Source organism: Dama dama, chromosome 27, assembly GCF_033118175.1.
Source record: "Dama dama isolate Ldn47 chromosome 27, ASM3311817v1, whole genome shotgun sequence".
In the NCBI taxonomy this organism is placed as follows: domain Eukaryota; kingdom Metazoa; phylum Chordata; class Mammalia; order Artiodactyla; family Cervidae; genus Dama; species Dama dama.
In genome coordinates this window covers 19,795,374-19,867,462 of record NC_083707.1, presented here as the reverse complement: position 1 = coordinate 19,867,462, position 72,089 = coordinate 19,795,374, and positions in this window count along the sequence as shown.

The following is a 72,089-nucleotide window of genomic DNA, read 5'->3' as shown; positions in this document are numbered from 1 at the left end:
AAAAAAAAAATCCTGAGATTACCTCCTCCAAACCAGGTTGAATCTACTTCTCCATTCTTATATAATTTCTATACCACTTGTCATAGCATTTGTAATGCTATATTTAAATGACCTCTTTATGTGTCTAGGGGGCGACCTCTCATATATAGAAATAGTGACCTTTTCTTCTTTTTGTCCCCTGCATTTATAATACCGGACACTTCTAGGTACCAACAGGTCTGGATACTTAAAGGCATCTTTAAGTCCTACAGTCCCAGCCTTAGTCCCTATCTACTTATATATGCTCCTGGATGATGTTGGCCCAGTTGGTAATGGAGATACTGTGATTCTTTATATACTGTGCCTTTTGTGGCCAGAACTCTCTTCAGAGACCCTCTTTACAACTAGAGAGAGTACCTCAACTGTACCTCAACTATAAATAATCAAAAGTGGCTGCTTTGAGGAAATGAGGGAAGTGGATCAAGGGCAAGGAGATTGTGATTGGTTAACAAGATCACCTGGGGCCTCTCATGTATAAACCAACAAGCCACATATCAACATTCATCTTACCACAAGTGAAAGAGTTTTACGAGAATCTCAATACTGCTTCTCTATCCATCTATGCTTTTCTGCTGTGAGTAACCCAAACTATCCTATGTGAGAATTAGCTTCAGTCAGGCTATCAGAAAGACAAAGTCAGATCTGGCAGAACCAAAGCAGAATGTGGTGATGCCACATGGGTGACAAGAAAGCTCTATAGAGTTCTACTGTTCTGTTATCTTCTCACAAGAACGAGGCTGAAAACAACTTAAACTTTGGCCATCATCATGGAAGATTGGCAGCAGGCAGGGCCATCTCTGCCATGGCTAGGAGGTATCACTGAAAATGTGATAGTTAGAAATTAACAAGACACAATAAAGTATATTGTAAGGCCTATAAGATAGACAGTTGTTAGGCAGGAGCTTTCCAAATTTCATAGATAAGAAAACATCATGGGGCCTGTGTCCCTTTCTTCTTTTCCTCCCCAATCCTCTTTGAGAATTCTATCTCATCTCATCATATCTAGCCAATACTGAGAAAGTCAACAAGGATTCTCTAAATATTTGCTAATTATGAATATCTAGTTCAGTATTTTTTAAAGACAAGGCCTGTAGTTCTTTGCTTGAAACAGCCTGTAGTCTCATAAAGTTGGTAAGTACAAATAAAATCATTGTTATAACACAGCGGCAATATATAATGACATTATAATTTTTGGTAGAGATTCTCTTTGCAATGGGAATTCCAAGGAAGAAGGAAAACTGTGTAATAGAGAAGGTTCCAGAAAAGTAGGTGAGGCTTGAATTGCAACTGGAATTCAGCAGACTATTGGCCTGACATGGAGCATTGCACTCTGTGCTGAGATTTCAAAGGTATATGGGCTATAAAACTTGGTTCCAACCCTGTATCTGATCTGAAACATTAAACAAAAAACAAAAAGGATAAAGATATAGGTAGACATGTTGCACAAATATAAAAGTTAGCCTATGTAAGGTTTATAACCCATTTTCAGACAAATCAAATTAGTATACTCTCTCATCATGTCCATTTTTTTTAAAACAAATGATAAAATGCCTCTCTGGCACAATCATTATGGAAAGCACCATGGCATGTGTGTGTGCTCACTTGTGTCCAACTCTTTGCGACCCCATGAACTATAAACTGCCAGTTTCCTCTGTCCATGGGATTATCTCAGCAAGAAAACTGAATGAGTTGCTATTTCCTCCACCAGGAGATCTTCTTGAACCAGGGATCAAGCCTACATCTTTTGCAACTCCTGCTGAGTCACCTGGGAAGCCTGACCTGTATGGAGTTTCCCTAAGAAAATAAAGAGAGCTACCATATAATCCAGCGATCTGATCTCTTGGTCATATAGCCAATTGTTGTTCATTTGCTAAATCTTGCCCAGCTTTCTGTGACCTTGTGAAGTATATAGCATGCCAGGCTCCTCTGTTCTCCACTATCTCCTGGAGTTTGCTCAAATTCATGTTCATTAAGTCTGTGATACTATCTAACCATCTCATTCTCTGTACCCCTCTTCTCCTTTTGCCTTCAATCTTTCCCAGCATCGGAGTCTTTTTCAATAAGTCAGCTCTTCACATCAGGTGGCCAAACTATTGGAGTTTCAGCATCAGCAACAGTCCTTCTAATGAATATTCAGGGTTTATTTCCTTTAGGATTCCAAAGCACTTTCAAGAGTCTTCTTCAGCACCACAATTTGAAAACTTCAATTCTGCCATCAGCTTTCTTTTTGGTCCAACTTTCACATCTGTACATGAACACTGAATAAACTATAGCTTTGAGTATATGAACTTTGTCAGCAAAGTGATATCTCTGCATCTTAATACGATGTCTAGGTTTGTTATAGCATTGCTTCCAAGAGGCAAAAGTTTTGTAATTTTGTAATTTCATGGCTGTGATGTTTTGGAGCCCAAGAAAGTAAAATATATCACTGCTTCCAGTTTTTCTCCTTCTATTTGACATTAGGTGACAGGACTGGATGCCATGATCTTAGTTTTATGATTCTGAGTTTCAAGCCAGTATTTTCACTGTCTTCTCTCACCCTCGTCAAAAGGATCTTTAGTCCCTCTTCACTTTCTGCCATTAATGGTATCATTTGCGTATCTGAGGTTGTTGATATTTCTCCTGGCAATCTTGATTCCAGTTTGTGATTCAGTCAGCCTAACATTTTGCATGATTTACTCTACATATAAGTTAAATACAGTCAATAAAGACAAGATTTGGTGCTAACTGTGACTCAGATCGTCAGTTCCTTATTGCATAATTCAGGCTTAAATTGAAGAAAGTAGGAAAAACTACTAGGCCATTCAAGTATGACCTAATTCAAATCCCTTATGATTATACAGTGGAGATGACAAATAGATTCAAGGGATTCAACCTGATAGAGAGAACCCTGAAGAACTATGGACAGAGGCTTCTAATATGGTACAGGAGGCAGTGATCAAAACCATTCCAAAGAAAAAGAAATGCAGGAAGGGAAACAGTTGCCTGAGGAGGTTTTACAAATAGCTATAGAAAGAAGCAAAAAGCAAGGGAGAAAGGGAAAGATATACTGAACTGAATGCGGAGTTCCAGAGAATAGCAGGGAGATATAAGAAAGCCTTCTTAAATAAACAATTCAAAGAAACATAGGAAAATAAGAGAATGGGAATGACTAGAGAGCTCTTCAAGAAAACTTTAGATATCAAGGGAATATTTTATGTAAGGATGGGCATGACAAAGGACAGAAATGATTAAGGGAAGACAAGAGATTAAGAAGAGGTGGCAAGAACACAGAGGAACTATACAGAAAATGTCTTAATGACCTAGATAAACATGATGGTGTGGTCACTCACCTAGAGAAGAACATCCTGGAGTGTAAAGTCAAGTGGGTCTTAGCAAGCATTGATATGAACAAAGCTAGTGGAGGTGATGGAATTCCAGCTGGGCTATTTAAAATCCTAAAAGATGATACTGTTAAAGTGCTGCACTCAATATGTCAGTAGATTTGGAAAGCAGAAGTGGCCACAGGACTGGAAAAGGTCAGTTTCCATTCCAATCCTAAAGAAAGTGAAGTGAAGTCGCTCAGTCATGTCTGACTCTTTGCAACCCCATGGACTGTAGCCTACCATGCTTCTCTGTCCATGGGATTTTCCAGGCAAGAGTACTGGACTGGGTTGCCATTTCCTTCTCCAGAGGATCTTCCTGACCCAGGGATCGAACCCAGGTCTCCTGCATTGTAGGCAGACGCTTTACTGTCTGATCCACCAGGGAAGTCCGATTCCAAAGAAAAGCAATAGCAAAGAATGTTCACACTGCCATAAAATTGTGCTCATTTCACATGCTAACAATATTATGCTCAAAATTCTTCAAGCTAGGCTTCAGTAGTACATGAACCAAGAACTTTCAGATGTAGAAGTTGAGTTTCAAAAGGGCAGAGGAACCAGAGATCAAATTGCCAGCATTTGTTGGATCATGGAATAAGCAATGGAGTTCCAGGGAAACATCTACTTCTGCTTCATTTTCCTGTCATACATTGAACTCCCACTGGCTATCTATTTTACAGATGGCAATGTACATTCTTTTTTTTTTTTCAATTATTTTTATTAGTTGGAGGCTAATTACTTCGCAACATTGCAGTGGGTTTTGTCATACATTGACATGAATCAGCCATGGAGTTACATGTATTCCCCATCCCGATCCCCACTCCCACCTCCTGCAATGTACATTCTTAAAGTGAAAAGCTACTGATTAGAACCCAAGGGATGAAAGGTGGGGTAGTTTGAATAAGGAAATTTAAAATCCCACTGGAAGACTGAGTAGTTTTTCTAATATATTTACAAAGTCAGGTCATGCAATGGTCATCTGAAATTAAGGTCCAAAACTCCAAAAAACCCATGTCAGAGAAGTCAAATAGAGAATTATAGTCCTTGAAAGGGAAAAGGAGAAAAAAAAAAAAAAGAAAAGAATGAAAGAGAGGAAAAAGAAGAAAGTAAAGTGAAAGGAAAGGGAAGAGAGGGGCAGGGGGAGTTTTTCAGGTACTGTACCTTGCCAACACGGCTGTAAATATTTCTCTTGAGAAAGCTGAATTAGTAACTCTAGAAAGCTCCTTTCCTTCTCCAGTATCTGAGGGCTATATGCCAGCCAATAAGCATCTCCTGTCATGGAAGGAATTCTTGTTTCATTCCTACAGAGTCACAGACTGACTTGATAGACAGCTGGGAACACAAACAAGGAGACAGCATCCCCATAGCTCACAGCCTGTCCGGTCCTCAGCGCTCTAGCAGCGCTGTGGCCACTGATGACAAGGTCACAAGGGGACTTCCTGCCAGTGCTGAGTTACTGAACACAATGAGGTAGGACAAGCAAATAAGGATCATCTCTTGTTAGAAGATTGTACATGAACTAAACCACTGAGCAAGTGTTAGAATACGGCATTTCTCTCAGGCTCTGGCAGTAGTGGAATTTCTCAATCAGAACATGGCAGTTGTACAGGGGCTGCTTGGGAGATTATATTGAGCATCATGCCCATTGATAACACAAACAATGTCTCAAAAGAGGCCAAAGGCACATGTCTGGTCAGCCTGGATCTGCAGGTATGGCAGATGTTAATAAAATGGGATGGAATAGGGAGTTTCTGACCCTTATATAAAGCCATACTCTTGACAGTGAGGAAGAGAGAAGAGTCCATTGATCTTGTTGGTCTGCCATTTTAGATTCCCTGTCTTTGGCTTTTCCAGAAGATTCCTCAATCATGAGATGCTCTGTGAGTGCCTATTCTGTAACAAGCATGATGTGAGGTTTTAGGATAATTGATGACTTTATCATCCTCATAGTTTGGTTTATTTTTGCTTGCAAATTGTGGACTATAAGCAACTACACTTTCTGAAATGTTTTATACTATAAAAATTAACTTATTCCCAATGCTTTTCTGCATACTATTTTCCACATTTTGAATTAAATAGTCAGGCAAGTGACTATATATGAAATACCTAAGTTGCTGGTCTATAGTGTACTCCCTGAGGGCATGCCCTCAGTCTATTCTGCATCCTCAAGTCCAGACAAAGCAAATTTGCTTTCTTAATTACATAAAGGGAAATTTGACTGAGCCATCCCTCAAACAGAATTCATTGCAGCTATGATTAAGAGCACAATGTATGGCAGCAAGAGTGTCTGGATTTGAATTCTGAACTACTTGGAGCATCTCCCTCACCCCTCTGTGACTCACTCTTCTCATCCATGAAACAGGAATAAAAGCAGTACCTTTTTTAGCTGTTCTCAACACACACTACATGTTTAAAACTTAGAAGAATGGATGGCACCTATACAATCCCACCTGAATGTTTGCTACTAGTGTTATTTTTATTAGTTTCGTGACAACCTCTCTTTTACACAAGTTACATACACACAACTTAAGGTGCATGTTATCTATACATTTAATTTTCTAAGAGAAGTCTGTTTCAAATAACTTGTTCTTTTATCTACATATATATATATATATACATATATATATATATATAATTTCATGTGCTTGACTATATGGTTGAGGGTGTGTGATCATGGTAGCCATGTGACATAGGAACAGTGCCTTCTTCTAGATTGCATTGCTTTTTCTGTATGAATATTGACCAGCTCATAACACGAATATCTCCAAACCATATTTTTGGAAACTAGAAGAGAAATTATAGCAAACATGACAAGTGATTGAATGGAGATTTTACATGTAATATTAAATAGTCGGGAATTTACCATTGCTCTGGAGTTACCATAACTTTAAACAAAACAATTATTTTTATTTCATGAATGGAGACATGAGGCATCCAAAGGCCATAAAGGGAATAAGTTCTAAAATTCTATTTTTTATGCAACAACAAAAGGTGTCTATGCTTCCTTTTTAAAAGTCCTAACTGCAGAGAATTAAAAGCATGGCCATAGGACAAAACTGATTATTACTATGGTGTTGATCCAAATCACATCAAAATAAATTTAATTCCAGTCTCCAACAATCAGATTTCATTTGGCCCAGAAGTGGTCTTGCCACTTTTGTGATTTAAACAGATACTAATTACAAATTAGTAGATAGTGAAAGATAATGGAAAGTTATATGTATGTTAAAAACTCTAGCTCTGTTTCTTCAATCTTTGAAAATAAATCAGATTTTGTATTTCCACTCTCCATCCACAATAATAATAGAACACAGCTTTGGGACCAATAAGTACTTGAAGAAATGTGATTAGAACTCATATATAGGTGTTTCAGGCCACTTTCTTTCTGAGTCTTTCTAATTTATACTAATATTTCAAGATCATTCACCTACTTAAAGCATATTAATACTTAACCTTATGTTGAATTTATTATGTGCTGGATAATATTCTGAGAATAGTTTCACCCATTTAGCCATGTGATCATCATAATGACTCTATGAAGTAGATATTGGCACTATTAGTACTTTTTCTTTTTTTTTGATAAGGAGAAACACAGAACAGTTTAGCAACATTTCCAAAGTCACACAGCTCCTAAGTGAAGAGCTCAGAGGCAAATTCTGGCCATCTGTTTCTGGACTCTGCCCTTTACAACTGTGCTTTATTACTTCTTAAAATGAAAATCTATGTAATCATTAGCTATTGCATTTTCTAATCATCATTTTCAATATATTTTAGTTTGGAAAAATAGTTTTGAAGATTAAATTGAGCTAGCTTTCAAGTAACCTATAAATTGGATTCCTGGGTTGATAAGTTCACTTTTTGGGACAGCTGAGTTAAATTTAGTTTACTGCCCCTTATTGTATTTTTCCAGTCTGAATAATCTCTCTTTTTTCCATAAAATATTGCCTTAATTTCCCCACAAGAGTTTATTAGGCTTCTTGCCTTCATGAATGTCCACAGGTGTAGATTCCAGAGCTGTGGGTTAATTTCAACATTAGCTTACACAAACCACCACATGAATGGTAAAAAAATCCAAGAGTATGTATGATTAAGCTCCAAAATTACCAGCATAATAAGAAACTTTACTTTTCAGAAAAAGGAGAGATGGCATAATCTGGCAGGCTTTGGGAATGCTTCCTGAAGGAATACAAACTCACAATGAATTCTAAAAGTGGATAGGCTCTAGATTCCGGAAGAGTGAGAAAAGGTACTTTTTCTATAGAGGGGGCAGATCCAAGGTTTGTAGACTTTCCTTTCCAGACATATTTATGACAACTGGACTGCTAAAGTCAATTGTTACTGATGTAAAACACTGGGTAACTCTAATCTTAAATTTTTTCTCTAATCTACTGTTTCTCTTCACAATACAACCTAAAGCTATATAGTGCATGTTCTCTATACCTACAATGCTCTTGTATTTTAGTGTCAATAACGCTGTTAATGTAGGCCAATGTCTTGTTTTCAAAATTAAATAATAAATTCATAAATTCTGAGTCACAGGAATTAGGAAACAAGAAAGCAGTATATTTTCAAATTTTGCTATGGGCATGGGAACTACTAATTAATTCACCCTTGGCTCATACTGCCGATCAAAACTCACACCTCTAAATTCCAAAATAAATGATGGTTGCAGTAGGAAAAGGCTGACAAAATGTAGAATGCATGCAGGGAAATTCTGTTTTTCCCTGTTATAGAGAGACTTTGAGTCATCTTGAAGGTGGACCCACATGCCAGATGATTTTCTGAAATATTCCCATGAAATGCTGGGGTTTTCTGGTGGCCCATTCTTCTCCATATCCTCCCTGGATTTGGATCAGGGTTCTTTTGGATACTCTGGGTACAAAGAGTAAAGGAAGTTGGCAGCCTAATTTATTACAATAATTTATGTGTTTAATCTTTCTTTTTAAATGAACCCTGTGGTTCTGTAACTAGTACATATGGTAATTATAAATACAATTAATATAGTGTCCACTTCTGGAGTGGGATCAAATAAAATAAGAAAAATAACATTAAGTCAATTAAAAGCAGCTAGCCAGAGTCTCCTGTGAACTATCTATGAACAACTGGCACTCTGGTGCCCTTGTTCAATACTTGTATAGAATCAGAAAACCATGAGACCTTCATATCTCAACTGACCCACATCTGCATTTTGAGATAAGTGAATGTCTATCCAAGCAGCATACCCAGGAGTTCCAGTCACACAAATATGATAAATCATTTCAGACAAAACTGACTCTCAGACATCCAATAGATTGTTGTTTACTCTATACGTCTATGGGATTGAGTAGTGTTATGGTGCGTGCTACTGTAGTGAGTACTACAGTTAGAATCAGACATGGAATAACTGAATGGTTCAAAATTTGGAAAGGAGTGTGACAAGGCTGTATGTTGTTACCCTTCCTATTTAGCTTCTATGCAGAGTACATAATGCGGAATATCAGGCAGGATGAATCACAAGCTCCAATCAAGTTTAATATGAGAAATATCAACAATCTCATACATGCTGGCTCAGATGGCAAATAATCCACAGGCAATGTGGGAGACATGGGTTTGATTCCTGGGTTGGGAAGATGCACTGGAGGAGGACATGGCAACTCACTCCAGTATTCTTGCCTGGAGAATCCCATGGACAGAGAAGCCTGGGGGGCTAGAGTCCATGGAGTGGCAAGGAGTTGGACATGACTGAGTGTCTAAGCACAGCACAGCACACATATGCAGATGATATCTAATATCAGAGTGAAGAGGGACTAAAGAGCATCTTGATGAGGATGAAAGAGGAGAGTAGAAAAGCTGGCTTGAAATTCAGCATTCAGAAACTAAGATTGTGGCATACAGTCCCATCACTTCATGGCAAATAGAAGGGGAAAAAGTAAACAGTGACAGATTTTATTTTCTTGGGCTCCTAAATCACTGCAGATGCTGACTGCAGTCATGAAATTAAAAAACACTTGCTCCTTGGAAAGAAAGCTATGGCTAACCTAGATAGCGTATGCTAAAGCAGAGACATCATCTTGCCAACAAAGGTTGGCATAGTCAAAATTGTGGTTTTTCCAGTAGTCATGTATGGATATGAGAGTTGGACCACAAAGAAGGTTGAGCTCTAAAAAATTTGTGATTTTGAATTGTGTTCTGCAAAAGGCTCTTGAGCGTCCTTTGGACTGCAAGGAGATCAAACCTGTCAGTCCTAAAGGAAATCAACCCTGAATATTCACTGGAAAGACTGATGCTGAAGCCAAAGCTCCAATGCTTGGGCCACCTGATGCAAAGAGCCAAATCACTGGAAAAGACCCTGATGCTGGGAAAGATTGAAGGCAACAGAAGAGGGTGGCAGAAGATGAGATGGTTAGATAGCATCACTAAACCAATGGACATGAATTTGAACAGACCCTGGGAGATAGTGAAGGACAAGGGAGCTTAAGATGCTACAGTCCATAGGGTCACAAAGAGTTGGACACAACTTAGTGGTTAAAAAACAATAACAATAATTCATTGAATATCTAGGTCATTTTAAAATACAATGAAAGAGTGAAACACTGAAGACTGAGCCTAGGTTTATATACTTTTGGTTTCCTTTCATAGAGGATATCAAGATATTTGAGTCTATTAGCACACATTTTTGTGGTACATTTAAAGATTTACTATGAAGAAGAACAACAACAAATGGTGGGTGAATGAGATTTTATGTGCATCATCATCCTTTCTTTTGAGATACTTGAAACTCAGGGAGTGAAGTGTGGTGTAAATAGAATGTACACTTCCGTATTCCACCCAAAGCCAACAGAATAAAGTAATAATATGACTTGTTCCCAGAATGACTAATAATATTACTTTTTCATATATGGAAAGGTCTGTAGATGCTGATCTGGAGAAGGAAAAACAGCAGGTGAGGGAGAATTGTCATCAACTCTCATTCTGGTGCAGTACAAATAAATCCCCAGACTCTACCATGCATGCTTTCCAAGCAAGGACAGTTATCCTTTGGCCTGAACTAGAAATATCTATTTTAAAATTACCCAGGTCAACACAGCTGAGTTTTAAGCACCACAACAAGTACAAGGATTATTGTAGGGGGAAATAGGTGTTAAAAGAACAGGAGGAGGAGGAGAAGTGGGTAGTGTTGAGAGCTGGGTAAATCACATTCTTCATCTCCATCAGTCTGATTTCCTCCAACATCTGGTCATCTTCAAGGAAAAAAAAAAAACTTCATAAAGAACCTTGAAGTATGTGCAATCAAATGTCAACATGTAGCTGATGTTTCACAAGGTGTATTTAGATAAAAAAGAAAGCTTTTAATGCCATCACTGATGACCATGAAAAATGCATCAATAGTCTTCCTAAAATATAAGTAAATAAATGGAATTTTAAAAACAAGTTCCACTGATTTATTTTGAAGCAGTTAGGCATAAATGTAAGCATTTTAATTTGATAATTGCCATTTCAGAATCGAGGAGAAATCTATACTTGAATGTTGAATCCTTTAGAAATAGGATGCAGATTAAGTAGCCATCTATAAATGTAAATCTTGGGGGAATACATTGAATATCCAAAGATCAAATACCAAAACTCTAGTTATATGACAAGTAGCACTCTTTCTTTTTTTTTTTTTTTTCTTGGCAAATGAGCTTTCCACTATCTGACAACGATGAACTAAGATCAACAGGGGGAATTTAATGAAGTAAGAGTACTCTGATCTGGAAATTGAGAGAGAGAGTAGCCAGAATTCATAAAGGATATCAACTCACTTCCATTAAAATCATAAAGAAATGGCCAAAAAAAAAAAAAAAAAAGAAATGGCCATTTATTGCAGATAAAATCTTGACCTGATAGAAGGAAATGTTATATGGGAGTGAGACTCTGCAGTAAATATATGCCACAGGAATACATGTTACCCAGTAGAACTGGTTCTCCAATCATCTGTCCGGAGCAGTTAAATTTAACCTTGCTTTAAAAAAGGTGAAAAACTGGTGGAACTATCAAGGTTCTATCCAGTTCTGCAAGACTGTGGGCTGGAAATAAAAAGACCACATCACCTTCACGAAAATCCCTGTTTCCTTTCCCACTTTTCATTGACAATGTGATCCTGGGGGACCAGGATACGTGTTTTCCAACAGAGGTCATACTGATGACATTTCTACAGGATGTTTTCTCCCTCTCAAAGAGTCAGATACAATCACTAGAGAAGGCCTACTGCTCCCTTCATCTGTTTCTCCAAGGCTTTATAGAATTGTTCCCAAAGTTATCTTTTGCTATGTCCAGTCAAGTTTCAAATAAAGCAAGAAATTATATATGCTTCAGGCCTTTGGAAAACTCTTCTGTAATCTGATAGATCTTCTGTTTAGAATATGCTCATCAAAGCAAACCCACTGCAAAAGAAAATTATCCCATTTCTCTTACAATTCTGTAAGAGAGGAAAGCTCTTCTAGAATTGTTCAGTAACTTCTTCCTCTATGTCCTTGGTCACTGCTATCAAAGAAGCTTAATCATGTTGATGATGTTGTCAACCAGCTGGTTCACAAATAGAGTTTGGTGCCTTTTGAATTTTCAACTGTGCCATTCAGGTGGCTTCTTTGTCACCATTTCTCTGAGGTGTCTGGTTTCCCACAACTTAACAAATGCCCCAAAAGGTAACTCTGGGCTGCAACCTGGATGGATTATGAGAAGAGTCAGAGGAGAGCTGCTATACTTGGCATTAATTCATGTCTCAGTTTTCAAGTAGAAGACATACAGAAGACTCTACCTTGGCCCCATCTACAGGGACTGGAGCAGCTGCTGGAAACGTGTCCTTCTTTAAATAAATATTTTGTAATGAAGAGAGAAAAATAAGTCTTATTAATCTCTTTATGCTCAGATGAACCTGGCTGATCATTACAGCCTGTGTGAGTGTGTATGTGTATGTCCTTATATATATATATATATATATACATATATATAGTTTCTTACTAAAGGGATGGTTGAATAGAACTATCTGGTTTAAAGGATGAGCCTGACTGATTACTGTAATTCATAGGGCCTTAATTAGCTGCACAAACCATTAGCTACAATTAGACTATTATAAAACACTTGATGCGCTATGTCAACCATGGGGCCTCATTTATTCTGTGGCAGGGATCAGGAGGGGGGAGGGCAGGCACACTATACTGCCAAGCATGCTAATAAAGAATGATTTTTGATTTAAGATGTTGCCGATAGTGCCTCAAAATTAATCTCAATAGCTGTCTAATTTGTGTCGGTGGATGGTATATTTATTGTAAAATGACACCAAAGCTAAATGAGTTACCTGAAGCAGGAGTGTTAATGTCAGTGTCTGGAGATTCAACTCCATATGCTGGGCTACTGCGCACGCTGGTGCCGAGTGCTCCCGGCAGACTGCTTGGCCTCATCTGTCTCCGAAAGCTCAGGAATCTGACTTCCACTTCATGACACTTAAATCGTAATAATATAAGAGAAAGAAGGTGAAATGGACAGACACTATCTAGGACAGGAAGAGACAAAAGAGAGATGAGGAAACAGGAGAGAGAAGAGAGAGCTGGAAAGAGGAACCTGCAGAGAGGTATCCTCACAGTAGGAGTTTCCTAGGGTAAAGCTTAGCTCAAGACAGTTATGGAAATGAAGACAATAGCAGAGCCCAAGATGTCCTTCAGGAGGTTTTCCATTAAAGAAGAAATGAAAGAGACACGATAGTGGGTAATATTCTCCTAGGGGGCAAGAGAGCAGGAAATATCCTCTTCCTCTCAAAGACCATTTGATAGTCATATTTCACATTTATGGAAGCTTTGAAGCTACAAATATCATTCTGGTTCATTAGAGCTTCCAAATAAAAATGGGAGTCACCAGTCACTGTGATGAAATTTGATTCAGAGGACAAAGGAGAATCCTGTATACAGAGTCATGTGATCAGTTATGAACAGTGGCAGGGCCAGAATTCATTTCCTAAATTAGCATTTATATTTTCAGAAAATATTTTTAAGTTGTTTCCCAAGTCTGGCCAGGAATAAAGGAAAAGATAAATTAAGAGAAAGAAAGAAAGGTTGTTTTCAGCCATCCCCAGACTTTCTGGATTAGAAAGTGGAAGTGGTAGTGAAGCTAAGGAATTTCTATTTTCAGAGTAATCCCCAAGATACCTATGATAATCAATCAGATTTGGAAACTAGTACCTAGACCAGCAGTTCTTAACCTGGGCATGTCTTGTATTCAGTCTCCATTGGCTGAAACCCTCCCCAAGCATTTGCAATTTAATATCTAAGGGTCTGAGAATTTGCATTTCTGTTACATTTTTAGGTAATGCTCAAACTGCTCATCTAAGAATCACATTTTGCGAGGCTCTAAAAGTTTAGTTGGCTTACAGCTCAACATTCAGAAAACTAAGATTATGGCATCTGGTCCCATCACTTCATAAGAAATAGATGGGGAAACAGTGGAAGCAGTGTCAGGCTTTATTTTGGGGGGCTCCAAAATCACTGAAGATGGTGATTGCAGCCATGAAATTAAAAGACGCTTACTTCTTGGAGGGAAAGTTATGATCAACCTAGATAGCATATTAAAAAGCAGAGACATTACTTTGCCAACAAAGGTCCATCTAGTCAAGGCTATGGTTTTCCCAGTGGTCATGTATGAATTTGAGAGTTGGACAGTGAAGAAAGCTGAGTGCCAAAAAAATTGATGCCTTTGAACTGTGGTGTTGGCAAAGACTCTTGAGAGTCCCTGGGACTGCAAGGAGATCCAACCAGTCCATCCAAAAGGAGATCGGTCCTGGGTGTTCATTGGAAGGACTGATGCTGAAGCTGAAACTCCAATACTTTGGCCACCTCATGTGAAGTGTTGACTCATTGGAAAATACCCTGATGCTGGGAGGGATTGAGGGTGGGAGGAGAAGGGGACAACAGAGGATGAGATGGCTGGATGGCATCACCGACTCAATGGACCTGAGTTTGAGTAAACTCCAGGAGTTTGTGATTGACAGGGATGCCTGGCGTGCTGTGATTCATGGGGTCGCAAAGAGTCGGACATGACTGAGCGACTGAATTGAACTGAATTGAAACACTACTTACACAGTAGAATTGTATAGGAATCTTCTAAAAGTCTGATGCCTAGACTGTGCCTCCACTGAATTAAGCCTCCACTGAATTACAATCAAAAATGTAATGTAATCAGTCCATCTAAGAAAGACATGGGATTTCTTTTTTTTTCTATTTATTTTTATTAGTTGGAGGCTAATTACTTTACAATATTGTAGTGGATTTCTTTTCAAAAAACTAGGAATAAATCTACCATATGATTCAGCAACCTCACTACTTGGCATGTACCTTGAGAAAACCATAATTGAAAAAGACGTGTACCACAGTCTTCATAGCAGCACTGTCTATAATAGTCAAGATATAGAAGCAACCTAGATGTCCATCAACAGATGAATGGGTGAAAAAGATATGGTACATGAGTACAATGGACTGTCACTCAGCCATAAGAAAGAATGAATTTGAGTCAATTCTAGTGAGATAGATGAACCTAGAGCTTGTTATAAAGTCAGAAAGAGAAAATAATATTGTATATTAATGTATATATGTCAAATCTAGAAAAATAGTATTGATAAATCTATTTGCAGGGGGAACAGAGACGCAGATATAGAGAACGGACTTGTGAACACAGGTGGGGAGGAAGAGATGGGGGCAAATGGATCAAATAGCTTTGACATATATACACTACAGTGTGTATAATAGACAGCTGGTGAGAAGTTGTTGCATAACACAGGGAGCCCAGCCAGGCGCTCTGTGATGATCTAGAGGTGTGGGATGTGGTGAGGGGATGGAGGTAATATATATACATTATATATATATATATATATATATATATATACACACACATATATATATATTTATACACATATATATACATACATACATATACATTACTTAATATATATATATACACATACATATATAAATTGCATAATATATATAATATATATATTTATACACACATATATATACATTACATAATATATACATTATGTAATGTATATATATTTATACATACATATATATATATGTATAAAATTATGGGTGATTTGTGTTGTTGTACATCAGAAAGCATTATAACATTATAAAGTAATTTTCTTCAAATGAAAAAAGTAAATTAAAAAAAGAAAGAAATGGGAAATTTTATTCAAGCTATGTTGAAGTCTACAACCCAGAAAGACCATCTCAGAAAGCTCTGAGAACTCTCCTGCATATTAGAAGCCAGGGCACACTTGCATAAGTTTTTCTGAGACAAAGGGCTACACATTATAGTCACTGATGGTTTACACAATCCAGAGCTAAGGTTCGTTGTGGGTCTTACAAGATCAAGAAGGAATGTTATCATTTAAGGAGTAATCTTGCTGATGCAACGAGAATGTCGCTCTTTATGGTTAAGCAGGTATTTCTGCTGGTGAAAGAAGTTTCATTCAATAAAATCACTCAGTCACGTCCAATTCTTTGCGACCCCATGACTGAAAGCACACCAGGCTTTCCGGTCCATCGCCAATTCCCGGAGCTTGCTCAAATTCATGTCCATAGAGTCGGTGATACCGTCCAACCATCTCATCTTCTGTCATCCCCTTCTCCTGCCTTCAATCTTTCCCAGCATCAGGGTCTTTTCTGGTGAATCAGTTCTTTGCATCAGGAGGGCAAAGTATTGGAGCTTCAGCTTCAGTGTCAGTCCTTCCAATGAATATTCAGGACTGATTTCCTTTAGGATTGACTGATTTCCTTTAGGATTGACTGATTTGATGTCTCTGCAGTCCAAGGGACTCTCAAGACTCTTCTCCAACACCACAGTTCAATCAAAAGCATCAAATCTTCAGCACTCAGCTTTCTTCCTGGTCCAACTCTCACATCTGTATATGACTACTGAAAAAACCATAGCTTTGACTAGATGGAACTTTGTTGGCAATCTCCCTGCTTTTTTAATACACAGTCTAGGTTTGACAGGGCTTTTCTTCCAAGGAGCAAGCATCTTTTTATTTCATGGCTGCAGTCACCATTTGTAGTGACTTTGGAGCCCAGAAAATAAAATCTGTCACTGTTTCTATTGTTTCCCCTTCTATTTGCCATGAAGTGATGGGACCAGATGTCATGAATCTTTGTTTTTTTGAATGTTGAGTTTTAAACCAGTTTTGTCACTCTCCTCTTTCACTTTCATCAAGAGGCTCTTCAGATATTCTTCGCTTTCTGCCATAAGTGTGGTGTCATATGCATGTCTGAAGTTATTGATATCTCTCCCAACAATCTTGATTCCAGCTTGTATTTCATCCAGCCCAGCATTTCGCATGATGCACTTTCATATAAGTTCAATAAAAAGGGTGACAAAATACAACCTTGACGTACTCCTTTCCTAATTTGGAACCAGTCTGTTGTTCCATGTCTGGTTCTAATTGTTGCTTTTTTACCTGCACACAGATTTCTCAAGTGCCAGGTTAGGTGTTCTGGTATTCCCATCTCTTTAAGAATTTTTCACAGTTTGTTGTGATACACACAGTCAAAGACTTTGGCATAGTCACTAAAGCATAAATAGATATTTTTCTGGAACTCTCTTGCTTTGTCATTGATCCAACAGATGTTGGCAATTTGATCTCTGGTTTTTCTGCCTTTTCTAAATCCAGCTTGAACATCTAGAAGTTCTCAGTTCACATACTGTTGAAGCTAGGTTTGGAAAATTTTGAGCATTACAATGCTAGCATATGAGATGAGTGCAGTTGTGTGATAGTTTGAACATTCTTTGGCATTGCCTTTCTTTGGGATTGCAATGAAAACTGACCTTTTTGAGTCCTGTGGCCACTGTTGAGTTTTCCAAATTTACTGGTATATTGAATGCACCACTTTAATGGCATCATCTTTTAGAATTTGAAATAGCTCAGCTGGGAATCCAACACCTCCACTAGCTTTGTTCACCATGATGGTAACTAAGGCACACTTGACTTCATACTCCAGAATGTCTGGCTCTCGGTGAGTGATCTCACCGTGGTTATCTGGGTCATGCAGATATTTTTGTATAGTTCTTCTGTGTATTCTTGCCACCTCTTCTTAATATCTTCTGTTTTTGTTAGACCCATACCATTTCTGTCTTTTATTGTGCTCATTTTGGCCTGAAATTTTCCCTTGCTATCTCTAATTTTCTTGAAGTTATCTCTAATCTTTCCCATTCCATTGTTTTCCTCTACTTCTTTGCTTTGATCACTGAGGAAGGCATTCTTATCTCTCCTTGCTCTTCTTTGGAACTCTGTATTCAAATGGGTATATTTTTTCTTTTCTCATTTGGCTTTCACTTCTCTTTTTTTCTCAGCTATTTATAAGGCGTCCTCAGACAAACATCTTGCCTTTTTGCATTTGTTTTTCTTGGGGATGGTCTTGATCCCCTGCCTCCGGTACAATGTCATGAATCTCCATCCATAGTTCTTCAGGCACTTTGTCTAACAAATCTAATCCCTTAAACCCATTTGTCACTTCTACTGTATAATCATAAGGGATTTGATTTAGGTCATACCTGAATGGTCTAGTAGTTCTCCCTACTTTCTTCAATTTAAGTCTGAATTTGGCAATAAGGAGTTCATGATCTGAGCCACAGCCAGCCCCCTGTCTTATTTTTGTTGACTACATCAAGCTTCTCCATCTTTGGCTGCAAATAATATAATAAATCTGATTTTGGTATTGACCATCTGGTGATGTCCATGTGTAGAGTCTTCTCTTGTGTTATTGGAAGAGAGTATTTGCTATGACTGGTTTTTTCTCTTTGCATAACTCTGGGGGAGGTTTGGTTGATGCGTAATACACATACACAAGGCACAGTGGAGGGGACAGAGGGGACCAAAAGGCAGAGAAAATTTTATATTTAAATTTCTATCATGCCATAAAATATGAATTTTATTTGACATTGGACCTCAGGAATCTGCAGTTTACAAATCTCCCCAGTTGATTTCTGTGAGCATCCAGGGTTGCTAACTGCCTTTGTACCAAACCATCTTTAATTAGTACAATTTAATTAGCATCTGTTATGGACAAGAAAGAACTTCTCAGGTGGGACTAGTGGTAAAGAACCCATCTGCTAATGCAGGAGACATTTAGAATGTGAGTTTGTTCCCTGAATTGGGACGATCTCCTGGAGAAGGAAATGGCAATCCACTCCAAAATGAAAACTGATGAAGTAGGAGAAATGAACATTCAAGAATAGGACACAGAATAGGAGTCAACAATGTAAAATAATAGTCAATTATTTATTTCTTTTCTGTCATTCACTGCTAATTATGATTAATGTTCATTATGACAAAACTGCTTGATAAATAATAAAATTTCTTGGAAACTTGTGTCAATATTAAGTCAAAATTTCTTCCACATCTGCTGAGGTCAGGAGAATATAACCCCAAAGCCAAGAAGAAGAACCCCATGAACAGTATGAAAAGGCAAAAAGATATGACACTGAAAGATAAACTCCCCAGGTCAGTAGATACCCATTATGCTACTGGATAAGAGTGGAGAAATAACTCCAGAAAGAATGAAGAGACAGACCCAAAGCAAAAACAATGCCCAGTTGTAGATGTGACTGGTGATAGAAGTAAAGTCCATTGCTGTAAAGAACAATATTGCATAGAAACCTGGAATGTTAGGTCCATGAATCAAGGTAAACTGGAAGTAGTCAAACAGGATATGACAAGAGTGAACATTGATACCTTAGGAATCAGTGAACTAAAATGGACTGGAATGGGCAAATTTAACTCAGATTAACACTACATCTAATACTATGGGCAAGAATCCCTTAGAAGAAATGGAGTAGTCTTCACAGTCAACAGAAGAGTCCAAAATGCTGTACTTGGGTGCAATCTCAAAGACAGAAGAATGATCTCTCTTCATTTCCAAGGCAAACCATTCAATATCACAGTAATCCAAGTCTATGCCCTAATCACTAATGCCAAAGAAGTTGAAGTAGAATGGCTCTATGAAGACATACAAAACCTTCCTGAACTAACTCCCCCAAAAGATGCCCTTTTCATTATAGGGGACTGGAATACAAAAAATAGGAAGTCAAGAGGTACCTGTAGTAACAGGCAAATTGGGCCTTGGAGTACAGAATGAAGCAGGTCAAAGACTAAAAGAGTCTTGCCAAGAGGATCCTCTCCCTCTTCCAAAAACACAAGAGAAGACTCTACACATGGATATCACCAGATGGTCAATATTGAAATAACATTGGTTACATTCTTAGCAGCCAAAGATGGAGAAGCTCTATACAGTAAGCCAAAACAAGTCAGGGAGCTGACTGTGGCTCAGATCATGAACATCTTATTGCCAAATTCAGGCATAAATTGAAGAAATTAGGGAAAACCACTAGATCATTCAGGTATGATCAAAATCAAATCACTAATGATTATACAGTGGAAGTGACAAACTAGATTTAAGGGATTAGATCTGATAGAAAGTGTGCCTAAAGAACTGTAGACAGAGGTTTGTGACATTGTACAGGAGGCAGTGATCAAGACCACCCCCAAGAAAAAGAAATGCAAAAAGGCAAAATGGTTGTCTGAGGAGGCCTTACAAATAGCTGAGAAAAGAAGAGAAGTGAAAGGCAAATGCGAAAAGGAAAGACATACCCATTTGAATGCAGAGTTCCAAAGAAGAGCAAGGAGAGATAAGAAAGCCTTTTTCAGTGATCAGTGCAAAGAAGTAGAGGAAAACAATACAATGGAAAAGGCTAGAAATCATTTCAAGAAAATTAGAGATACCAAGGGAACATTTCATGAAAAGATGGGCACAATAAAGGACAAAAATGATATGGACCTAACAAAAACAGAAGATATTAAAAAGAGGCAGCAAGAATACACAGAAGAACTACACAAAAAAGATCTTCATGACCCAGATAACCATGATGGTGTGATCACTCACCTAAAGTCAGACATCCTGGAATGTGAAGTCACGCGGGCCTTAGGAATTGCTACTACCAACAAAGCTGGTGGAGGTGATGGAATTCCAATTGAGCTATCTCAAATCCTAAAAGATGACTCTCTGAAAGTGATGCACTCCATATGCCAGCAAATTTGGAAAACTCAGCAGTGGCCAAAGGACTGGAAAAAGGCAGTTTTCAATCCAATCCCAAAGAAAGTCTATGCCAAACAATGTTCAAGCTACCACACAATTGTACTCATCTCACATGTTAGCAAAGTAATGCTCAAAATTTTTCAAGCCAGGCTTCAACAGTACTTGAACTGAGAACTTCCAGATGTTCAAGATGGATTTAGAAAAGGCAGAGGAACCAGAGATCAAATTGCCAACATCTGATGGATCATTGAAAAAGCAAGAGAGTTCCAAAAAAAATCTACTTCTGCTTTATTGACTATGCCAAAGCCTTTAACTGTGTGGATCAAAAGAAACTGTGGAAAATTCTTAAAAAGATGGGAATACCAGACCACCTGACCTGCCTCCTGAGAAATCTGCATGTAGGTCAAGAAGCAACAGTTAGAACTGGACATGGAACAGCAGACTGGTTCCCAATCAGGAAAAGACTATGTCAAGGCTGTATATTGTCACCCTGCTTATTTAGCTTATATGCAGAGCGCATCTTGCAAAATGTTGGGCTGGATGAATCACCAGCTGGAAACAAGAGTGCCAGAAGAAATATCAATAACCTAAGATATACAGATGACACCACCCTTATGCCCAAAAGCAAAGAACTAAAGAGCCTCTTGATGAAAGTGAAAGAAGAGAGTGAAAAAGTTGGCATAAAACTCAACATTCAGAAAACCAAGATCATGGCATCTGGTTCCATCACTTCATGGCAAATAGATGGGGAAACAATGAAAACAGTGATTTGGGGCTCTAAAATCACTGCAGATGGTGACTGCATCTGTGAAATTAAAAGATGCTTGCTCCTTGGACAAAAAGCTATGACCAACCTAGACAGCATATTAAAAAGCAGACTCATTACTTTGCCAACAAAGGTCTGTCTGGTCAAAGCTTTTCTCCAGTGTTCAGGTATGGATGTGAAAGTTGGACTATAAAGAAAGCTGGGTGCTAAAGATTTGACACTTTTGAACTGTGGTGTTGGAGAAGACTCTTGAGAGTCCCTTGGACTGCAAGGAGATCCACTAGTCAATCCTAAAGGAAATCAGTCCTGGATATTCATTGGAAGGATTGGTGCTGAAGCTGAAACTCCAATACTCTGGCCAACTTATGTGAAGAACTGACTCACTGGAAAAGTTCCTGTTCTTGGGAAAGATTGAAGGCAGGAGGAGAAGGGGACGTCAGAGTATGAGATGGTTGGATGGCATCACCAATTCGAAGAACATGAGTTTGAGCAAGCTCCAGAGTTGGTGAAGAACAGAGAAGCCTGGCTTGCTGCAGTATGGGGTTGCAAAGAGTCAGACACAAATGAGCGACTGAACTGAACTGAAGATGATATCCTGAATATCCTGAGATCCCACACACATTCTGGTCACAATACTAAAGACAAGCATAGTCAAACAAGAGAGGTTTTCAAAAAAGGACATGAAGATGGCTAAGAGAAGTTTGAGGGAATTGTTACTTGATGATGACTGAGATCTATAAGGAACAGCTATATGGAAAAGAGAGAGACATATGGAAAAGAGCAATACGTTTGGAAGCCATAGTCGTGAAAGGAACGCCCTGCAGTTCAGCTACAATTTGAAAGAACTTAATGAACACACTACCTGCCAGGACCAGACCAAGCACTGGAGGATACACTGATGACGTCACCATGGGCCCTTGCCTCAGACCCTCCCATTTCCCAGAGAACATATCAGAGCACAGATCTTTGATGATTTTTCAAACATTCAGGCTACAATTTGAAATCTAACTCTAACCCCTGCTGGTTAACAAACTTAAGAAAGTTATTGCCAAGGGGAGACTTTTGTTTTTTTCATTTGTAACATGAGAACAAAAGCAAGCTTGTCAAATGGGATGTACCTCAAATAGTGTTATAAATGTTGATCCTTACAATAGGATTTTTTTTTATAAGGATAACAGTAACCCTTGAAGCTCGAGATTTGTTTGATATTAATGAATCTTATTAAACAAAGGTAGAGATAAATAGAAGATAGGTGGTGTTCAAAATGATGAATAAGAAGGCAGACAAAATATCACTTTTTGCATTATATAAATGGCTGGATTCTTAAGAAAACAGTTTATCTTGTCCCATCATGGCACTTTAATGATGAGCCTGATAAAAGAGAAATTTAGGGAAAATAGTCATAGGACCTATAAAAAGAAATTTAAGTTTTAATAATGTGTTGATAAAGCATAGACATTTATAAACTTTGTTAAACTTTATTCAGGTCCCCTTTCCTCTTGTTAATAAAAAAAAAAGCAACAACTGTGATAGAGATAAGAGTGGACTGAGCCCTCTGATGCCTGTTAACCTCAGCAAGATCAATGAAGACCCATGTGATCCTTCCATAGGGACCTATTTCCTCTAATTCAATTCACTTAACAGATTCATTAGATACAATCTGTCTCTTTCTCTCTGAACATATATTTTGCTACATCATAAGTAGCATGTATTTGCATACATAATAAATGCAACATATGTTTATATGCAATGCATACAATGCATATATGTGAAATGTGTATTATATTTTAGACTTTGTTTAATCAGTGTACCCTACAGTAGTAAAACCCATCTCTGAAAATGCAGTTGTGGGATTGGCACATTGGCCTGGTTTTGGAAGATTTCTGTACTATGAAATAGTGGGAGAGTTCCATAGGTATGAGTGGTGTAAAGGTAGTTTTCATGAAAAGATCCCAAAAAAGGAGTTAGGTGAATAAATTGAATTGACAGGAATAAAATATATATGATCATTTTGATCATTATACATGGAGATGTGTATGAGTTTAAAACACAGAATTTTGCCAGGATGGAATTGGAAAGTACCCTTGAAGAAGTAAGCCAAAGAAATCAAAACTGGAAAGGAATTTAGAGGTTATCCAGTCTGCTACTGAATTTCAAAACTGAGAAAATAGAGATAGAACACTGAGATGCTCTAAGGCTCGTTTCCTCAGAGAGTCAAGCAACATAGTAAATTAACACTGCAAGTAGTGAGGATTAGAATAAAGAGTGACTTAGACATGTATATATAGTGGAAGAAATTTCCTGACCTCCTAACCCTTATACTGACCAGTTTTTATATGCATCACAGAAGCTAAGTAGTTCTCATTAATCAAAAATATTATTTATAAACCATAACTTATAAAAACAGATTAAAGAGCAATCATTTGTTTTACAAATTGACACATGACATTCTTTAGATAGCAAAGTCACCTCATGTATGTAGAATATTTGTTTACATAAAAACTTTCAGGAATGTAGCAATTCTGTAAAATTTAGTATCAGGGATGTGGGAAGCAATTTATATTCTGTGAGGCAAGCAAGAAGAAATTCATGATATGAAATCATCACTTTCTTGCTAATCTTTTAAGTATGAAAGTCACCACACTTCAAGAAATCCCAACTCTATAATATTGTCTTTCTCTTCTAACCACCCTAAAAGAAAAAAAAAAAAAAAAACTAAACAAGATAGTAGAACGTGTCACATAAGCCTTAATTTTTGGCCTCTGCTCAGGAATGATGGCACCACTCTATAATTATGGCTAAGAACATAAGCCTAACTTCAAGAGATAACATTTAAAAATAATACTTCACTGGAAGAAGCCGTCTCTGCTGTTAATCCAGGTTTATTGAAGGCCACCCCACAACCATCACACAATGTGGGAGCCTCTGTCGATGAACTACAGAGATATTGCCAAAGATGGGGAATTATCGGGTTTCTTATGTGTAGAGACAGTCTGCTACTTTTAAGTTTTAATACCTGCAGCCCCTGAGCAAAGAAAGGGCAGGTAAAAAGACCACGGGAGGAAAATACTGACATTCTTTGTTTGCAGGACTGGGCTCAAAAATTCTCCTAAATTCCTTTAATGCAATATTTCACTCTCTCTTTTTCTGAAAGGAAAAAAAAAGATCCCTTGGATCCAAATTTATCACAATTGAAATAAAAAATGTAAAAGATCAGTATAAAACATTTAACAGCAACAGTTAATAATGTATATGATAACATATTGCACTAATATATTGACAAATGTGGTAATAAAGTATTAATGTGATTATGTATCATCAAATAGATCAGCCATTCATCCACTCTTCTGCTCCAGTTTGAAAACAAAGCAAATCCTAAGACTATAAAGCAGAGATAAAATCTCCAAGAGCAATTTCAATTAAGCACATCTCTGAGAAACTCTTCCCACAAGCTTCTAAGGAAGCAGGTTGTCAGTTTGATTATGACAAAGTGCCTTTAGGAATGGTGACAAAAGCCACAAGCAAATGATTTCTATATTTCAATCCAAATCTAGAAATTGGATCTGGTCAGATGTCAGTAAAGTTTGTTTTTCACAGCCCTCTCATCTCCATCTAGGGTCTGTTTTCTCCACCCTTAGGGTCACAGTGGGCCATGATCAGTTTCATGTATCAGTTTAGCTGGACTATAGTCCCACTACACAATCAAACACTAATCTAGATGTTGTTGTGAAAGTATTTTGAAGATATGATTAAGCTCATCCTCAGCTGACTTTAAGTAGGAGAGATTGTCCTAGATAACCTGGGTGGGACTGATTCTATCAGTTGTAAAACCTTAAGTGCAGAAATGAATTTCCCTGGAAAAGAAGGAGACATTTTGCCAGTGGTCTGTAGATTTAGTTCACACTTAAGAATTCTAGCCTGCCCTTCCTGACCCCCTGCTCTAATAATCCGAAGCTTGCCTAGCCAGTGCCCATAATCACATAAACCAGTTCCTTCTAATAAGTCTCTAATGTATATCTCTTATTCATTCTTACTGGTTGAACTTTCTGGATACACAATGTTTCAAAGCCCCTTTGTTACCCTTGAGAGTATGTGTTAGTCACTCAGTTGTATCTGACTCTGCGACCCATGGACTGTAGCTCACCAAGCTTCTCTGTCCATGGAATTCTCCAGGCAAGAATATTGGAGTGGGTAGCCATTCCTTCTCCAGGAGATGTTCCCAACCCAGGGGTTGAATCCAGGTGTCCTGTATTACAGACAGATTTTTTGTCATCTGAGACACCAGGGGAGCCCCCTTAACTGCCCCCAAAACTTCAATTATCAGGAAATAATTTATTCTCAGTTACTTTGAATATCTGGGTGTTTATGAAATCAGAACTTTGTCCTGTGCAAAATATAATTGCAAGCAGTCATCATTCTTCATGGTAGAAGTAAAGAAGGTGCAAAGCATTACATCATTCTACCTCCAATTTATGTCACATAGGCAGTACTGTAATTTTTTTATAGGTCAGGATAGACCTAAAATCATACTTTAAAGAAGTCACTAATATTTTTTTTTTTTCTTTTTCTCCCTTCTGGGATTTTCTTCTTGCAGAAGTACATCATTGGGGATTCTGAGACATATAATGCTAATGGAATTATTTTATTATATATTCCTTTAGATTATAGTCAGAATGGCAATGCACTGATGACACTTGACCCATTTTAAAATATCTATGTTGAATCATATAAACTGTAAAAATAATAAAGTGGTAAATATTATATAGTCTGTTTTTAAGATATAGGACAGAAACATTTCCAGGTTTACTATCTGGGTTGTTTCAAATTCTTCAATCCCTGCTATAGAATTAAATATCTACACACTTTGCCATGTGATTGTGTTGTACCTCCTACCAGGCTGGGGCTTTCCTGGTGGCTCAGCCGGTAAAGAATCTGCCTGCAATGTGCGAGACCTGGGTTCAGTCCCTGGGTTGGGAAGATCCCTGGAGAAAGGAATGGCTACCCGCTCCAGTATTCTGGACTAAAGAATTCCATGAACTGTATAGTCCATGGGGTCACAAAGAGTTGGACACAACTGAGTGACTTTCACATTCATCAGGTGAGCAGACTATATTTTTCAGTAGTTGTTGATGAGTTAGATACTGTGAATTACTTTGGTCTATGGCCTATGGACTGTTTGTAGATTTGACAGGAACAGAGACACTAACAAATTTTTTTTTTTTTTCCTTTTCATTTATTTTTATTAGTTGGAGGCTAATTATTTCACAACATTTCAGTGGGTTTTGTCATATATTGACATGAATCAGCCATGGATTTACACGTATTCCCCATCCCGATCCCCCCTCCCACCTCCCTCTCCACCCAATTCCTCTGGGTTTTCCCAGTGCACCAGGCCCGAGCACTTGTCTCATGCATCCCACCTGGGCTGGTGATGTGTTTCACTATAGATAATACACATGCTGTTCTTTCGAAACATCCCACCCTCACCTTCTCCCACAGAGTCCAAAAGTCTGTTCTGTACATCTGTGTCTCTTTTTCTGTTTTGCATATAGGGTTATCATTACCATCTTTCTAAATTCCATATATATGTGTTAGTATGCTGTAATGTTCTTTATCTTTCTGGCTTACTTCACTCTGTATAATGGGCTCCAGTTTCATCCATCTCATTAGGACTGATTCAAATGAATTCTTTTTAATGGCTGAGTAATATTCCATGGTGTATATGTACCACAGCTTCCTTATCCATTCATCTGCTGATGGGCATCTAGGTTGCTTCCATGTCCTGGCTATTATAAACAGTGCTGCGATGAACATTGGGGTGCATGTGTCTCTTTCAGATCTGGTTTCCTCAGTGTGTATGCCCAGAAGTCGTATTGCTGGGCCATAGGTCAGTTCTATTTTCAGTTTTTAAAGAAATCTCTACACTGTTTTCCACAGTGGCTGTACTAGTTTGCATTCCCACCAACAGTGTAAGAGGGTTCCCTTTTCTCCACACCCTCTCCAGCATTTATTGCTTGTAGACTTTTGGATAGCAGCCATCCTGACTGGCGTGTAATGGTACCTCATTGTGGTTTTGATTTGCATTTCTCTGATAATGAGTGACGTTGAGCATCTTTTCATGTGTTTGTTAGCCATCTGTATGTCTTCTTTGGAGAAATGTCTGTTTAGTTCTTTGGCCCATTTTTTGATTGGGTCATTTATTTTTCTGGAATTGAGCTTCAGGAGTTACTTATATATTTTTGAGATTAATCCTTTGTCTGTTTCTTCATTTGCTATTATTTTCTCCCAATCTGAGGGCTGTCTTCTCACCTTACTTATAGTTTGGTTTTATGATTTACTTTGATCTCTGTGCTTCTCTTCAGCCCATGCTAGGGTATGTTCAGTTCAGTTGCTGAGTTGTGTGCGACTCTTTGTGACCCCATGGACTGTAGCATACCAGGCTTCCCTGTCCATCACCAACTCCTGGAGCCTGAGGTCACTATTGGTACAAGGAAAAGGAAACATATGTAGGTGTCTTTATATCAGAGTTGTTTAGCAGAATGAATTAATGATTCTGTTGTTATATTTGCTTCGATTTTTATGTTTTATTAAAACATGAACACATAAAGACAAAAGTTCCCATCTTGAAAACTTGTTTCAAGTTACTCATTTGTGGAAACTCACCTAATAACCCAAAGCAATAGGTCCTTCTTTCATGTTATCTCTACCATTACCTCTTGTCATGGATGACCATATATATCATTCCTACTATTCACTGGTAAATGGTATGTTGGAGTCAAAAGAACATTATTTATAGGATTTAAAAAACAATTCCAAGTTATGAATTAAATGAAAAGCAACTGTTTGATATGCAGTTGCTTTTTTTTTTTTTTTTCCTACTTTAGGATCATCATTTTTTGAGGAAAAATTTGCAACAGTGGCAAGAAAAGCCTTAACAGCATAATGAATTGAAAGTCCCTCAGTCATGCCCAACTCATTGCAAGTCCATGGACAGTCCATGGAATTCTCCAGGCTAGAATACTGGAGTGGGTAGCTGTTCCCTTCTCCAGGGGATTTTCCCAACCCAGGGTTTGAATCCAGGTCTCCTGCACTGCAGGGAAGACCAACTAAAGAAAATGGGATGCAGTGAGTGTGTCTACTGTATGTCAGATACTTCCATATATATGAATTAATTCAATGTCTGTAATAAGCTGTCATCTGCTATTTGTAGATAAGCAAATTGAAGCTTGTGTGCATGTGTGTGTACTCAGTCGCTATGTCATATCTGATTCTTTGTCCAATTCTTGCTGCCATATACTGTAGCCTGCCAGGCTCCTCTGTCCACAGGATTTTTCAGGAAAGAATATTGGAGTTGCTTGCCATTTTCTCCTCCAGGGGATTTTCCCAACACAGGGATTGAACCTGTGTCTCCTGCATTGGCATACAGATTCTTTACCACTGAGCCAACTGGGAAGCCCTCAAATTGAAGGTCAGTGACTTAAAAGACAATCATGAAGCGAGAGCCTGGACCAGAGTTCAACCCTACATCTGACTGAATCTTGTGGGCATATTTTTCTATGATAATGTTTTCATTATAATACAATAATAAGCTTTGCTCTCAATGTAATTCAAGGTATGAATAAGTGTTTAGGCAGAATTTGAATAAGGGTGGGAATCCTGAATTTACTGAACATTAGGGAATCAGTAGCCACCTTACCTGCCTCCTGAGAAATTTGTATATGTAGGTCAAGAAGCAACAGTTAGAACCAGGCATGGAACAACAGACTGGTTCCAAATCAGGAAAGGAGTACATTAAAGCTCTATATTGTCACCCTGCTTATTTAATCTATATAGAGAGTACATCGTCCGAAATGCTGGGCTGGATAAATCACAAGCCGGAATCAAGATTGCAGGGAGAAATATCAATAACCTCAGATATGCAGATGACACCACCCTTATGGCAGAAAGTGAAGAAGAACTAAAGAGCCTCTTGATGAAAGTGAAAGAGGAGAGTGAAAAAGTTGGCTTAAAACTCAGCATTCAGAAAACCAAGATCATGGCATCTGGTCCCATCACTTCAAGGCAAATGGATGGGAAAACAGTGGAAACAGTGAGAGACCTTACTTTCTGGGGCTCCAAAATCAATGCAGATGGTGACTGCAGCCATGAAATTAAAAGATGCTTGCTCCTTGGAAGAAAAGTTATGACCAACCTAGACAGCACATTAAAAAGCAGAGACATTACTTTGTCAACAAAGATCCGTCTAGTCAAAGCTATGCTTTTTCCAGTAGTTATGTATGGATGTGAGAGTTGGACCATAAAGAAGGCTGAGTGCCGAAGAATTGATGCCTTTGAACTGTGGTGTTGGAGAAGAATTTTGAGAGTTCCTTGGAAAGCAAGGAGATCCAACCAGTCCATCCTAAAGGAGATCAGTCCTGAATATTCATTGGAAGGACTGATGCTGAAGCTGAAACTCCAATACTTTGGCCACATGATGTGAAGAACTGACTCAATGGAAAAGACCCTGATGCTGGAGAAGACTGAAGGCGGGAGGAGAAGGGGACGACAGAGGATGAGATGGCTGGTTGGGATCACTGACTGGAAGGACATGAGTTTGAGTAAAATCTGGGAGTTGGTGATGGACAGGGAAGGCTGGCATTCTGCAGTCCATGAGGTTGCAAAGAATCAGACATCCCTGAGCGACTGAACTGAATTCAGACTCTTGACCACTTGATTTTAATATCTATTGTGAGTGACAGTTTCCAGCGAAATACGAAATACTCAGTAACCTACCACTTTGAAGTATGTCATGTGTCTCAAGGATAGCATCTGGCTAATTCACCATCATTCAAATGAAAAGCAACAACAACAACATAAAAGCTTTATCACCAATATATCCTTAGGCTGACCATACGTTTCCATCTACATGTTTATGTATTCTTCTCTGTGGACAATCTGATGGTTAAATTGCCTCCGTACATGAGGCAAGGCATGTTTAGCTGTTCTGGAAGGTTATCCATTAGCTCTCACTTAAACTAAAAGTCCTGTCATCTAGAAAATTGAAAGCATATTCCAGCAATTTTTATCTTAACTTGAAGAGTTTAAGGGCTTGAAGAGGAGTAGCCTCATACCTCTGCAGCTACTAACTGTTTCTTTTTTTTTTTTTTGGAAGATCTGAAATGTCAACAACTTTCAAATCTTTATTGAACCCAGAAATCAATAAAGTATAACTCATAAAAGGGAGTATGGTTTATAGAAAGACTAATTAATGGCAAACTTTTTTAGTTCTAGTAGTATTCATCTTTTCAGAATGTCCATCAATATTGTGAAGACTGTCAGAATATGAGAACAAGAAAACTGAACTCAGTGTTAGAAATCAATTTTTTTGTAAAGATCCTATCTCTTATTTTTCTACAAGATATTGGAAAAATATTACTCTCTCTCATTCCCAATCTGGATATAATGACAGCTTCTCATTTTTCTCAAAAATATTACATGGAGAACAAATCATAAAAACACTTAATATCTGGGGTTGTCTTTGGAAAGTGCAATCATAAACAATGTTCCTAAAACAGCTCTTTTTTTTTTTTTTTTTTTTTTGGTTTCTGTTTCAGGAGAAATGTGACTCATAGAGATTCAAAAGTTTGCCAAAAACCTTACCCCAAAACAGTGATGTAGGTAGAACTAAACTCCAGATCAGTTTGCCACCAACTTGGTGCTTGTTGCAAACCCCATTCTTTGTCTTGCCCAAGACATATTCTTTCCTCTGCATATGTTCTTAGTAGATTTATTTCCTTACTGAATTATTCAATCAAAAGTGAGTGGGGGAGGGTTTCATCCAAGAGGTCCATAGTATTAATTGGCATAGATTTTGTATCTACTAGTTTGATCTTTGTTAGACTATTAAGATCATCATATTAAAAGACACAAAGTGAAATTAAAAGATGCTTACTCCTTGGAAGGAAAGTTATGACAAACCTAGACAGCATATTAAAAAGCAGAGAAATTACTTTGCCAACAAAAGTCTGTCTAGTCAAGGCTATGCTTTTTCCAGTAGTCATGTATGGATGTGAGAGTTGGACTATAAAGAAAGCTGAGAGCCAGAGAAATAATGTTTTTCAACTATAGTGTTGGAGAAGACTCTTGAGAGTCCCTTGGACTGCAAGGAGATCCAACCAGTCCATCCTAAATGAGATATGTCCTGGGTGTTCATTGGAAGGACTGAAGCTGAAACTGAAACTCCAATACTTTGGCCACCTGATGAGAAGAGCTGACTCATTGGAAAAGACCCTGATGCTGGGAGGGATTGGGGGCAGGAGGAGAAGTGGACGACAGAGGATGAGATGGTTGGATGTCATCACCAATTCAATGGACATGAGTTTGGGTGGACTCCAAGAGTTGGTGATGGACAGGGAGGCCTGGCATGCTGCGATTCATGGGGTCGCAAAGAGTCAAACACGACTAAGCAACTGCACTGACTGAGTTGAAGATCATCAAGGGTAATTTACTCATATATTATGAAGTAACTCTCTCCATCATGAATCATTCCATAATCTTGGTTATTGGTATTGTCCTTCTGACAAGGATGCCTCCATGAAAAGACACTAAACCAATAGCTTATAGTTTTAAAGACATTTGGCTGGTTCTTGTTTTAACTATTGAAATAACCTGCAGATTACTGCTTTTTCCAACAAGAGATCTCCTCCAACAGAAGGATGACTTGAATACTTTGTGGTCTCTTTTCTCTGTGTTGAGAAGATAAATAGAGTTTGTCAAGAGTTAAAAGAGAAAAGAAAACCAGGCAAGAACATTCTTTTTTTTTTTTTTTTAGTTTGGTAAATAGAATAGGAGTAACTAAAATATGCATTTTAAATATATAAACACTCATTATCAAAATGAAAGAAGCATATAATTTATTATATCCCCTGAAACTGATGCAACCTTAATTCAACTTTTTTATTTAACAGGCCAAAATTATCCTATTTTATAGTAGTAGGAAAAGTATAATATAATACACTACTGTTGGGAATTTGACATACAGATTTCTCATATATGTTTGGTTTCTACTCAATGTTTTAGGGGGAAAGACATCCAGAAATATTTTAGATAGTGTCATTTTTTCATTATATAAGAAAATAGAGATAAAGAGAGGTGGACTGATTTACCTAAGATATTAGAAGGCAATGTTCTGACCAATGTACCCTGTACTTATCCCTCCAGGAAGCTTAACATTGGAGTTTTAAAGGTATAAATTTGAATATTCCTATTTATGGAATATTGAGCAATATATGCAACAACTCTTCATCTCAATTTCCTACATCTTTATTATATAATATGTATAAATATAATAAATATCATCTTTAATATATAATATATATTATTTAATATATAATATAGGTATAATATTTATAGTGACCTTATAGAAAATGGAGTTTAAATAAGGGATAATGTGTGACATTTCAGTTCAGTTCAGTTGCTTAGTTGTGTTCGACTCTTTGCGACCCCATGAACTGCAGCACAGCAGGCCTCCCTGTCCATCACCAACTCCCGGAGTCCACCCAAACTCAAGTCCATTGAGTTAGTGATGACATCCAGCCATCTCATCCTCTGTCGTCCCCTTCTCCTCCTGACCCCAATCCCTCCCAGCATCAGGGTCTTTTCCAATGAGTCAGCTCTTCGCATCAGGTGACCAAAGTATTGGAGTTTCAGCTTCAACATCAGTTCTTTGAATGAACACCCAGGACTGATCTCCTTTAGGATGGACTGGTTGGATCTTCTTGCAGTCCAAGGGACTCTCAAGAGTCTTCTCCAACACCACAGTTCAAAACCATCAATTCTTCAGCATTCAGCTTTCTTTATAGGCCAACTCTCACATCCATACATGACTACTGGAAAAACCATAGCCTTGACTAGACAGACCTTTGTTGGCAAAGTAATTTCTCTGCTTTTTAATATGCTGTCTACGTCGCTCACAACTTTTCTTCCAAGGAGTAAGCCTCTTTTAATTTGATGGCTGCAGTCACCATCTGCAGTGATTTTGAAGCGCCCCAAAAATAGTCTGCCACTATTTCCACTGTTTCTCCATCTATTTGCCATCAAGTGACAAGGATCACACATAAGGCTTGACATCTCATAATGGCTCTTTAGGTGGTAGCACTTGAGATTTATCTTTGTTTTTCTGATGCCCAGGCCAACTCAGATGCTTCTAATTTATCATTGCATCTAGCATATACAACCATCTTATTGGCTATCCTTTCATTATGTTAGTGTCTATGTACTCAGTACCTTTCAAGTGTTCACTGAAGGTCAGGTCCACCCTTTTTGTTGTTTGCATGCTGAAAAATAATGCAGTTCTAGGGTTGGATGTGTGAATGTAACATTGAGACAAAGAATGCCTTTTCAGTGAATGACTTTCAGTTTCAGATACATAATAGAAGCTTGATGTAAGTATTAATATTTTTTTAATTTTATTTATTTATTTTTATTTTTGTAAATAAATAAAATATTTGAAAGTGATATATTTGTCACTTAGCCCATCCAAGTGTGTTATTCTCTCAATCATTACCAACTCTTTGTGACCCCATGGATTGCAGCCCTCCAGGCCCCTCTGTCCAGGGGATTCTCCAGGCAAGAATAATGGAGTGGGTTGCCACTCTCTTCTCCAGGGTATGTTCCCCACCCAGTGACTGAACCCAGGTCTCCCATATTGCAGGCAGATTCTTTACTTTCTGAGCCACGAGGGAAGCCCACTTAGCCCATACTTGTAATCTAATTTTATATTATGTCTTTGTACCTCACAAAGTTGGCACATAGTAGGGCCTTCATTAATGTTAACTGAAGCGTACATGAATAAACTAATTAATGTATGGCATGCATAGGCACCTCTCATAGCTATCTTTATAAAAAAAATGCTAGACAGTAAATATTCTTAAGCAGAAAGAAAACTCAAGAAACAGATCGATGCATCCTACAACTTATTATGTTTCAATACTGATTTTACAGAGCTTCAGGAAATGGGTAGTACATGAAGACTGAGGCAAAACAATTAGACAAATCTTTGTTTTAAAAACTCAGTTGAATTGAGTGTTATTGTAACCATGGTTCTTAATCATGGTATCTAATGGAAAAAAAAATCCAGTGTCTAAAATTTCCCTGTGGGGAACATTTATGAAAGGTTTGACATATTCCAGAGGGTCTTGGGTTGTCAGTGTCATAGAACATTTCATGCTGATGAGTGGATATGTTAGAAATATTACTTAAAATTATTTAATCTTGTTTTACTCATTATTGATGACATTGCTACACAGCGGCCACAAAAGCCTTTAACTAAGCATAGAAAATGTGTATAGATACAGACATTGAAAGCATCTTTTCTCTTTTATTTATGATCCTTGATGTACCCACTGTTCTTTGCTACCACAATTTTGCCACTATGGCCAGCAGTTGATTACAACAAGCACATTGCGTCTCCATAGTAATGGATTGAACCACAATTCCTTACATTTTGACTGTTTTTTGTTTGTTTTTTGCGTGCAATACCAACACTATTCATATTCAGAACAATTAGAAGACTAGTGATAGAATTCAAAGGAACTGTGTATGTCTATGAACATGTCACTACTGCCAAATACACCAACTGGTTTTATAACTTTAAACAAAGTCACTGATTTTCAAAGACTTCCCAGATGGGGAGATACTCTTGTTGAAAGATGGCTACTCTGAGGTAGGTTAACATCTCAAGACATTTTAAAGCATTATCACCTCAGCCAGAACAATTTTAGCCAGTGCTTTCCACTGTAGGCACTTCTGGAGAAGAACAAAGCCCTGCAGGAGAGCAAGGCAGAATAAATACCACAGTTACTCCCCATCAGTAGCTGGACATAGGCTTTCTGAACACTCTCTGTCTATTTGCTGTTATGCTGGGAACTGGTTAGATGGTTAAGATTGTCCTTGGCCTCTCAGAATGAGGGTGTATGAGTCATATCTTGAGTATAAGTTTTAACAACACAAAGTCTTCTGTTTTCTAGACTTATCCTTTCTAGGTTTCTAAATAAGAACTTAGATTTCATCTCCCCAGGAGGAAAAGAAAAAAAAAAAAAAAATGATGGAGATCTGAGGCAATCACACAGGTGAATAGAGGTCTACATTGCCTGAATGAAGGGGAGAATGAAATTAACTAAACCAAGGAAAACTGGCCAAATAACACTTTGGTTTAATTGGTGTAAAATGTTACTTAGTCTGAATTATCTGGACAATCACTTCTCTGTTTTTCACTTAATTTGCCAATGCATACAAGGCCCGAGGATGGGTACATTTAGTGTCTCGATGATCCAATTTGGATGTCTTCCTTGATCAAATTCTCTGTGTAATTACTCAACTGTCCAACTCTTTTTGGCTTGAACATACTGCCTTTGCACTCCTCTGGGGCACAATTATCACACTGGAAATCTCTTCTGTAAGTTCTGGTCTCACTGAGAGAGAATAAACAGCAAAATGTATCTATTAGACTATAAAGACTTGCTCAGAGACCTTTTAGAACAAAGCTACCTATTTTTAAAGCTCTCATTAATTCTCCAAATCAACATTAATTTTTCATTTAGTGATAGCCTAGGTTCTGTGTTTCAGAATGGAGACCACCCTCCTTTGACAGATAGAACTTATCTGTTCTTGTTTGGTTGAGTGAGGCAAGCAGACGAAGGGCAGATACTGGACAGGAGAGTTCCTCCCTACCATAGAGGGAACTTTTCAGAGGGGATGGAGGACAAGTTTTAAGAGAAAGTCACATTGTTGGAGTGATTGAGCAATAAAGAATAGGGACATTGAAAAGTTTTATGAAATATTTGTTGTTTTCTCACTAGACCTTAGGTCAAATACCCATTTCTCCTGAATTGCCACAGTCTTGGAACCATCAAGTGTTTAAGCACTGGACCCTGGTGCAGTGTGACCCCCCTTATAGAGTAGAAGTTGCCATCTTGAGAGGTTGTGATAACTGGGTTGCATATAGAACTGATTTAGCTCTGCTTTGGGCCATCGTGTCCTCCTTCATACACCTCACTTAAAAGCATATATTTTATCTGTCTTTATAACTGTGCTTGGCACACTTCTTTTCAAAATTGTAAATATACAATGGAATTTTTTTTTTTTTTTTTTTACAAAAAATGAATGTCTTAACAAAGACACCATTCTCTGTATATCAAAGCTTCAGTTATATGGAGATAATAGGATGTTCTTTCTAGGTTGAGTCCTACACACAGTAAGAGCTCAATAAAAGTGACTTAATAAAAGTTGCACTATTTATAGGTCTTTGATTACCTGTAAGAGGTGTCAACATTTGTCTCCTTTGCCAGTGTCACTGTGAAAGCCATGCAGGCCATTTCCTGCTCATTTCCAGGTGGCATCATTATCAAAGACCACGGAGCCACCGTTCACTCTGTAACACGCTATTCCTGTACTCCAGGAAGTAAATGATCATGGAAAGTCATTGAGAAGTAATAGCCTTAACCTCCCAGTTTCTTAATCTAAAGCATTCTTGGTATTTCCTTGCAGCTTCATCAATGTGTAGGGTTTCCCATTCCTTTTTAATGTTTCATCTATCCACAGAATTCTAGAACAGTAGTTTCTGAAGCAAAGCACTTGCAGGGCAGTAGATACACATGACTATCTACCTGGGTGCAGAAAATAGAACCTCTCATTGAAAGCATTTCAGTGGACAAAAAGGAGCTTTTCAAATATTTATCACCCAAATTGCCACTTGCTCCCCCAGTCTGTCCATATGGAAGATGGCCACACATCATCTAGAGTAAAAGGTGTATCCCAAGGGGAAGATGAAACTTCTGTAGCTCAGCAGAGATGATGGAGATCCCTTCAGTGCCTCACCACCATCCATCATACTATGATGGATTACAGTTTACATCTTTCTGGCTATGTGTATTTAGGATTTTACTTTTGATATTAATGATACTATGTTTCACAGAATAGATGAAAGGCCTGAGATGATTCCAGAAAAGTAGCTGCAACTATACCACCAATGACGTACAAATGGAAATAGACATGCCAAGTGTCTGGTCTTCTTGAGGTAGGTACAAAGGCATGCCAACCAAATATGATTTAAGCAAATTCAAACATTAAAATCACCAGTGACTATTTAAAACACGGGTTTATTTCTAATTTCATGAACAAAGACCCTACTCTAGCTTATCTTGTTCCTTGAGAGACTAACAACTGATCAAAAATATGAGAAAATGAGTCATCTATAACATGAAATCAAACTTCTATGATTCTCAGAAACATTTTAAATGCACTGCTTCACAAAATTTGTTTTGAAGTATTTGTAAATAACAAATACATAAATGAATAAATATATACAAATAAATCTGCAAATATTGGAACTGTGTGCTCAAAAACATCTTAAAATACTCTATTTTGCCTTTGAACCAATTTCTTAAGTTCTCTTTCCCTTATGTGTGATAGGGCATGTTTAACAAACATTACCCAAACTACTTTTAATCCAGGTTGCCCCCTCTATAATAATGTTCCATTATGACTTTTTAATCTCGCACATTAAGGGCTTTCATTAAAGTGAGTTCAGGTTAGCATTTTTTAACCTGCTCTAAAATGTTAACATGAGCCACAGTGGGCTACCAGCTCAATAATCTTCCAATTGTCCCAAGCTCCAAATAGCCCATTGAGGTTCTATTTGTTCCAGTCTATTGATTAAATATGTATTTGTGTGGTTTTTAAAAACATTTAGTTATTTACCTAAGAGGCCTGAACAGCTGGTCTACTAGGTAAAAGGCATTAGGAGATAGTTGAATGTTAGACCCATTCAATTTAAATACATTTTTTATAATGAAAAAAAAATTAAAGGCAAAAATCTCTTACCTTTGATTCTATTCTTCTCTATCATGTAAACATAGATTGTAAGCACATGACCTGCATATTAAAGCCTGTTGTAAGAGATACCTGTAGAAAATCAGATTTGCTCATGCTGTGGGTCAGTGACTATATCCAAGAGATAAGATTTCAATGGTATTTCATTATTTCTTCTTCTTTTCTTTTAATATCAAAAAGTAGTTTGACCACACTATGGAGTCATTTCAAAATTATAGACCCTACTTTTTTGAGTTCAGTAGGTTTAATTACTTTTTAAAATATATACTGATAAACTAGGACAATCTAATAATAGATATGCACTTTTTATATTTAATATGCTTAGCCAAGATATTCACTGTAGATATTTATTCCCTGCCCCCTTCCCGCCAGCCATCCCTTTTCAAATTCCTGAAATAACATAGACTTCTATGTTAATATATACACACACCTACACACAAACTTAACACTGCATATTCTAAAGACATTATGTTGAACTAATCCTAGAATACCCTCAAAAGTAAACCAGGAGGAACTTGTCTTGTGAACAAAATATTCTTTCAGTACCTAAGAAAGCAACAACCAAGCTAATAATTCTTTGCATTCATGCATGATAAATTGCTTCAGTCATGTCCAACTCTTTGCAACCCTATGGACTGTAGCCCTCCAGCCTCCTCTGTCCATGGGATTCTGCAGGCAAGGATATTGGAGTGGGTTGCCATGCCTTCCTCCAGGGCATCTTCCCAACCCAGGAACCAAACCCACATCTCTTATGTTTCCTGCAATGGCAGGGGTGTTCTTTACCACTAGGGCCACCTGGGAAGCCTGAATAATTCTTTACCTATGCTGAGAAAATAAGAATAAGTTGTATGTAATTGTCTAGGTTTAAGAGTTCTGATTTTATGCTCCTTTATATACATAATGAATATTTTATATGTTTTATTTCATCTCCTTAAACGTAAACTTCCTGCAGACAATGACAATGCATTTGGCTCATCCTGACCATTTTATTAATCAAGACAAATTCCACAGACCTAATATCTTCTATCCTTTTGTTGTTGGTCAGTTGCTAAGTTGTGTCCGACTCTTTTGACCCCATGGACTGCAGCACATCAGTTTTCTCTGTCCTCCACTATCTCTCAGAGTTTGATCAAATTCATATCCATTGAGTTGATGATGCTATCTAACCATTTCATCCTCTGATACCACCTTCTCCTTTTGTCTTCAATGTTTCCCAGCATCAGGGTCTTTTCCAAAGAGTCCACTTTTCATATCAGATGGCCAAAGTATTGGAACTTCAGCATCAGTCCTTCCAATGAATATTCAGGGTTGATTTCTTTATACTTAGAAATTAGAAATTAATTTTTATATGTTACCTAGACAAGTGTATCTTCATGACAACCCAGAAGGCTAAGTTGAATTTAAAATTCTCAGACTCCTCAAAGCTCTTTTTGATCATGAGGATATAGAAAATGTGACTTTTCACATGGGCTCTCACCACACCTGCCCTTCTTGCCATCCTTGTTTAGTTGTACTGTAAGGGAGTCCTCAGGTGTGTGGGCCTCACCTCTTAGAAACTTTCTCCTTAAATGTCCCTTGGCTTCCCTTCATGTCTAGGGGTTTGCACACCCAATATACTATCCAACCTCTGAAAACAAACATGTGGAAAAGCCCATGCAATTGCTAGGAATACACTCAGAACCATTTGCAAAGAGAATTCCAAGGTTTCTAGTATACAGAGCAGAATCTGGAAGTGACAGCCGACTGCTTATTGGCTTGTCCCCAGGGCCCCAGGAATACCCTCTCCTGGCCCGTCTGTAAGGTTACTGGTTTTTGTTGTTGTTGTTGTTGTTTTTTAAGATTTCTTTCTTTTTTTTTTTAATGTGGACCATTTTTTTTTAAGTTTTTATTGAAATTTTTAAAACACCTTTTCTGTTTTATATTTTGTCTTTTTTCTGTGAGGCCTGTGGAATTTCAGCTCTCTGACCAGAGATCAAACCCACAATCTGAGCACTGGCAGGTGAAATCTCAACCACTAGAATGCCAGGGAATCCCCCATGTGGAAGGTGTTTACTGTACATTTGTATCCCTCCTGGTCTTGCAAAGTGCTGCTTGGTAAATGTTGACTGATTGAAGGTTATTTGATTAATGTTAAGTGAACTTTACAGTTTATTCACTCACCATAACCACTACTCTGGAAAATGAAATCCATGAGATAAATATTGTATTGATTAACCTCTCTGCAACCACAATCATCAAATAAAATGAATAATTCACTCGCTCTTATTTTCACATGCTAGCCTGAAATCTTGGTTTCCTTTCAGAACAGACTTGAAATTTTCATGCAGTAAATACAGGAAGTAACTCAAAATCTCCTAAATTTCAAATTTATAGGCTGCTTGAGAGCATTCAAATATTGTTAATACTCCCTGGCTATTTAGGTAGCCAGAAGACTTAGAAGGGCCTCCATCACTAGTGTCTCATGGTTTGTTTGAAGTAGCTGGTATCATATTGATTGTAATACCACTGTTTCTATGTTTCTTAAAAACATGACTCCTAAGAGAATAAAAGTATCCTTTAATTTTAAAAGTTACTGAGTTTCATCATGTTTTTCTAAAAAGAAATGGAAAAAAACAAATTTCCAACTCTATCATCTCTTCTCTCTGTTTGGTCTAGCAGCTGCCTTGGACATTTTGCAAAAACATTTTTGAAAATATGATCTGCAATTTTAGACACTAGATTTTTCCTGTAAGAATTATAAACATTTTTTGAGTCCGGTTCTCTGTGCTTCAGTTTTTACTCAAACTTGATCAAAACCCAGGATGAGAGAGATGTGTGAAAAACTCAAACTCAAGTTCCTCTACTAAAAAGTTAAAATGGATAATTCAAACAGCAAAAGTCTGTCGATTTGAATGTAATGTCTTTAAATCAATGGTTGCATTTTAATGTTTCATATGATTAGCACATTATTGATATGTCATGGATAAATAAGTAAAACATTAATATCTATTTCTAGGAATTCCAAACAATTAGTAACTTCATGGATGGTAATTTCTAATTTTGTTTACATTTATATTACTAAGCCTGGTACTAAGGTACGGGGCAAATCAATAAATCTCTAACACAGAGGTAGCATATCCGAAAGATATCATACAGGGAATGGCACCACCACCATGAGTGATTGACACGACAGGAACTTGTAAATTAGATGGAAATAAAACATAAATACACAAAATGAGAAGGAATTATTATTTAATTGTTGCTGCAAATCAGTTAAGTTATATTAGTTTTCACTATAATAAGCTATTAAGCTTCAAGTAGAACCATGGCATATTTTGATCTAACAAAGAGATCCAATGTAACAACATTTAAGGAAAAATTCAAATTTTAATGATGTGTTAGTGAATCAGTATTCTGCTTGAGTTTCATACCTGTGTAAATTAGAAAACTTGTATGAATTTGAAATTATTTAAATATTCTAATGGATGTGTTACTGTTGCAATGTCTTTCTCCCACACAGTTTTTTGTTTTGTTTAGTTTTTAGGATTTTGAAAATAAGAACATGTGTGATGCATTTGTTGTCTATTTTTCTCCAGTAAAAAATATGAACAATGTTCATTTCACACAAATCATTGTTTGATTCCCTAATGATGTGCAAGGTATTGATAAAACACCTAAGGTTAAAAGAAAAAGTTAATCATTCCTACATGTTTAAAAAATGTCTAAGTGCTATTGGTTTTAGATTTCCTGTTGGCACATGTTAATCCTCTCCTGTTTAATGTGGCATTTTATGCATCTTACTTTCCTCAATATCCTGTGCAACATTATAATAGCTAAAGGGCTTCATACAATCCTCGGCATCTGAAAGAGACACTTCTTTCTTTCTTTTCCCCATCAGTTCAAGAAGTTCAAACATTTGACCATCTTCACACATTTCCCCCAGGGATGCTACAAGAAACAGGAGGATGCTATGGCTTTGTCTTTGTTGCCTGCAAGTGTGGCAAATCTCTTTCTGGCAAAGAAAATGAATGGAAAGGTAAGTGAAATGTCAGGATAACTCGTGGCTTAACTCAGGTCATCTGTTGAGAGAGAGAGAGGGAGAGAGAAACACACACAAACCTCTTTCCTGAGGTTTATATAAATCCTTATATAATTATTCCAATGCTTAATTAAAGCTGTTAGTGATATGTTTTTCCTGCATATGAATTTGCACTCATATTTGGCTTACATAGGGAATATATTTTACATTTTTCCAGGTCATAGAGAGTTTATTTGATGATGCTCACAGTGCAATTTGCTTGACCTGGAATCAAGAATAGCTGTTTGTCTGCCTTTTGACCCACCCACAAATAAGTCAGTGATCCCTCCCTAAATCAGAGGGAGGGCTTCATCAGAGGGCAGGGCATGCAACAATTACTCTTTTATGTTTGTAATGTTCTAAGAAAATTAAGGACTCAGTGTTATTTTTTACATGTAAAATTAAAAAATGAAGTGCCATTTGTGGTCCTGGGCATCAGTAAATTAGGTTGCGAGCCTGAGATGGGATTCCCGACTTATCAAAGTTCTTAGTGACAAAAATGTCTCCATCCACTGACATTGAAGTTACATATGATTAAACTTTTGATTGTGGCACTATTTGGGGAAGACAACTCCTGTTAAGATGTAATCCTGTTACTTAGCAATTAACTTGTCACTGCCTTTAACACTCATGAGGAAATTAAAATGGATATGTTAAAAATATGGATATTTATCTAGAAAGTCCAATAAAAGGAAAGAAGTTGAATCTGCCTCACCCAGACTGGATCTACAGAGAGACTCACAAGATACCAACCTGAGTGCAGGAGAAAATGTTCAGGTGGATAGAAATGGTAGGAAGTGAGGAGACAAAAGAAAGAAAAGCAGCTCAGAGCAGTAGGGAACAATCTGGTCCTTTCTAGTGGAGGGTATTCAGCTTTGCAGGAGTTCTGGCCTTGGGCAAAGTGGACCTCAGTGTAGGTCCCAAAGTTGTGGTGAGTCACTGGGACAGGATTGCTCTGTGGGACCTGCCTTTCCTAAGAGTAAGCACCTTGGTGGCACTGACTACAGCAGAGGAAGTACCAAGAGACCAGTGACATCACAATGACATCACAACACAAAACTCATGGGGATGAGGCACTGAGAGGGTAACAGGCAGGAAGGCCAGGGGTCTCCAAATGGAGGAAATAGGGTGCAAGTGCCAGACATTTTTATCTCTCTTAAGTGGCAGGAGGAAACAAACCAGCGAAATATTTTTTTCTTCTCTATACAAATTTAAAAGGAGGTTTCTCTTAAAATGCTGTGTTGCTTTGACACCTGGTTTCACCTGAAGCTAACTACTCTCAAACCTTGAGTTAACCAATACATTTCTTTTACTTATGTAAATGTAGTCTTAAGCGATGTTAATGTACCCCAATTAACATAAATTCCGACAAATGGCCTAACTTATTTATTCAGATATTGTTCCCCTAATCTATGTAAATGAAACTATTTGTTGGTAATCTGACCTTCTACAAGATTCAAGTCAATCATTTTATGGCCAGGGATGAATTATCTGGTGCCATTTTAAATTCTAAGACATTCCTTTCTTTTCATTAACAGACTGTGAGTGACTATATAACTTACAGCTAAAGACTAGGAGGGGGGTACTCTTTCCGCCCCCTTCTGATGCCTATGTCAGAAGCTTTCTCTATCTCCTTTATACTTTAATAAAACTTTATTACACAAAAGCTCTGAGCGATCCAGCCTCGTCTCTGGCCCCGGATTGAATTCGTCTCTGGAGGTCAAGAATCCTGGCGTCTTATCATTCAACAACAACCTTTCAGTAGTACTCAGTGATGTAAAAGGTAAAGAAGGCTGGGATAAAAGTTCGGAGCATCCCCCACAGTCAATATTCTCTTGGAGAACAAATGGAATCTAGATGGGGCTCCTTGGAGGAAAAGCTATGACAAATGAAGACACTGTATTAAAAAGCAGAGACATCTCTTTGATAGTGAAGGTTCATAGAGTCAAAGCTAGCACTAGTCCTGTAGGGATGTGAGAGCTGGATCATGAAGAAGGCTGAGCACCAAAGAATTGATGCTTTCAAACTGTGGTGCTGGAAAAGACTCTTGAGAGTCTCTTAGACTACAAGGAGATAAAATCAGTCAGTCCTAAAGGAAATAAACCTTGAATATTCATTGGTAGGACTGATGCTTAGCTGAAACTTCAGTACTTGGACACCTCATGCGAAGAACTGACTACTTGGAAAACATCCTGACACTGGGAAAGATTGAGGGCAGGAAAACAGGGGAGGATAGAGTTTGAAAGGTTGGATGGCATCACTGACTCAGTAGGCATGCGTTTGAGCAAACTCCAGGAGATGGTGAAGGACAGGAAAGCCTGCCATGCTGCATTCCAAGGGGTCACAAAGAATCAAACGTGACTGAGTGACTGAAAAACAACAAGACTTCAGCAGTTCTGTCAAGGTAAGTTCAGCTCAGTTCAGTCGCTCACTTGTGTCTGACTCTTTGTGACCCCATGGACTGTACCACACCATGCTTCCCTGTCCATCACACCACAGTTCAAAAGCATCGGTTCTTTGGTGCTCAGCTTTCTCCATAGTCCAACTCTCACATCCATACGTGACTACTGGAAAAACCATAGCTTTGACTAGATGGACGTTTGTCAGCAAAGTAATGTCTCTGCTTTTTAATATGCTGTCTAGGTTGGTCGTAAATTTTCTTCCAAGGAGCAAGTATCTTAATTTCATGGCTGCAGTCACCATCTGCAGTAATTTTGGAGTCCCCCAAAATAAAGTCTCTCACTGTTTCTATTGTTTCCCCATCTATTTGCCATGAAGTGATGGGACCAGATGCCATGATCTTCATTTTCTGAATGTTGAGTTTTAAGCCAACTTTTTTATTCTCCTCTTTCACTTTCATCAAGAGACTCTTTAGTTCTTTTTTCACTTTCTGACATAAGGGTGGTGTCATCTGTATATCTGAGGTAATTGATAATTCTCCCAGCAATCTTGATTCCTCCAGCTTGTGCTTCATCCAGCCCAGCATTTTACAAGATGCACTCTGCATATAACTTTCCTGATTTGGAACCAGTCTTTTGTTCCATGTCCAGTTCTAACTGTTGCCTCTTGAACTTGACCTGAGATTTCTCAGGAGGCAGGTAAGGTGTTCTGGTATTCCCTTGAAGAGTTTTCCACAGTTTGTTGTGATCCACACAGTCAAAGGCTTTGGCATAGTCAATAAAGCAGAAGTAGATGCTTTCCTGGAACTCTCTTGCTTTTTCAATGATCCAACAGATGCTGGCAATTTGATCTCTCGTTTCCTCTGCCTTTTCTAAATCCATCTTGAACATCTGGAGGTTCATGGTTCACATACTGGGAGTTCACAGTTCACATACTATTGAAGCCTGGCTTGGAGAATTTTGAGCATTACTTTGCTAGTGTGTAAGATGAGTGCAATTTCTTGGCATTGCCCTTCTTTGGGATTGGAATGAAAACTGACATTTTCCAGTCCTGTGCCCAATGCCAAGTTTTCCAAATTTGCTAGCATATTGAGTGCAACACTTTCATATCATCATCTTTTAGGATTTGAAATAGCTCAAGTGGAATTCCATCACCCCTACCAGCTTTGTTTGTAGTGATGCTTCCTAAGGCCCACTTGACTTCACATTGCATGATGTCTGACTCTAGGTGAGTGATCAACACCGTTGTGCTTATCTGGGTCATGAAGCATGTGTCAAGGTGGATCTATCCATATAGCAAATAGCTTCAAAAAGAACCTTGTATCCATAAACATACAGGGAAAATCAAACATAATCCCTCTCCTGTTAAAGCTTCTATTCTGGTGGATGAGATAGTCAAAAACCAAAGTAAATCAACCATTAAATCATTAAAAAGGACTGCAGGTTGCACAAAAATGTAGACAATAGTTAGATGGAATTGTCCAGAAAGTCTTCGTTGACGTGGTGACAGTTAAGAACCTAAGAATAGCAAATACAAGGAGAGAGCTTCTGAGACCCTGAGTTAGGAAATAGCTTGACACAGGCAGGGGTAGAAAAAGAAAAATATTAAAAGGGTATCCAGGAAGGGTGATGATACTTCTAGCAGAGTTGGTAGGAGTTATAGTATCATAACACTGGGAAGACGTTTGGAGTCACAGTAAATACAAAATCTGCAGGTGTGAAAGGGGTGTGGCAAGATCAAATATATAGCTACAAATGAACACTTTTGTGAGAACCCAGGGCAGAGCAAGGAGGGGGACGGGTGAGTAGAGCTATTCTTGTCATTCAATGGAGATGTCCAGGACAAAAGTAGGGGAAGCATGGAAATAATCCCCATGCTTTGAAGATGTAGTTTTTGCTGTCACTACTTTTATCTACACACTCATTTATTTAGGAAGATGTATTAATTTAAGGATTGAGGTGGAGAGAGAGCCTGTCTTGTTTCAGCACCATGCCTGGGCTTCAGAGTCACTTGATTCTGGGTTTCACATTATTCTGGCTAGTAACTGGACTTGGGCGAGTTGCTCAAGTTCATGTCCCTCATCTCTAAAAATAAGGACCCAAGGACTTTAATTCATGATGCTTTGGGAAAGCAAATGGTATATTTGAAAGAAGACTGATGAAAACATGGTCAGTTCTTAATAAATCACATCGTTGTTTGTAGCATTATTGGGTTACACTAAATTCAAGGTGTGATAACTAAATATAGACACTAGCAAACTGGAAATCAGCCAGAAGAAATTGATCAGGATATGAAAGTATCTTCAGGCATAGTATATTAAAGAACCTGAAAAAGACTGGAGGTTCAGCTTTGAAGAAGGGTGTTTGGGATATTTCATGACAACATTAAAATGAAAATTTTGTAATAAACAAGGAGATTGTTGTTGTTATTGTTTATTCACTAAATCATGTGCTATGCTTTGCCACCCCATGAACGGTAGCCCCCAGGCTCCTCTGTGCATAGGATTTTCCAGGCAAGAATAGTGCAATGGGTAGCCATTTCCTTCTCCAGCAGATCTTTCCCATCCAGGGATTGAACCCATATTTGCATCAGCAGGCGAATTCTTCACCACTGAGTCAAAAAAGGAGATTAGTTGCTATAATTCTGAAAGCAAAATTAAAGCACCTGAATGGTTGGCTTTATTGATCAATTCATTCCACAGCAGGACAGTGTTCAAGCCGAGCTTGAATGACATTTAAGTGAAGGTGGAGGGTCAAATACTCATATAAGGAGAGGCTGAAAATGATGACCTCCTGATTCTTTTACTTCTTAGTGCCACTGCTATCAAGGAGTTTATAATCTGCTAGAATATTTAAGATGTGTAACAGAAGTAAACTATCTTGCAGAGCAGTAAGTGGTACAGTGTTATAGAAATTTTCTTTCAAATGCAGCAAAAGTGTTTTTTTTTTTTTTCCCCCAAGGAATTCCTTCAAAAATTCAATGTGCTAAATCTGAGCCCATTTGATAAAGTCTGGCTCATTCCAGATGTTTCTGGTCTGGTCTGGTTTAGTCACTAAGTCATGTCCAACTCTTGCGACCCCATGGACTGTAGCATACCAGGCTCCTCTGTCCATGGGACTCCCCAGGCAAGAACACTGAAGTGGGTTGCCATTTCCAGATGTTCAGTCAGGTCTAAATTGTGATTTAACTTTCAAAACCTTAGTATTATTTCCCTTACTCAACTTTTATAATCAAGAAATCTCAAATGATGGAAATAATTTAACCAGTTAATTTCTTTGAATTTAGTATTTGGACACATGACCTGGTAAATGGTTTCTGTCTCTCCAATGGCTAAAGGGGACTCTTGAAAGTGCATTATCATAATTAAATTGATAGGACATATCATGGCTTACAAAGTTAATAGGAAATAACATTGACATTGAGATAACTCAGGATATATGTCTTCCATGTTAGCTCAGTCACAGACAGACCGGCTATATGAATGAATCAAATTGGAGTGTGTTTCCAATCTGGATAACATGCTATGAACTGAACTCCCTGTCAGTTTTGTAGAAGGTTTTCCCATTTCCATGCTGCAGCAACTTACATGAGGACCAACTTATAATGAAGTCCCAGTGCTGCTTTTTCGTGTCCTCTAGGAATTCAGATCCTGGGCAGAGGTCATTATCTTTCTGAACTATCACCCAACATTCAGAATGGAAGGTTCAGGGCACATGAATAATGCCACACTTAGCAGGGAGTGTCTGTGTTCCCAAGCTTACCAATTCCCACATGCCTTCCTGTCTACCTGTTGTGGCAGGGCTGCAGCAAGAAACCAATTATTTCAGAAAGCTTTTGTTTTGGAGTAAGACAGGTTCACTGACTGCTTGCACATTAATTCCTGGCTGTAGACATAATGACCACTTGGTTGCTTTCTCCTGCAAATGTCAGCCCACAGCAAAACAGCTCTCACCCACAAACCCTACCACTAGTAAGCAGAAAAGAGATTAAACCTCATGTCGGACCTGATTTGAGAGTGATTATGATTTAACCTATCAGAAGGCTTCAAAATAAGACTATCTGACTTGATTCCAAGGTGCAGACAGATGAAGCGTCTTGCACTGCAAGAATGCATACAACAAACAGATGTCAAAGACAAAGATCCATGGAGAATCTCGATGATTAGAAGAGAAAGGATTTCTGTTCAAATAACAGAAAGAATAACCAGGGTGAAAGAGATGGGATATCAGAGTCCCAGGAAAGAAGAAGTATGGCTAGTTTGGAAAGACTTTTAATATTGTAAATGCTCCAATTTGTCTTCTGCCACTGAATTTATCAGGCTTCAATTAGGAAAGTCAAATGTTTACACCAGTTGTTTCAGCTGTAGAATGTAATACAGGAAGTTAGTTAAATAAATACTGGAGGACTTAAAAGATAAAAGGGACCACTGAGGTAATATGAAGTAGACACTAAAGAAGTAGCTTCCACTCTTCAGCCCCAGGAAAAGAGTTTGGAGTTGTTAGAACACCAGCAATTGGAGGAACTGATAGACATCTGAGGAGGGAATACCACCCAGCTGATGCCTCAAGAGCTGCAAGGAGGGCTCCTGTACAACCGGGCCATGGTCTTCTGAGTAACTGCGGAACCTCTCAGGAGGAACAGTGGGACTGGTCTGGGTAGTGGAGCTAACATTTTTCAAGTTGAAATTAAGTACTACTGAAATCAAACATTGCTGCCAGAGTAAGAAGCATCTACAAACAAAAATATAAGCAAGAGTCTCTTCCTTTTCCAGCGTTTATATCCCTCTTTAGGTACCACCTTGTAGAGTAGGAAGATGCTTCGATAGCTGGGAGACAGTAGCTTAATGACCAGCGCACTCACTATGTTAAATTTACTCTGAAACTTCACATAATAGTAGCTGGGATATCTTCCAACACGGCTTATTGCTTTGCGATGTGGAAAACAAAGCGGGGAAAGCTACAGTGACTGGTTCAAACATCCAAAACTTGAGACTGCATTTCCAAACTCCAGCTTACCGATCTCTTCTCCTGTCCAAACCTCTTTTCAGAACCTGGTTTTTCAGTGGGAATTCATGTGAGAAGATTCAGGAAAAAAACAGTTCATCTTGCATTTTGCAAGCAGTTGTCAAGTCCCCAAATCTTCAACTTCTTTTACAGGTCCACTACACTCCTTGAACTAGCACCTTCCATCTAGCAAACAGTCAGTAAAAACTTGCTGTCTCTTGAGAATTTATTTATTTTTTTTAATATTCCAGAATCATCATCAGTGTGCTTTCCTACCTATCACCATTAGAACTGGTGAGGCAAGAGGGCTGATTCCATTCAATTTGATAAGCAGGGAGCTTGGGTCTCTAACACTCTAGCCACTTACATGAATCACTTAGCAAGTACATGAGCGGGAGATGGAAAGTAAATAGCCTATCTGAGGATCAATCCATACATTTAGTTCTCATGCCATTGTACTAAAATTATTCTTTTGTTTCTGACATTCTATTTAAAAAGTCTATTAAATCATAATGCTCAAAGTAGAGAAAAATATCCCTCTGTGCTCTCCTGTAAAGTACTATAAAGTCCAAAATGTGTTTGAGATATTGGACTAGATTTTTTCCCCATTTTTTGGAAGGAAAGTGTATTTAAAAAGTTGAGAGATATTGAAAAGAATTTAGCAGGAAAAAAAAATGTGACACTTTGGAAAAAGAGTATGTGAATTCAATAACAAGGACAGCTTTTTTCTTTTTTTTTATCTTTAAATCTGTCCTTTCTTTCAGGTTAGAACTATTTATATATTCACTGATTTTACAATGGAGACCTTTTAAATGTATCAATAGATCAATAAATCCATGACTTTAATGGGGTGATACTTCACTCAGTCTTTATGGGAGAGTTTCCTTGGATGGTCTATTATTTTGCTGCAAATGCTGCTACTGAAGAGATTTTTACTTATTGATCAGAACTTTTAGCAGTTGGTTTATCTGTGTAACAAATGACAAGACTTTGTAGATTTGGGTATGGTCTTTATCTATTCAAAGTAACGGATTAAATTTGAGGAGCTTTCTGATTTCTTGAAATTCAAACCACATTTCTTGCTATTTACCATCCCTTTCCACATTTCCTGAGGTACTGGTTCCCATCTCTGGGCCCTTTCTTTTTCTTCCACATGGATCACCTCCATGGACATTTTCTACCTACAGCAAGTGCACCTTTTTTCTGAAAGCCCACCTTATACCTCAGTCCCTTTTCAATGTCCTCCCATACAATCTACTTCTCATTATTCTCTCCCTTCTTCGAAATCCTAAGAAAGGTTTTCATCACATCTCTACCATCTACCCCTACTACACCAGCTGATCAGATAATAAGCACCATTGTATTCTGAATGCCCCCTTGCTGAAATCATCAATGTGCATATTCATAACTAGAACGTTCCCCTACTTTTGTTCAGCAATTTACAAATGCCAAAGCAGTTCAACAAACATTATTTCTTTGAGTCATATGGGAACTATAATAGCTAGATACTGTCATTTTCCTATAATTAAAGAAACTGAGACTCTAATTGGTTAAGAGACTATCTCGTAGTACCCTTCAGGAAAGGAAGAGTTTGGACTAGATACTAGAGTCTGAAAATAAATCTGAAGATCGTTTGGTTAGAAATTTTGAGATTTCCTTCTCTATATTTTATCTAAGGAGAAATTACTGAATCAACTCTAAGTGAAAGCAGGATAGAAGAAAGTATTCAAACATGCTGTGATTATGCTCAAAGCGCATGTTTTATAGATTTCTTTCATCAGAATGTCCTAAATAATTTTGTTCAAAATTCAGATACCCAGGGACCCACTGAAACCTGATAAATCAGATTGCTTGGTGCAACTCCTTAGAATTAACATTCTATTTCAAAATTTACTGATAGAGATCATTCAAAAATTGAGGCAAAGTGTCTGGGTGGTTATATTTTGTTACATTATGAGTCCAAAGAGTGGAAGAACACTCATCTTTACAACTTTGTCACTTGAAGCAAACTTTCCAAATTTTTAGTTTCTTAATACTCTCTTTCATCACTTGCAAGTGTCATTTTCATGGACTACATATAAAATAGGTACAAAAGCTAGCTAAAACATCCATCAATACATTTAACTGTAGCTGTCAACCCCTGGGGTATGTTTAAAGGTGAGAGGTTGGGGCAGGAAGCCATAGGTGGCAGAATACAACATTTTTCCAACACTGTAGACAGGCAAAGAGCATTTCATTTTCAGAGCACATACTCATTTTTAGTGGCCACTGTTCTTGATTTTTCTTGGAATAAATGAATGCAAAGTGACTTGGAACAAAACTAGCAGTGTTACTAGAAATACAGTTTTGGGGATGTAGGTAGCCTTCTCTTTGAGACCGAGTTTGGAGAGAATTTTCTGCCCCCATCATAGATGTTTGACATGCCTCCATTTGACTGGAAGTAGCTCAGAGGGTGGATAGGATGGAGCACATGTAGAATGAAGAGTGTTGGGCAGCCACTGAAGTACAAAGGAAAGGCAATCCCAGAAGAGAGAAGGACTGAGACTATTTAACAGGAGTCTTTGGGCATCCTGACCATCTCAGTTCAGGGCAATTCATCAATAACACAAACTCTCAATATGAATGTATTTGTAATATCTCTTATATGCCATTTTTCTGCATACCTGGATATGTGTATGTATATACTTGTGTGAATGCAATCTTACGTTTATTCCAAAAGTTATAATTCATTCAACAACTATTAACTGAGTGCCTCTAAATAGCTCACAGATATACAATTTCCTTCATGTTTAGCCCATTCCCTTTCGTTTATTTCCCTTTTCCTGTTTTGTTTCTGAGTCGTATGACATGCTGTATGGACTAAAGCCGGTTGTATTGGACTAAATAACTCATTCTAGTTCCAATCATGTGCACAATGCTTATTATTTGGGAAGGTTCCACCCACTAACAACTCTGGCTTCAGAATATATTGTTTTCAGAGCTCTCCTGACATCACTCAGGCATGCTGATTGTACACAAACAAATATGTCTGGGCTTGATAAGGCTAAATTGCGTATAAGCTCAAGTTCTTTGCTATTATGTTTAAACAAAAATAACCATGTTATTTCCAGATCCAGTCAGACCACAAGAAAAGCTACCAGCTCCTGCCAAATAACAAAGGACAGATTGGTAAGAACAGAGGGGAAAAAGACAAAACTTATTTTCCTTCTTAGAACAAATGAAGCGGAGAGTCCAATTGGAAGGCTGGAGGCATTGTTTGATGGACTGGGCTGGGGTTAAAGCCAACTTCCCCATGCCTTGATCCCCTCTTGTCAGAGAGCAGCACTTTATAAAACAGACAATGCTGATTCTATTATTCAGAGTTGCCCAGAGACAAAGAATCAGTGGGATCTCTCACTTTCTCTGTCTCTGTGTGTGTTTATATATATATATATATATATATATACACACAGAGAGAGAGACAGAGACAGAGACAGAGAGATAGGTAGATAGATACATACGTACATATATGCACACATGTGTACCAAGTCACTTCAGTCCCGTCTCTTTGTGATCCCAAGGACTATAGCATACCTGGCTCCTTCTGTCCATGGAATTCTCTAGGCAAGAATGCTGGCGTTGCCATACCCTCCTCCAGGGGATCTTTCCCATCCAGGAATTGAACCTATGTTTCTTAGGTCTCCTCCTTGGCAGGTGGGTTCTTTACCCCAGTGCCACCTGAGAAACCCCATATACATATATATATAACACACACACACTCATATATACACACAAACGTACATATGGAAAGCGTTTATTTTAAGGAATTGGTTCATATGATTATAGAGGCAAACAAGTCCTCCAGGTTGGCAGTCAGTAAGTTGAAGATCCAGGAGAGCCAGTGGTATAGTACTACTGGCTCAAGTCTGAAGGCCTGAGAACCAGGAGAGCTGATGATAGACATTCTAATACAAAGGCTGGCAAGTTGGAGACCCAAGAAATGCCATTGTTTCAATCTGAGTTCAAAGGCCAGAAGGGGCCAGTTTCCCAGCTGATGAGTCAGGCAGGCAAAGCTCCCTCCAATTCAGTCTTTTTGCTCTATTCTAGTCTTCTTTTGACTGGATGAGACCTACCCAAATTAAGGAGGGCAATCTGCTTCAGTCAGTCTGCCTATTCAAATGTTAATCTCATCCAGAAACAACCTCATAAGACAACACCCAGAAAAATCTTTGGCCAAATGTTTGGGCTCCCATGGTCTAGTCCTATTGATAGATAAACTTAATGATCACACTGACCTTAAAATCAAGGTCTCCAGCAGACTGTAGACTTGAAAGTTTCAGGCAGTCTGAACCCCTACTTAGGACTGGTATACTTTCTCCACCTTCTCAAATTAGTTTCATCCTGATTCTTCATGTGCGTCTTCAAGAGGTACTTTCCCCTGAAGGACCACTCTATTGTTGGAAATGCAGATTGAAATCATCATTAGTTTCTGACTTGGTCATGTTCATATTTCTACATCCTGAGCAAGTTCTTTTCTCAACATGGAAGGCTTCCTTAAGCAGGTCTTTCCCTTTGAATCTTCTTTTGCATTGTGAGGCAGATACCAAGGCCTCTGCATTCAGGAAGCCCACTCTAGTAAGAAAGGTCTAGCAGTCAGCACAGGGGAAAAGCTGTTAAATGTACAAAATGCAAACAACTGATGGAGGAAGATGGGGGCAGGGGGCAAGACATCATGATCAGGGTTCCTATTCCTGGTTTTTGCCATAAGCAGATTGACTAGAGCTAATCAGTCATGCTATGCACTAGCACCCTCTGTGTATCTAGTGTTGCACTAGACGTGCTACAGAAACATGAATTCTGAACTGGAAGAACACATTGCAGACTGGGAAACAGAAAGGGCATTTTCCAAGTGCAGCGGAAGACACTAAGCGATATATGAGAAGCAGGATCTCAGAGGAAGAAGTCCTTAGTCGAAGCAGGTGGTTGAAAAGAGCTTTGTGCTTTGACCCTTACAGGGTGGATATTATTTATCTTCTCCTAAAGGGAAAGAGAGAGTTCCTAGGAAGCAGAAGGGGTTCCTGTAAAGGGACTAAGGAGGAAATGAGCAATTCTCTTCCAGAATCCTTGAGTGGTCACGCTCCCTGAGATTCAGGCTCCTGAGCTTCCAAAGGTAAATTACTCACAATTAGAAAATGCCTTAGGCCCAGACACAATCAGCCTCCACGAGATTAGGAGAAAATCCTGAAGTTTGCTGGCTCTAGGGATTTAAGGTATTTATTTACCCAGACTTCAGGAGCTGTTCAGACAGATATGAAACTTGCCTGCACACAGCTGTCCCCCTAATGGGCTGCATCGGGTCCCCGGCGGCTACCTCTTGGGATGAACAGAAATTTCAGTCTCTTTTGCCACACCAATTTTCACACCCTGGCTGCCAAGAAGGGGGGCAATTAATGTTGCTGCTGACAGTTATTCCAGTTCGGGTCCAGGCCCCTGGGATGGAAAAAATCTCACTGGGATACCCTAAGAGTTGTATCTGGATTTGTTGCATAAAGATCTGTTAAAAAAAAAAAAGAAAGAAAGAAAGAAAGAAATCCAGGAAAGAAAAAATATAAAAGGCAGCTGAGCAACAGTGTATTAGAAAACCATTATGATAAAAAAAAAATCTATCTTTATTCTTTAATTTTTTAAAATAATTATTGGATGTGTATCATGTGCCCAGGCATGTGCTTGTTGTGTAGAAAAATAAACAAATAACAAAGAAGACAGTATAGAATCTGGCTCTGGAAAATTAAAAGTCCAGTGTGAAGAATAAGTTACTAATGAAGTCAAACCAGGTAATTGCTCTAAAATTCTTTGTTGAATCAGTCATTGGGTAGAATACAAAAGAAGCAAAGGAGTATGGAGCTACTTAAAAGATAAAGAAGTTCCACAACAATTTAGTTAATGCCAAAATGCTAACATTGCACAGTCATATTTTCTCTCTTACTGGTTCTCTTTCATTCTGTGAACCTTTAAGAGAGCAAGACAGCATAAACATCCTTTTCCTTCCTGCTGCAGAAGCTCCATGCTCACAGTTTCGCTATGAGACGTAGAGAACTAGATAAGTACAATTAGTTTGTGCCTCACGTCTAGTTATCACTCAACTGGGCTGGCTGCTGAAGCTTTACATTTCCACGTAGCACTCCTGTGCATATCTCCTTTTTTAATTATTTCTACAGGTTTTAATTTGTAAACTGTCATGTGAGATTTGGGGTTGCATTTTGCCAGAGTAACTGATATGATTGCAGAAGCAAATTACAGCTTTACCTGAAGCTTTTTTTCAGACAAAAAATTATTACATATTTCTAGTGTTGGGGTAGGGGGGAGTCTCTGGAACAAGCTTCTAAGCAAACACAACAATTCTGGTCTCCTGAAAATTGATATATTCAATTAAATGTTCACAGTCTGGTTAGCTTTCAATAAATACCATTTAAAACCAAAAGCCTCACTGCTATAAGCATGACACCAGATAATGAAACTTGTATCACTGTTGTTCTCAAGATTTTCAGCCAGTAACACACAGCTTCGAAACTCTCATCATTGAGCTCAGAAAGAAATTTGGCTCACATTAGAGGTCTCTTGCACCAAATATCACCTCTATTTTAACTTGATACTCCATGTAGTAAAATCTTTTAATTCAGATCCCACTGAATTGACAAGAGATAGGACTAAAATTTTATTTTAAAAAAATATCATTTCTTTATCAAGAGATAGGGGAGTGAGAGTTATAAAGCACATGACTAAAAGCACAAAGGAACAAAATATTTTAATAGTTAATCAGCTCTAAGATGTTAACAGTTAATAAGCTCTGAAAATCCAAACTAGTCACAAACACACATATATTTAAAAACTACTTCAACCAATAATGATAAATATAGACTTACTGTAAACACAACACACATATATATATGTATATGCATTTATATATATGTGTATATATACATATATATTTTGCTACTTACAAATGACATTTTAGCTGATCAATATCATATGTGCTAAATGAAACTAATGATCTCTATGTCAGAAAGATTAAGATCCAGTTATCATAAGTACTTGAAAGTAATAGAATTGAATCAAACTGCCCACAAATCTGACTTCATTAATTCACAATGTCTTGCCCTCTAACGAGAGTGAATTGATGTTTTCATTCTAGTGTATTTAATCAAATAGTGGAGGAGCAAGAAAGAGGAGAGGGTGGAGGAGAAAGGCACACAGCAACTTTTACTTAATATTTTAAGTGAGAAGTCACAGTTGTCAATTCTCATTGACATTTTCCCATACTCTGCTTAATTAATGCCTTTATTGCCATAAACTGAGTCTGTTTCTGCTTACTAAGTAAAACCTGGGAGAGGAAGCTATTTAATCTGAAGTTTTGCCTCCCCAAGGAAGATGTTGGGCTTCACTGGTGGCTCAGTGGTAAAGAATCCACCCATAATGCAGAAGACCTGGTTTGATCCCCTGGAGAAGGGAATGGCAACCCATTCCAGTATTCTTGCCTGGATAATCCCATGGACAGAGAAACCTTGTGGACCACAGTCCATGGGGTTGCAGAGTCTGACATGGCTGAGCAACTAACACAAGGAAGATGTTATATAGCAAGGTTAGTTAGCTTTATTTTCTGATCTCAATGTGGTAAGCATTTGGGAATGCTTATTCTGAGTAAGGTGTCATAAAAGACCTTGCATTTCATACTGTGGAATTGGCACCAAAAAAGAACCATTTGTAGTTTCAAACAGGCCTTTGGATCAATTTCATTGTCATTTTAACAAGGCATCTTTGGCTTCCACATGGTGGGAAGAGCGTATTAACTGGAAAAGAACTGATGGTTTGAACCAGAAGAGGATATTAACTATGATGATGAGGAGACATAGTGTCAGAAAAGAGCAGGTTGGCCAAGACAGCACATTCCGGGTCTCTCAGCCCATGTTTTCTAAATAATGACTATGTGGCAACTGAGGTCATTTGAGGCACTGTGTATGTGCTCCACGAGGTACTTGCCTGCTTGCAGGCTACTCTGTGGGGTATGCCTATAAGAGCTTCACCATGAAAGCCCTGGCATTGGGTGTATATTGGAATGGCATCATGGTTATGTTATATGAGGTTATATCATGGCTCTGTTATGGCTACTTTATGGTGAGGTTGTGGCTGCTCCTACAGTTGCTGCGTCAGGCAGGAGAGAGGTTGTGTTATGGCTGCCATGCCAGCCAGGAGATAATAAACGCGTCTGCAGTTCCTACGGCTCCTGAGTCTCCTTCCAGCATCTCAACTCATGCCTTGCTACCCTGGATTAAACAAACTGTGTGAACAGCAAGACAATCGGTGCTGTGAGCAAGATGAAGAGCAATACACATAATCACTATAGATTTAGGATATTTAGCCAACAAGATGGTGCCTCCGTGCATACTAAGTATGCTGCTGCTGCTGCTAAGTCACTTCAGTCGTGTCCGACTCTGTGCAGCCCCACAGACAGCAGCCCACCAGGCTCCCCCGTCCCTGGGATTCTCCAGGCAAGAACACTGGAGTGGGTTGCCATTTCCTTCTCCAATGCATGAAAGTGAAAAGTGAAAGTGAAGTCACTCAGTCGTGTCCGACTTTTAGCGACCCCATGGACTACAGCCTACCAGGCTCCTCCGTCCATGGGATTTTCCAGGCAAGAGTACTGGAGTGGGGTTCCATTTCCTTCTCCAATACTAAGCATGAGATTTGTGAAATTATTTGTGATGTTTCTGAGTGTTCTAGCTTGAGACACTGCACAGACATCAATGCATCACTCATGTGAGGACTAAAGAGCAAGACCCTGCTCAAATTTGTCAGGAAGATGACCTAAGCCCTCTTAGAAAGACTTCCGTGTAACCCTGCAAGGAAGTTGGGATTTCAATCACTGAGTACTTGCAATTTGCTAGGGCCTGTATTAAGTAATTACTTATAAAGCAGCAGTGACCAGAAAATGTAGATATTTAATTAGATACTAGATTGTAAGGCAGAAATGAAAAGAATTGGGGAAATTTGTTAGAGAATGTGCCAAAATCAGGAGGAGCTACACTCGAGAGCTGAGACGTGAGTCCTCAGGATGCTTAGAAATGAAGAGCAGCTGCCCCCTGGAGCCCGCAAGCCCAGGCAAGTGAAGGTCAGAGGAGGAAGCAGAACCTTAGAACAGGGCACCTCTGAGCTTGAAATCTCACCTCCCTCCTCTGGGTGACTGTGCTCCAGGGCCCGCTGTGAATAGCAGCTCTCTACGTGGCTGTGGACAGCAAGCACTGATGTTACTGTGCTTGTCACACGGAACACCCAGTCCAGATGGAGAGAAAGGTAGGCTGGCCCTTCCAAGAGACAGAGTGTAACTCCATGAGCACAGAGGAAAATGGCATGAGGCTGTATAATTATGATATATGCACTTTAGGGTATGTAGATTATCTTTCAATAGAAAGATGAAAAAAGTATCCCTGTGAGGACGATGAATTACATGGTCTCTATGGAAAGTAGAGACTGACATATAGTTTAGTACATAATGGAATAGGCTAATTCTCCTACTGAATGAGTGCATTTTCCCATCGTTTCTGGTCTTTTCAAATGCCTTTTAATGTCCACTATGGTTCAAACCACATTCCATGACCAGAACTCAGTAAATGCTTGTTAAACTGAATTACTAGTAGTTAAAAAAAAAAAAAAAAAAAACTAGAAAAATAAGGTAAAAATACACTAAAAGGAAATTAATTTGCACGTTAATCCATGGAGCTATTTTTTTTAAGTGCTGAATTCTGCAATTTTGCTAAAATGCCCATGGGTAATAGTTTGCTTCTTATTCTATCCATGTCCCTCTGCCTGTATCAATAGTGCTAGAAATGTCTCCAAAAAGAGCATTTTGTGAGTTTCCAATGACTTACTTGCTCACTCATCTCATTATCTGGCAGGCCGTTTGTCTTTCTTTCTTTTCTTTTTTTCCTTCTGTCTAACAAATGTAAAACCTCCAGGGTTTTCTATACATATCCTTTTTGAAAATGTTTGTTTCTGTTTGTATGTGGGTGCGTGTTTCTCTAAAATATAGCCAGAACCCATTAGAATATGCTGTCAGAGTCAGTGGTAGGATTTTGTGTCATTTCCCTTTCTACTTGAAAAATAGCATTTTGAAAAAAATATTTTTCATACACGACATTTTTCTCCCTATTCACTTTGATAGCACCACCTGCTTCGGGAAATATATATTTTCCACAAACCACTCAAATGAACTAATCCATTTTCACTATGTGTCCTTTTTGGCAAAATATCTACAGAATTTGCTTTCATAAAGATAAATTCTGTTGCTTTGCTTCTGTCTTTCTCTCTCTCTCTCTTTATGAAAGGAAAATGATTCCTTGTTTTCTTCTTTGTGGGGAAATGCATACAGAAATGAAATTCTAGAGACAATTAACACCAATGAGTGAAGCTCTGATTTTGGACAAATTTATTTAAATCTCTCTGATTCTCACTTTTCTCGTTTGTAAAATGACAATTTTGGAGGGGAAAGTCCCCTGAATTTCATTTACTAAAGATTTCCTGATTCTTGTCCGTGACACTTCGCCTGGGATTTGATGTACGTGTAATGCGGACTTCTTGGTGTGCTTATGCTGGTGCAGTTAGGTCTCACATGATCTGTGGAATCAGTGACACTGTCAAACTTGATAAGTAATTTTGCATGTGGGATAGAGGAAGTTGACATTGCATGTGCTCAATCAAGGGCAATTACTCTGCCAACGAAAGTCCGTATAGTCAAGGCTATGATCTTCCTGGTGGTCATGTGTGACTGTGAGAGATGGTCCATAAGGAAGGCAGAGCACCAAAGAATCAATGCCTTTGAACTGTGGTGCTGGAGCAGACTATCGGCAGTCCCTTGGACAGCAAGGAGATCAAACTAGTCAATCCTAAGGGAAATCAACCCTGAGTATGGATTGGAAGGACTGATGCTGAAGCTGAAATTACAGCATTTTGGTCATGTGCTGTGAACTGCTGACTCATTGGAAAAGTCTGTGATATGGGAAAAGGTTGAGGGCAGAAAGAGAAGAGGGCATCAGAGGATGAGAGATGGCTGGATGGCATCACTGATGCAATGGACATGAACTTGGGCAAACTTCAGGAGATGGTGAGGAACAGAGAGGCCTGTCGTGCTGCAGGCCAACTGTGGGGTCGCAGACATGACTGAGTGAGTGAACAACAAGAACAATCAAGGGCAAAGGGTCAAGAGAAGAAAGGAAGTGGCTCAAGTTGCTTTTGTTGACTAAACAACAACAACACTCTGCATATAAGTTAAATAAGCAGGGTAACAATATACAGCCTTGATGATCTCCTTTCCCAGTTCTGAACCAGCTATAAAACATCAGACCCAATCTTTAATCACAGGCAGCTTGACTGCCAAACCTGGGGTTTTAACCATGTTTCTAAGCAGCTTCTCTTTTCTCTATTTCCTGAGACAAATTCAGTGCAAGAGAGAGTGACTTCTAATTGGAATTTTAAAGCTACTTTCGACAGGAGTGCATTAATCCTTTCATTGGACAGCGTCATGCCCACCTACTCAATGTTCTTGACAGTCAGGGAAGTCAGGGCCCCAGTTGGGGTACGATGCAATGACCAGTGGTGGGGCTCTCTTTGACCATGGTGACTGGTATATTTGAGAGGGTGATGGCCCCAGCATCAGATGGCCAGAGATCAAGGTCCAGTGCCCCCAGTGACTGCCACAAGAGTAAGCAATTCATCTCATCTCTCTCGGGTGTAGTCTTCTCACTTAGGAACGAAGATAATACTATCAGTCCCATTGCTGATTTTAAACAAGATACTGAGAAGTAACCTCACAGAACGTGCATAATTGAAAACTACTACTTCAATTGTAGTTCAATAGTAATTGAACAATTACTATTAGTTATGATCTCTATTTTACCAACCAGAGAACACATGGCTAGTGAGATAACTAACATACAAATAACAAAGCTAAAGAACAGTGCAATCATGAGGAGGAAAGATAGTGAGGATTAACAAAAATGACATCTTTCACTCCTGTGCTTTACCACCACATCACACTATTCCCTGAAGCCTGTCTTATTTCTATGGGTTTAAATAAGAAAAATCATAAAACCTCTACACCCTAATGAATTATTATCCACTCCCTTCTCAAAACAGTTACCAGATATTAAGAGATGCAATCCTGTGTGTCTATCCAAAGGAAAAAATAAGCCAGCATGATTTAAGTTCCTGTGTGTGGCAAGGCCACACACAGAACTTCTCCTGAACCATTTCTTGCTGTTCATATTCTTTTGTTGAGGGTGGACTGAGGTTAGTTTCATTCTGAGATGAAGAAGCCATTGCTACTTGCTGTTCTTGAATGTCCCTCTAAGCGGAATATTCCCAAGAGATTTCTCTTCAAGAAGAATAGAGCGGAGGGCCGGTTTTAGAAGCAACAGCCACCCGGGAGATCACAGTCTCTGGGGAAAGGTCTCACCACAGGCTGTTATTAGCACTGAGCTCTGAGTTTGCAAGTGGAAAGTGAGACTGTGCTAACACAGGACTACATCCTTATAGGTTCCCCAGGTGCCAGAGATGGAAAGGACTCCCAGCTGCCTCCTCAGACAGCATCTGTCTTCCCCCACTCCCTAGGAAGGTGTACAGTCACACTCTTCTCAGCGCCAAGCTTGAGGAAACCGTGTATGAGCAGGCAGATGTGATGCCAAAGTCAGACGGGAGCAGCAGCACTTCCCAGGGTGAATTTCCACTACCCGGAAGCAGAAGAGGGGGGATCTGGGAAGAGCATTGAAGGGGCAGCTGGGCACCTGGATTTTTGTCTTGGGGACCATGGCCACCCAACTAAACCCCTGGGTCTGTAAATTCATCTGGCTAATGAAGAAATGGACTCACAGAACTCTTAAAATCCTTTTAGGGCTAAAATGACAAATGCAAAGAGCCCCTCTCTACACATCAGCATCTTTATACCCCTACCTAGCTGGTACCTACCAGTGGTTACCTGAGTAAGCCTCCTGATACAATACTTAGTAACCCAAATGTCTCACTGTCTGAACACTTATATCTTTTCAATGACTGGGAAAGTCCCTTCCAAATTTAGTGTCCTAAGATTCTTTAAACAACAATTGATCCACTGTGTGTATATTCCATTTCAAGACACAGTTAACTTTTTCTCCCTCCATATTCCTTAATTCATAACAGCTGATCCCCTGGGTTTCTTCAACCACAGGCTCAAGCATGTTTCCCTGAGTGTCCAATCTTCCTATCAACACCCTCCAACTTCATTCCTATTAATGGTATCTTTTGTAATAATTTAAATTACATTAAAAAATCACAGAGTATAAAATGCTTCTTAAGGTCTAAAAATTAATTACCACAAATCCAACAGTAATAATAATAGACATAATAATCTACATTTTTCAAATATTCCAAAATCTATTAAACTTGTTTGAATATCATCTCCACTAAATATTAACTATATGACCTTAGATAACTTATTTAGCCTCTCTAGACTTGTTTCCTTTTTTGTAAAATAGCAATCATGAAAGAATGTGTACATTAGCACACACACAATCATCACATCTGAATGCCTCTCTCCATCTCTATTTTTTTAAAATCATTTCTACACCTATGAGCATGTGTACTTTCCTAGACAAATCTGGGAGATAGAAAACTCTGTGATCATAAATGTGAAGCATAAGGTAATCCAAAAGCTGTATCATTATCACTAATAGTATCTAGTTACTTTCAGTGATGCTAACTCTGAAACAAATACTAGAAAAAAGTGGAAAAGTAATCTATTCCAAGTAATATTAGAGGCTAAAGAAATGAGGAGAAAGTGAGAAACAAACAAAACACTAATCAAAGTTGCCAGTGACTGACTAAAAATTATCAATAGCCGGAGAAGTACCTTTCCACCAAATTCAAGGAAATAAAAACGGCCAAGGTAGGACTGTTTTCCTACAGACTACAAAAGCATCATTCATAGATTCCCAGAGCTAAAATGGTCCCCCAAAATCATCTGATTCAGTGACCAACCATCATAAGAAAGTTGACTTGGAATGACAATGATTTGTGATTACTGCTACTATTAACCAGGTTACTTTTTTTTGTTTTTTTCAATGTTTTGTCAACTCTCTAAAAAGTCTGACCAAAAAAACATTTTGATCAAGCAAATGTAAACTTATTGGACATACTAAAGCAAAGAGAATCTTAATGCCAGCACTATACTCTCCAAAACCATCATCTTTTTGATGACACAAAGCCCTTTCTGGAAAAGGGGCTTGAATTTGAACCTTTCAGAGAAAGGAAGAATTTGAAATTCTAAAACAAGATCTGCCTTTAAGGGTCCTAAATATTTAAGTGCTATATGTTCCCCAAGTGACAAGGAGGGGCAAGAAAATCACTTTTTGGATGATTCTCCAAAGAAACACCCCATATCCAAGTGTCATAGTATAAGATATGTGTTTCTTTTAAAAAGGTATAGAAACGCTCTGCTGCTGCTGCTGCTAAGTCACTTCAGTTGTGTCCCACTCTGTGTGACCCTATAGATGGCAGTCCACCAGGCTCCCCCAATCCCTGGGATTCTCGAGGCAAGAACACTGGAATGGGTTGTCATTTCCTTCTCCATAGAAATGCTCTAGACAGGCCATTTTAGATTCTCTTCAAATAAAAGCTGAAACTTCTTTATTTCAATCTCTTCTCCATGATATCCAGGTCCCTATAGTCTGCCAACTCAGAATCTTTTTGATTACTCAAACCCAGGAATTTGTCCTGGAATCCAGGACCCAGTATCATGGATTGAAGTAGGCTCATAATCTCAGGCTTCACAAGGGACTTGCCTCTCTTCTCCAAATGATAAGGCCCTCTGGGGTATCTGATTCACGTCTAGCTTATATGTTGATGGTCGTGATTCTGGAAGGAGGAATAATGAGGGAGAGGAGTCAGAATCCAGACCACAAAGACCAAGACCATGAAGCCACCAAAGGCCCATGTCTTCCCATCTGACAGCTGTGGAAGCCCAGAGAGAGCAATGTGATCAGCTTTGCCTTCTTTCTCATCTGTTTCTGTCTTAAAATTGGAAGTATGTCCTGAACCGATGATGCTATTCAATACAGATCAGTATGATATTGAAATATACAATTCTATCATTAATTATTTCTAAAGATTCAGATCAGCCCTACTGTATTCAAATGTCTTCCAAAATAGTCACATCGTAGGGGTATATCAGTTCAGTAGCTCAGTTGTGGTTGAGTCTTTGTGAACCCATGGGCTGCAGCACACTACGCTTCCCTGTCATATCACCAATTCTCAGAGCTTACTCAAACTCATGTCCATCGAGTCAGTGATTTCATCCAACCGTCTCATCCTCTGTCTTCCCCTTCTCCTCCTGCCTTCAATCTTTCCCAGCATCAGGGTCTTTTCCAATGAATCAGTTCTTCGCATCAGGTGGCCAAAGTATTGGAGCTTCAGGTTTAGCATCAGTCCTTCCTATGAATACTCAGGACTGATTTCCTTTGGGATGGATTGGTTGGATCTCCTTGCAGTCCAAGGGATCCTCAAGAGTCTTTTCCAACACCACAGTTCAAAAGCCTCAATTCTCTGGCACTCAGCTTTCTTTATGATCCAACTCTCACATCTGTATATGACTACTGGAAAAATCATAGTTCTGACTAGACAGACCTTTGTCAGCATATACTGAATTCCAAAGATGTTGCCATCCTTAAAATATGCTTAGTACTTCTAAATATTTGGGAGCCTAGCATGCTGCTATCCGTGGGGTTGCAAAGAGTTGGACAATGACTTAGCGACTGAATAAAAACAGCCTATATAAAAATGGACTCAGAACTGTACTATAATCCAAAAGAAAGAGTTGTTCTACTACATTAGAATCACTCTCTCCTCAAAAAAAAATTTTTTTTTACCTAAGTTCTCCAGATTTATCTCTAAAATGACTGTTTCTTAAAAAATAAAACCATCCAATTGGATGAAGCTTTATTAGCATAGAAGATATTCCAGCAAATGTGACATATTTTTCCAGAGAGAAGTTTCTCTAATTGATTTTGCACAGGAACAGTATTTTGGGAAACTGCATATAAATTTCCACAACAATTTTGTTCAGATTTCCTTTTATCTATGTATAAGTACTTTTATAATTGTTAGATATCAGTCTTACCTTCTATCTCAATAAAGTAATTTGATAGTTTCTATTTTAGTATGAGTCTTCTCACGAGAAGGGTTGTATATTATATGTCTCTTACAGTATCTACTGTAGTATATAACATAAATAGAAACATTAAGTGTGTCTCATTTAGCTATCTGATAGCCAAGTTCCTCTAAACTAGTGGTTGTTTTCATAGGATACAAACTATTGGAGTCACCCAAATTCTGATTTAGTCAGTTCTAAGTGGAATCTCAGCATCAGTAATTTTTAAGAACTTCTCAAAGATGTTAATATGCATCCAGGGTTGAAAATTTTCAATACCTTGGCCTTCAAAGGATTCCTCTTTAAATCTCTCAGAGATCTCAAGGGTTTTTAAAAACCTAGAGACCAAAATGATAACAACCATTCATCATTATTTTGAACATAAGAATACAGAAAGATAGAATTTTATTGGACTTCTTAATCATTTCCAAAACATGTATTCAATAAATACTTTTAAAATGTTGAATAAGCATGAAGGTAAATTAGGGCCAAAAGGAGGTGAAGCAACAGAACAAGTTATATTAATTGAGGTGGAAAAAAGATAGTGACAAAAAACAATACAAAAGTGTAACTTTGGATTCTCTATAGATAATATACTACTTACATATATACTTATAAATACTAGTTATAAAAAATATTTATTGTCTGAACATTTTTCTTGAGCTTCAGTCTCACACTTCCATCTACTTTAGCCTTCCTATTTATGTGTCTAAAAGACATTTCAGCCTTAATGTGTCCTTAGCCACACTCTTGATTTAATTCTGTCTTCAGTGAGATCTTCCCAATATCTTCTACTATTCATTCAGTTGTTTTAATCATAAAGACAAATGACAACCCTTCCCTTCCTTACATCTAACACATGAACAAGTAAGTACTCTCAACTCTGCCCTTAGAACATACACTGAATCAGACAGTAATTCTGCACACTTCCTCCCTATGTCATCTCCATCACCTCTAGCCAGACTAATGAAGTAGTTCTATAACTCATTTCCCTACTTCTGTTCATGGTCATCTCTCTCTTTTCCTCACATAGTGACCAGCGATCATTTTAGGACCTACATCATTTCACCCTACCCCCTTGCTTAAACATTACTGTGCTTCCTTTTAAACTTGGAATGACCCCACTCCATCCTCTGCCTAACTCTGTGACTCATGCTATACTCCCACTCTGTAAATTCATCATATTGCTCTTTATTTGTTGCTATTCCATGGATAGGACAGCTGCCTCCTAAGGAGAAGCTCTTAAACTTGCTGTTGCCTCTTCCTAGGACAGCCTCCTCCAGATGGCTTCATGGCTTCCTTTCCTAAGCTCTACGGTCACCTCTTTGGATAGTGTTCAGTGAAATAGTTCTCTGAGCCCTGCCTCTTTCTCTATGTGCACGCTAAGTCACTTCACCTGTATCCAACTCTTTGCAACCCCTGGGACTGTAGTCCACCAGGCTCCCCTGTCCATGGAATTCTCCAGGCAAGAATACTGGAGTGGGTTGCTATGCCCTCCTCCAGGGTATCTTTCCCACCCAGGGATTGAACCCACAGCTCCTGCTGCTCCTGCACTGTAGGCATATTTTTACTGCTGAACCACCAGGGAAGCCCCCCTCTTTCTCTATACCTTACTCTATTTGTTTTCTTCTTGGCACTCATTATCACCTAAAATTCACCTGGTTGTTTATGTTTATCCATGTCCCCCCACTTCCTCTCTTGAGTAAAGTGTTGAGGGCAGAGATTCTCTGAAGTGCTCTCACTGATTAACCCCTGCCCAGCACCAGCCTAGAGCTTGGTAAGACCTGAAGGATGCACAATGAAGTAAATAGAAAAAGAAAGGATGAACACATTTATTGTTTTAGAACTCAGATAACTGAAGTCTCCTGTCTTCCTTGAATACAGATCACCCCTAGAAGCTCTGCAATCAAATGTAAATAGTCACTCAGCTCAGTTCAGCCGCTCAGTCGTGTCTGACTCTTTGGGACCCCATGGACCACAGCATGCCAGGCCTCCCTGTCCATCACTAACTCCCGGAGTTTACCCAAACCCATGTCCATCGAGTCGGTGATGCCATCCAGCCCTCTCATCCTCTGTCGTCCCCTTCTCCTCCTGCCCCCAATCCTTCCCAGCATTAAGGTCTTTTCCAAAAATTCAACTCTTCACATGAGGTGGCCAAAGTATTGGAGTTTCAACTTCAACATCAGTCCTTCCAACGAACACCCAGGACTGATTTCCTTTAGGATGGACTGGTTGGATCTCCTTGCAGTCCAAGGGACTCTCAAGAGTCTTCTCCAACACCACAGTTCAAAAGCATCAATTCTTCAGCACTCAGCCTTCTTTATGGTCCAACTCTCACATCCATACATGCCTACTGGAAAAACCATAGCCTTGACTAGACAGACCTTTGTTGTCAAAGTAATGTCTCTGCTTTTAAATATGCTATCTAGGTTGGTCATAACTTTCCTTCCAAGGAGTAAGTGTCTTTTAATTTCATGGCTGCAATCACCATCTTCAGTGATTTTGGAGCCCAAAATAATAAAGTCTGACACTATTTCCACTGTTTCCCCATCTAGTTCCCATGAAGTGATGGGACCAGATGCCATGATCCTAATTTTCTGAATGTTGAGCTTTAAGCCAACTTGTTCACTCTCCTCCTTCACTTTCATCAAGAGGCTTTTTAGTTCCTCTTCACTTTCTGCCATAAGGGCAGTGTCGTCTACATATCTGAGGTTATTGATATTCCTCCAGGCAATCTTGATTCCAGCTTGTGCTTCTTCCAGCCCAGCATTTCTCATGATGTACTCTGCATATAAGTTAAATAAGCAGGGTGACAATATACAGCCTTGACGTACTCCTTTTCCTATTTGGAACCAGTCTGTTGTTCCATGTCCAGTTCTAACTGTTGCTTCCTGACCTGCATACAGGTTTCTCAAGAGGCAGGTCAAATGACCTGGTATTCCCATCTCCTTCAGAATTTTCCACACTTTATTGTGATCCACACAGTCAAAGGCTTTGGCATAGTCAATAAAGCAGAAGTAGATGTTTTTCTGGAACTCTCTTGCTTTTTCTATGATCCAGCGGAGGTTAGCAATTTGATCTCTGGTTCCTCTGCCTTTTCTAAAACTAGCTTGAACATCTGGGAGTTCATGGTTCACGTATTGCTGAAGCCTGGCTTGGAGAATTTTGAGCATTACTTTACTAGCTTGTGAGATGGGTGCAATTATGTGGTAGTTCGAGCATTCTTTGGCATTGCCTTTCTTTGGGATTGGAATGAACACTGACCTTTTCCAGTCAGTCCTGTGGCCACTGCTGAGTTTTCCAAATTTGCTGGCATATTGAGTGCACCACTTTTACAGCATTATCTCTCTTGGCCTTGGAGTACAGACTGTAAATAGAGATGAATATAAGATACCCCAGGGATATGACCTAGGTTCCCGCCTGGTCCTTTTTGCCAGGTTCCTATCTAGAACTGTTTCTTTCTTGTTTATACATCTGAAAAAAAAAAAAAGAATCTTCTTTTACTCTTTGGCATTTGCATTGGTATTCAGTCTCCCAGCTTTGGTTTTTCGTTCCTCCACATGGATTTAGTTCATTGACAATGAACTGCATTGGTTAGAATACAAGTCTCAATTACAGCTTGAAACTAAAATCAACAGGGTCTCCCTGGTTTACCATTATGAGGATATACCAACACTGAAATTTTGGAAAATAGAGCAAGTTTTCTTAACTGGAATCCTTAATCTTCATAAGAATAGCATATCTCTAGTATGTTCCAGGACTAGAGGCTTCAGGGAAACTGCTTGGGTAATTCCAGCAACTCAGAACTGTCAAATTATCTCTCTGATATTGCCTTAGATTTAGTCATTTCCTTCCATATGCAATTTCTTTAGTTAAAAAGAGAACAGAAGGAAAATGCATATTAGATGAACAGGAAGAATTTAGACTATGCCTGGACCAACCAACCCAGGATACAATTATTTTTAATAAATACTTGTGAGATTAATTTCACTTCCCATCACATTAAAAGTGTTCTTCTATGTAAATTTATTTTGGCAATCTGGATATTCTGGGATTCTAATTAATTCACATATAGGTTTTATTTTTCTTTACAGGATATATCCAGGGCTGATATCAAGGCAGTATGCACAGGTATAACTTTATGGAATATTTGTGACCAACATCTATTTTCATTGGTTGAACATCCCTTATGACTACTGTGTATTTTGATTATTATCCCCAAGAATACCAATCAACAGGTATCTATTAAATATTATCATGTGTAGAAAACTGGGATAGTCTCAGAATTGAATAAAAAATAGTTTAAAATCTGACGGCTGCACTTGATGAGATTACAGATGAGAACTAGACAATGGATACAACATCAGCAGACAGCTCTTACTGTATTAACTGGAGCATCTAAATACATTCCTCAACCCCCAATGCTTGATCTCTCTCATTTAATGGGATTCCCCAGTGAGGCAGTGGTAAAGAATCCAGGTGGTGGAGTGGTAAAGAATCTGCCTGCCAATACAGGACATGCAGGAAACGTGGGTTAGATCCTTGGGTCAGGAAGATCCCCTGGAGGAGGAAATGGCGACTCCTCCCAGTATTCTTGCCTAGAAAATCCTGTGAACAGGAAAGCCTGGTGGGCTATAGTCCAAGGGGTTCCAAAGAGTCAGACACCATGGAGTGACTGAGCATACACGCATGCAACAGATATAAACGCTTGTGCATATATCACATGTGTGTGAGTGTATACAACACACACAATGCAGTGAAAGACAAAAAGTAAAGAGATGTATCATCTAAGTGGATGTGAATACAAGATCAATTTAATGTTCTTCCAACCTAAAAATACTCTGAGTGCCCACTAAGTGCAAGGCACTCAGGATAGCATTCTGAGGACCCCTGGATGCTAAGACCCAGTCCCTCTAGTCATGGAGCTCAGATTGCGATAGGGCATTAAGGGTGCAGAGACTGCAGAATGAACACAGACCGCAGTGTCAAGGACAGCTAAATGAATGACAAGAAACTTTTCCATGGAAAAGACAGTTATGCCAAAAGAGTGTCAGGCAAAGAATAGCTTAGGAGTTAAATCAAAGGAGTTAAAAAGTATAAAGTTTCATTGGATAAAGTGGCCATTAGTAGAGAAGAGCAGGTTATGCTATTTGATATCAGGTTGGAGATGGGATGGAGGCCAGGGTATGAATTATAGAGGATCCTAAAATTAAGCTGGGTGAGCACCTGCAAAGGGAAACCTCCAGAAGTCAGAGAAGTAAGAGACAGAGTCAGACCTGAGATCAAAAACAAAAGTGTTGCCAAATGGAAAAAACCTCAACATCCATCAGTGGCAGGCTGGTTTAATAACTGATGGTGCAAGCATAAAATGGATTATGAAATTATAGAAAAGCTATAAAAAGAATGGAAAACCTGGGAAATTAAGGGATGAAATATAATCATTAAAAAATCTCTTACAATAAATTTTAAGTGAACAAAAACAAACTGCAGAAATTGGAGTTTATAAAAAAAAAAAAAAAGACCATTTCGAAAAGGTTGTACAAAAGTTAGTTTTAGCATCTTCTTTCACTAAATAGAGCCCTAGAACTCCTCACGGAATGATCACTGGAGTCGGCATGATGAGCTCCAGATGGCGAAAGTAGAGAGATAGCAGTAAATGCTGTGAGACTTTCAAGTCTGGTTTTAGGATATTTGGCACATCACTGAATGTGCTAATGTATAACTCAATGTTTAAATTGTCATTTGCTATCCTTAATTTTTAAGGACAAAAACGGGAATCTGAGGCGGAAGATTTTAGAAGTAATATGTGGAGTTGACAGACAAAGAAAGAGAACATTAGCCTGGCATGGATAACTTATGTATCACAAGTTACATATTTTAAGTAAATGTTCACTGGATCATTTAACTTGGCATTTATAACTTGTGTCAAAAATAGAAACTTTGTTCAGCATGTAAGGTATAAGACTTATCATCTTCTACAGAGAGATAGAGAAAAACCTCATCTAGGCAAGAGCAGAAATCTGCCAAACTTCTTTGACTTTGAGAAGGTTATAGACAAGGTTGACAGTGTCAATGCATGCAGCATGATTTATCATGAGCTTCAGAAGGCTCTCAATAAAGTTCCACATGACAGCCGTCCATTGAAGGCAAGAGCTAAGGAAATCCAGGGTAGAGCATGGAGTGAATAAAGAACTAGGGGGAAAAAAAGAAAGAAAGTAAGAAAAAACGTCCGAGGACAGAGATGTTGCCGACATGATGAGCTACATTTCCTTCCAGATAAGTTTGATAAT